Below are 72,089 nucleotides of genomic sequence, written 5' to 3'. Positions count from 1 at the left end.
TTGTTCTTCAAATGGCTACTTGACCTCCTCAAAGTCTTGGCAGTTGTCATTAGGAAAGAAACTCTGTTCCCATAAGTGATAACACATTAACATCTTTTTTGCAATCATTCAAAAATTTACAGCTGTTGACATTATATTTAAGGAATTGAACTGCTTTTCCTTATCTTTCATAGCTAAATGTAATGTTGAAACAAGTTATGAAAATGGGGATGGGTTTAGAATTTAAACTCTTTCATGTCAAATACTTAAAAACAACGACAAGGCTTTAATTCCTGGAGTATATCTCTGTTATTAAAACAGTCATCTGGAAGTTAGCTTATGTGCTGAAACAATAGCAACAAAAGAAAACACATGGGCTGCAAATGGATAGAAATAGCAGAAATATGAGAAGATAGTGTTTGGCCTACTGTCTGGAGCTGCTCCTTACAAAGGCCCCTGCCTGGCCTCTGCACCTTTTCTTCATCATCAACACACCACACCTTGGGCCACCTACCATGGTCTTTGGACACCTTGGACCATGTTTTGTTCAGCTGCTCTTCACACAGTTTCCAGATGTCCAGTAACACATGTGTATCTGACTGTTGACATGATTGCGCAGGTGGTAGAGGAGCTCCTTGGCCACATTCAGCCTGCCATGTTGGACAGCGCTAGATGATACACATTGGATCTTCTAACTCAGTGGGCTGGAGGAAGAGGACAGTCAGACACCACTGCTAAGGCCAGCCTCCCAAGATCCCTAGAAAAGTTTGCTTATGGAGAAGGTGACTGGCGAGAAAGCCTGTCAACTTCTGGCCATGCCTGTCTCTGTGAAGGCTATGATGCTTATCTGGGCACACATGTAATCCATTTGCTGCACATTAGCTGGGAAGCTCTGCCTTAAGTGTAGAGATTATGGTTTCTCTATCTTATTCTTCTCTCCACCTCCTACTGCAATGTCAGGAATGTGGTAGAACTTAGTGCTTAATTATTGGTCATTGAATAAAGTTATAAAAGAATGGACGTAATCATTGCTAGATTTTCCATGCCCTGGATGGACTGGTAATTTTAACCTTTCATTATTTAAAAAAGTCTCCCTATAAAAAGAAGTGGTTATGATTGAAACAGATTTTTTAAAGGTAAATAACTGTCTTCCTATTTGTCAAGTTTTAGAATATCCATAAGCAGGGAAAAATGGAAACAGTACCACAACGAAATTGCCAGACCAATATGCTTTAGCTCTGCTAATACAGAGAGCATAGGTTCCATCTTAATACTGAAAGTGAGAGGCACTTGGAAATTTCTGCAGTTAGAAACATCAAACACCGGGCTGACAGCTAACATCACAGACATTTGAACACAAACAAAAGGCGGATGCGATTTGATTATTTATTTTTCAAAGTTCTAAGAACAATGCCTGCACATTTCATTTGGCTAACAGAAAATAAGAGGCCCTGTGCACACACCGTTTCTTGTCTCAAATGGGCACGTTTTCTACTGTACTTGTTTTGTTTTGTGACTGCTCCACATTTCCTTGAAATATATCCGCAGTCTGTTCTTCTAAAACTGGTATTTCTTAAAAAGCATAGCTTCAAAAATGTCAAACATAATGAAAAATGAAAATCACAAAGGAGAAAGTTGTTCACAGCCCCTCCCCTGGGGTTCCCTCATGTTTCTGGGTCACCATGCTGACTCTCCCTGTGTTAGAAATAACATCCATAGTATACTTAGCAAGAAACCCCTTGTGATCAGGGTTACAGTGGTCTCCAGATAAACAAAACCAATCCTTTCCTTGAAGACAATGCAGCATCTGTTCAGAAATACTCCACACCTTCCACCAAAGCAGTTCCAAAAAGAAGTTCTCCTTTCAAAGTATAAGGGAAAAAAGCTCCTTTGGAAAAATTATAAAGGGCACTTTATTTTCATCATTTGGGGCTTGAGCACATGAAGGGCATGGAGGCAGAGACCTGCCAGTGAGTGAAGGGGATTTGGCTGAATCTGATGAAGACCATCTGAGGAGGTGGTGGATAAGCACTGAAGTTCTGATGAAGTGAGGACCTGTAAACTTGAATCAACATAGAGGAGAAACAAATGGCACAGAATCTCAGAAGATGAAAACCAGAAATGACCTTTACAGGTTATAAAATCCATTCCTATCTCTTACAGATGGGGCACCTGAAGTCGAGAGAGAAGTAGCCTACACTAGTTTTATCCTATATATGTTTCCATGCTTATATTATTATTATAAATATCACTGATTATCTTAGCTACAGTTTTTGAGCATGTATCAAATCCTGTGAAGAAGTGCTTAAAATCTTAGATTCTGGAATTGAAGAGGACCAAATTTGAATACCAAGTATGCCACTTCCTAGCTATGTGACCTTAGATCACATAATTTACATCTCTCAGATGCATTTTCTTTATTTGGAAACTGTTTGAAATAATATTAGCTTTCTCATTGGTTGTGGTTACAATTAAGTAGAGAATGTAGGTAAAAAACTTAGCAAAATACCAGGCATGTGGTAGATGATCCGTTAATATTTTTATTTATATCAACTGTAGTGAATTATTATTCTATTTATGTATTATTTGATATTTTATATTAACTGTTAGTATTTATTATTGCATATTGACTTATATCAACTTATGTTTTTATATCTGTATATAAATATTCAATATTATATATTTATTGCAATATTTATATGAATATTCATTTTATTTGCTACATGCTCCACAAACTGAAAAGGAAGACAATCATATACTTAACTTAAAATTCTCATAAGCAAACAACCCAATCATAAAAGGGGCAGAAGACCTAAATAGACATTTCTCCAAAGAAGGCATACAGATGGCCAACAGGCACATGAAAAGCTGCTCAACATCGCTAATTATTAGAGAAATGCAAATCAGAACTACAATGAAGAATCACCTCACATGGGTCAGAATGGCCATCATCAAAAAAGTCTACAAATAATAAACGTTGGAGAGGATGTGGAGAAAAGAGAACCCTCCTACACTGTTGGTGGGAATGTAAACTGATGCAGCCACTATGGAGAACAGTATGGAAGTTCCTCAAAAAGCTAAAAATAGAGTTACCATACAATCCAGCAATCCCACTCCTGGGCATATATCTGGAAAAGATGAAAACTCTAATTCAAAAAGGTACATGAACCCCAATGTTCATAGCATCACTATTTACAATAGCCAAAACATGGAAGCAACCTAAGTGTCCATCGACAGATGAATGGGTAAAGAAGATGTGGTGTATATACACACACACACACACACACAATGGATTATTACTTAGCCATAAAAAAGAATGAAATAATGCCATTTGCAGCAACATGGATGGACCTAGAGATTATTATACTAAGTGAAGTAAGTCAGACAGAGAAAGACAAATGTTATATGATATCGCTTATATGTGGAACCTAAAAAAAAATACAAATGAACTTATTTACAAAACAGAAACAGATTCATAGACATAGAAAACAAGCTTATGGTTACCAAAGGGGAAGGAAGGAGAAGGGATAAATTAGGAGTTTGAGATTAACAGACACACACTACTATATATATAAAATGGATAAACAACAAGGATTTATTGTATAGCACAGGGAACTATATTCAATATCTTGTAATAACCTATAATGGAAAAGAATATATATATAACTGAATCTCTTTGCTGTACACCTAAAAGTAACACAATATTGTAAATCAACTATACTTCAAAAAAAATTAAAAAAGAAAATTCTTGTTTTAGTCCCAAAGGAATTTCATTTTAGCAAACCATCAACAGTTTTTATGGAATCAATACAAAATCTGTATTTTCAATTACCTCACTAATAAAAACTCTAAATGATAGCAGTTTTTACAAGGTTATTGTGAAGAATAAGTAAGATATTGTATATATGATATATGACATTTTGTATAATTTCATATGATATATGAAAGTACACATGTAAAGTACTGTTATCTCTTAAAAATTCTCATAAGCAACAGCAACATTTGTGCAGAGCTATAGGTATAGATAATAATATTTGACATTGAATTCAATTAATATAATGCTTTAAATATTGAATATAGTAAATATTAATATAGTAGTATATGTTCTATATATGCATTCACTGTAACTTTTCCTAGCTTTCGTGAATATTGTACTTTCTGCTCCTGTCTTGATATTTGTAACAGACCCTAGAGTATCTGCATTTCTTCTAATTCTCAAAAGCACACTGTGCAGTGATTTTATAAAGAACTCACACAGAGAAGAAACACCAGGCAATCCAGTTAAACCCAAACTCTCACTGCTTCCAATGAGTAGCCTAAACGGCCAAATGCCCTTCACAGCTTGTGAGAGCACCATTCTGTCTGCCAGCTTTGTTCCAAGTTGTTTCATATGGAAACATCCATGGCACATCAGTGAGCTGTTGGCATTCCTGCATGTGTACCTGACAAAGGCATGGGTCCTTCCTTGGCTGCCAGCTTGGTTTGGAATATCCTAGGGGAAAATGAGCACCGATTTCTAACTGGATTATATGTTCAAATTCAGAAACTGCTTCATTAGGCAATTCTGGTTATGAGTATTATTTCAGTATGACCTATGTGAACAGGAAGTGGGGTATGTCAGGAACTGGGGAGGGTCTGAGAGTTTACCGTCCATGTAAGCCAACAAGTTCGTTTGTCACAGTTTGATAGATGTTGGCAGAAGACACAAGACTCCTCAGAGACAAAAGACTTTGTCACAGCATGGCAGGCAACATGACCTTCGTGTTCATACTGGTTTCCCTTGTACCCAGAAGCCATGGGGCAATGCAGAGGGGTATGCTCACACACAAATAGGTCTGTTTCTCAGTCAAGAAATCCTAGCTGAGGAAAACATGCAATCTTATAAAGGGAGGTGTTAGCAAACCTGCCCAACTTTTGCCTCCGGAAGCTGTCTGCTCAGGAAATAAATCCATCCTCTGCCCCAGAGAGATGCTATCTTTATTTCCCAGGCTGTTTGCTATACAAGTGTCTTTGCAAAGATAGTCCAGAGTATAAGATGCCAATGCCTTTGTTCGGAAGATGGGAGAAACACAAGAAACCCATGGATAATTGTCTCTCAACAAAGTATAATACAGTGAGGTTGTGATAGCCCCTTAGTTGTGCCACCACGGGCAGGCTGGGGTGGAGATCCAAGAAGGGTGACTTTCATTTCACATTTATATTGGTTTCTACTTAAGCTTTCATATAAAGGAAGATTTCTATGGTTAACACCAAACTAACCTGGCAAATAAGAAAATCTCAAAACAGAACATATGTAAAATAGCATTACTATGGAGAAAGGCAATGAGCTATAGTTAAAAAGACTGTGTACTAGACTCTCACATTAACTAATGAGTGGCAGTGAATCAATTGCTTAAACACTAAGAGTCTCAAATTTATTTGTAAGATGGTGATGATAATGCCTGTCATACAAGGTAATTGGGACCTATTGGATTCTGACACATAGCCCTCAAAAATAGTGCTTCCCGGGACTTCCCTGGCAGACCAGAGGTTAAGACCCCACGCTTCCACTGCGGGGGGCCCGGGTGTGATCCTGGTGGGGGAACGAAGACCCCACATGCCACATGGCGCGACCAAAATAAAACAAAAATAGTGCTTCCCTTCTATAGCAGGTACTGTCGGCACACTGCTCAGATATTCCGAGGTCCCTTTTATCCATTTGATGTGTCCATCTGCCAGCTGCTGTAGGAGCTGCCGCTAATGGCTCATTGCCACAGCTTTCTTTGGAGGACTGCTCTTGGGTCATTAGAGGTAACATTAGAGGTACTCGTTCCTAGAGGTATCTGGGAGTTATGTCCCCTCTCCCATGGCCCATGGTGACTGCTGCAGATCAAGATGGGACAGACCCTGCAGTGGAATTTATATTCTAGAACTCCCAGGGGTATGAGGCTGATGTTAGACCAACCTAAAACCACATCTTTACTTAGCTTCTTCCCCACTCCCTTTCTGCTTCCTTCCCTTCCTTACATGTCTCTCCTTGAGAGGACTCCCTTAATAAATCACTTGAACGTGAATCCCCATCTCGTGTTCTGCTTCCAGGGAATTGGCTCTAAGATGCTATCCAAACGTTGGTCCTTATATTGGACAAATTGAAAAGGGTTCAACTTTACCAGAGATATTGATATTTTTATTTCCCTTGGTATATATCTCTAATCTCTCTTTAGCAGTTTCAAAGTACTGCAGACGACAGGCATATCCCCTTTTCTGTCATCATTTAAAACAAGAAAGATTTCCCTAATATAAACAGATTGAAAGAGGACAGAACATTTTAGCAGAGAAATCAGGTGGCATATTGTTTTCTTATTTTGTTGACTCAGATCTGCAATTAGCACTTTATTTTATATTACACACACACGCGTGCGCACACACGTGCGCACACACACACAGAGTCAGTTCTGCTAAAACACCTGTTTTGAAAATGTGAATTTGTTCCAACATGATTGATATATTAGGGAACATTTTGAGCATGGCGTGAATTTCCCATTTATTTATGTGCTATTTCATTTGTGAGAAACACTAGGTGAATGCAAAAAAACGACACTGAGCTGACCTGAGCCGTGCGGGGATACAAAAAATGTGCACACACACACACACACACACACCCCTACCTCAAACATCTACCAGCTACCTTGGTTTACTGCCTATGACAGCCTACAATGTTGTGTTTTGTGGGGATACAAAATATATGCACACACATACACCCCTACCTCAAACATCTACCAGCTACCTTGGTTTACTGCCTATGACAGCCTACAGTGTTGTGTTTTGCTCTTCTTTTGTATTTGTGAACTTTTCTCCATTAAAATCAAAACACTCATTCAACATCCCAAAGGTGTTTTAGTGTCCTGGGTCAAAATCACTAAGCTGTGTGTGCAAAAGGAATGCTTTAAGAAATGAGAGAACATGTGAAAACTTCCGAGCAACAGGCATAAAGGAATCCACATTGGGGACTATCAGAGATAATGCCATGAAAATAAAAGAAAGGTCTGTGACTTCAAGTCCTGTGAAGTCAATAAGAACATGGCCTAAAGGGATTAAAAGAAATGGACAGACTGTTAAGCATATGGATGTCCGACCAAAGACAGAACAAAAAAATATCCAGAACAACTTTTCTCACACTCAAAGAGAAAGCACTGCCTACATATGAAAACCTTAAATGAAGTCATCTAATCCTGTGGAAGTGGGTCCTTTTAGGGTTAGTCGTGACTGGTTTGGTGACTTCAAACATTGCAAAAATTTCCAAAGCCTTCAGCTATTGGGTTAAGGTGTGAGTGCAGATGACAAAGCCCCCAAAAGAATTTCCTCAATTAACTGAAGTTAATTGAAGAAGGTATTCATTGGATTGAATTATCAATTTTGAAGAAATAGATATGTATTCCAAGTGCATGCCTGAAAAGACATAAATCTTTTATTTATTTGTTTATTTATTTCTTTAGATTATAATTGACATACAATATTCGTTTCAGGTACACAACATAGTAATTTGATATTTTTATACATTATGAAATGATCACCATGATAAGTCTGTTTACCATCTGTCACCATATACAGTTTTTACAATATTGAGTATATTTCCTATGCTGTACATTACAGCTCCATTACTTATTCATTTTATAGATGGAAGTTTGTACCTCTTAATCCCCTTCTCCAATTTTGCCCCTTTCCGCCCCCCCCCCGCCCCCCGCCCCTCCCCTCCAAGAACATATTTCTTAAATGCAGAATCACATGCTCCAGGATTTAAATCTGCAAAAGATTGCAACTTTTGATAAACTTCCACTGCTTGGAATAAGTCACCAGCTTCAATCTTTCTCATGGCCACTTTCACAAATGGTTTATGTATTTTTAACCATTTAACATGTATAGAACCATGCTACCACTGTTACTAGGTTCCTGTAATTGTTGTGTGCCACTCGTGTATTTTTTGAGGGTTTTGTCCTTAATTCTGTTTTTTCCCATAAACCCTGCAGTTTTTATTGTGCATTTTTGCAAAGCATGGTGAGTTTTAGGAACGCATATGCCACATTATAGAAATATGTGCACGTGTGTATCCTCCCATGCTATTCCCTTCGCCTGGAAGGTCCTCCCCCCACTCTTGTATTATTTGACCCCTACTCTTCCTTCAGGTTGATCTGTTTCTTTAGAAAAGATTACAGTGTTTGGCTCATTCTCCATAGAGCAGGCTCAGAAACAAAGATTTGGAGTGCAAGTAGTTTAATTGGGAGGTGATTCTAGGAAGAACTACTAGGAGAGGGTACAAGGCTCACCATGAAGGGAAGGAGCATTAATGAGCAGGTTACACGGATGGGCAACTGAGGCTCAAGCCTGCTAGGCCCTCCTGGGAGATGGTGTGGGACGCATTTCAGAGTTGTCCCACCTGAGGACAATGAAACTGTAATGTTTACCCTCCTGCTCTTACCTGTCATGGTCTGAAGGCTGCTCTCAAGAACATTAAGTCCCTGGCACTTCTTGTGTGCCCCATGTTTGGGCTGAGAGAAATCCCTTAGATGGACAGTCGCAGGTGTTCGCAGTAGCATGCTATTAGCATATAATGAAGCGGTGAATGCCCATGGGACAGGATGTGTTTAGGGGTTGGGAAGGAGGTGGGAACGAACAGTAGCATTTGCTACTCCTCCACTGACTTCCCTGTCAAGGAAAAATACTCTTATTATATGCTTCCTTGAACTAATATTCGAGCAGTGTTTTCTTTGTAACCCTTCTACAGTGGTCCATTTTATTTATGGAATTATTGGATGTATATTTGGCTTGCACTGGCTCACAGAGCTACTTGTTCTGCAGACCCATAGATATCATGTTGGTAGCTTGAAATAGGCTGGTAGAAGTATACTATACTCCGTAAAAATTAATTTTAAAAGAAGTTTATACAACACAGAAATTGGCAAACACCACAAAATCTTTTCTTCCTTTCAACTTCCCCACTTTATCTCCCCACTTCCTTCTGGAGAGCTGGTTGTTAAACATTAACATGCATGGTCACTGTGTGTGTCTGTTTGGTGTCACGAATATATGAACACCATCCTTTTTCTCTAAGCCGCACAGTAGACTGGGGCCCTCCTATGACTGCACCGATTCACTGGCTGGATGAGGCAACTAAGAATGCCTGCTCAGGTTGTGAAGAATGTCTACCCAAAACCGCAATATTAATCTTGGCAAAGTGGATATTGACCTCTACTTGGCAGTAATTAGGACACAGGAACTGTTGAAACTTGAGGCCATGATTGTCGTCAGGGAAGAGGTCGGTTTTTGTCATCCTAATTGCTCTGCTGAGAGGGCATTCATCCTTATACGTGCCACATCTTCTTTATCCATTCATCCGATGATGGGCACTTAGGTTGCTTCCATGTCCGGGCTATTGTAAATAGAGCTGCAATGAACATTTTGGTACATGACTCTTTTTGAATTATGATTTTCTCAGGGCATATGCCCAGTAGTGGGATGCTAAATATTATTTAACTTCAGAGAAGAAGGGGGAGGGTTATGAATTCTTGACACAGTACTTTAAGCTCTAAAGAACATGCTTACTCTTGTTTTTAAACTGTGATTGCAGAGACTTTGCAAAACCAAACCAGTGTGTAGAGAGGTTGAACTTCATAATCAATAAAGTTCCTTATGATTCTAAATATCTGTGGTATTCTGCCAATAAATTCCATTGTTTTTAAAAATTCTAATGTTAAGATACATCACTTGGGATGAAACATCAACAGCAATAACAAGAACCACCAAAACATGTGCTACAGTTATGTCAGTGAATGAATGGAAAGAAATTATTTTGGAAAATAAAATAGCCTCTGGGGAAAAATGATATGAGGTATATGGATTCAAGCTGATTTGCCATAATTTGATATACTTGTATACTTCCAGAAACAAGTTTTATTGTGTCAAATTGACTTTCCAAGGGTCTGATACTCACAGTCATACTTTAGAGATAAATGCGACTTGCTGTAGCAGGCAAGTTTCTAACTCCCAGTGACCATCCAAAGAGCAATTATTTTTGACATGGAATATACTGTTCCCTGTGTTTCAGTCTGTGTAATATTGACAGAGATCTATAGTTATCAGTGTGACAGGAGAGTACACAGATTTTTAAATTTTAAGGTCTATGAGAGTGTGTCTGTCTACATGTGTGTATCCAAGGGCAAGAGTGTATGTAAAGCTTAAATTTTTTTTTCTATGACTTTAAAATAAAATCCTTGCTTTGACTCTATATATAACCCAGCAACTTTACATCAATCCCTGAAATCATTGAATAACATCTCTACCTGGGATGTTGCGGGCATGAAGATGTCAGCTATTTGGTTTTGGTCACAACCATGAAAGTTCACATCTGGGTATTAAAAATGTTATCTGATTCAAATAACCATTAGTGGTCCCCCTGTCTGCAGTTCAGTGAACCAAAAACTCCCAATTGCTGCATCTAATTATAAAGGTTCCACCAGTATGGAAAGCATCAGGTTGAACAAAATAAGGCATTCCCATTTCTACCTCGGAATCAAGACCATAACAGAAAATAATCTGTGCATGTTTACTTTTAATTTATTTTTAATCAGCTTAATTTTAATCAGAAAATTGTATCTATAAAAAGCTCATTGAATGATATCTAAAGAAATGATATGAACACTTAATATTGTATTGACATACTTTTTAGTGTACCATTTCAGCATGGATTTATGCTAGACCAATGAGATTTTTTTAAGGAGAAGATTAAATATTTAAAGTGCAAAAAAATAAGGAACTTTCCTAACCCCATGATGCAAAGAATTAGCTTCAGGACTTACATTTTTGTAATGTTCTGACACTCTGTGATCTCATTTTCCTATGCAGATAATGCACAGCAGCTACAAAAGCAAGGAATTTTGAAAATTTGATAATGTAACAGTTATTTTTTCAGGCATGATTTTAAATGACTTTTTAGCATTCTTTTTCAATTTATATAGCTTTTGTGAGTTTCATTTGTTTATCCATGAATCCATTGTCTGACAAACAGTGATTGGTCAGCTAGTATGAATAACCATATGCCAACTAAACATTCAAACTTCTCAGAGAATATATAAGAGATTTCCTACACAGGTCAACTTCTTTTTGCATTGAATTCATTATCTGTATTATGCACAATAAATTTCATGATCTTGAACTGGATATCACATGATACACTAAAAACTATGCATTGAGACATTATATTATAGCGCAAAATCATGGACAGTGGGACTGGACATTTGGGGCTTAAATGTCAGCTCTGCTTCTTACTAGCTCCATAATCCGTGCATCAGTTTTCATGCTTATAAAATGTGGGGATGTTGATAACAGTTCCTATAACGAAGATTAAATGCAATTACTGTGTGTATTTATATTATTTAGAATAGTTCCTAACATATAGTAATTGTAGCATGTTATTATTAATAGGTAACAAATGTACAGAGCTTACTATGTTCCACACACTGGTTTGCATTACTAAGTAGGAAGACATGCCCATCCATAAATAGCTGTTGCACAAAACATTATATAAGATAACAGATGAACATGTTTTATTGGCAGGAGTTAGAGGAAGGAGCAAAATTTGAGTTGAAATCCAAAATAGGACTCATAGTTCTCCAAGGAGAGAAGAATGATGTGTGTTACAAGCAGAGGGAACACGTTCTACTTCAAGGAGGCATCCAAGTACATGACAGAACTGTGTGTTTTACAAAAATTAAAACACATTCACAATGTATGTTTTTTGTGTAGGTGGTATCTTTATATTTAATTTAAGATGATTGCTTCAGTGATAGGATAAAATGTTTTGTAATATTATAGATAGAACACTGGCTTGCAGATGTAAAGACCGGATTTTCTTTGCATCAGTTAACTGTGAGACTTGGGGCAAATTTCCCAAAGGGCTAGATGACCTCTAATGCCCTTCTGTGTCTCTAGTTTTGCTTTTACAAAAAAAAACCAAAAACAACTTTTGAGTTAAGTTTGCAGATCAGTGCAAACACTTGAAAACTTCTATACAAAATGAGTTTTCACATCTATAAATACAATCTAGTGTGGATGCTAGGGAGAAAGATAAAAAAGGATTTTGATGCTTGTTTGTTAATTCACTAGGGTTTTTACATGACAGAGCAATGATAAAAAAGAAAATCTCTAGTTTGAATATTTATTGATAAATTGATAATTTATATTGGTTAAAGGGTAGTTTTTCCCCCCAAAGTATAACTTTATTTTATTGTTACTGAATTGGATTATTAAATTGATAAGATATTCCTTCTACTGTGACCAGGGTTTCTCTTGTTAGACACATGCCATAGAGGGAACTGTATGGACGGTAAGCTCTTTGAGGCAAGGCATTGCAGCAGCTCCAACCTGTCCTATACATTTAGCAAGCTCTGAGGAGTAATGTCTTCTCTTCCCTAAATGTTTTAGCATAGGTCCCAGAATTGAGTCCCATCGGCTCTGAGTGGCTTGCCACATGTCAAGTGTATATCCTGAATTATCTGTGGCTAGGGGATGTGAGGCTCTGATTATGTTGGCTTTAAAAAAAATTTTTTTTTTTATTGGAGTATAATTGCTTTACAATGTTGTGTTAGTTTCTGCTGTACAATGAAGTCAGTCAGCTATATGTGTACGTATATCCCCTCCCTCTTGGACCTCCCTCCCACCGTCCACCCCCATCCCACCCATCTAGGTCGTCACAGAGCATGGAGCTGAGCTGTCTGTGCTTTATAGCATGTTCCCACTGGCTATCTGTTTTATGCAAGGTAGTGTATATATGTCATTCCTAATCTCCCAATTCGTCCCACCTTCTCCCACCCCCCACCCTGTGACCACATGTCTATTCTCTTCGTCTGCATCTCTGTTCCTGTTTATTCAAGGTTACCTCTTAGGCTGAGGATGTATCAGCTTCACTGAGCCCTGTGCATTAATATGAAAAAGGATGGTTTCCAAGTAAAATCTGGGTAGGTTTCCTGAAGACGTGGAAGAAGATGCTGTTCAGTAAAAGCTAGACATATAGTTCCACAAAGGGACCACCTTCCTTCTGGGTGTCGTAAAATAGCAATGGAATCCATATATAACTTGACATTTTCTTTTCATTCAGTTGTCTCACTTTAGAGCTCTCTTTCAGTAGGAAGCTGAAGAGTTATTATGCCCATTAGTATCTAAAATGATGTAATGGCACTCTATCTGTCAAATTGCTTAAAATTATTTGTATTAAGAGCACAGAATGTGTCCCTAGCCTTTGCTCAGATAACATTTGCCTTCTTATTTAAAGATAATATATCCTCTAAACAGAGGATAAGTGGAGAGTAAAATAAAATCCAGAGGCACATTCCTCTGCAGGGCAGAGGAATTAGAAACTGTAAAAATTAGGTTTAGAAATTCATCATTGTAGACAGCTATTTTAGATTAATTCAGCTAAAATATTTACTATTCAGATATATGGCTTTTAGTCATTGTTGTTGCTCAAATACTATGTTTAATAAAAAGAAATAATTATCTCCAGGAACCAAATGCATCCTGCTAAAATATACATAGAGTTTGGGCTAGAACAGATGCTACTCTTATTGCAAAGGATGAAAAATATTCATTTTACTTTGTATTCATATTTTGAATGTTTTATTTTAAAGTATTGCAGAGCAGATACATTTTGGCTCTGGAATCCAAAAGATCTTGGTATGTATCCTCCTTCTGCAACTTATGGGCTGTGTGACTTTGGGCAATTCATTTTAATCTCTTTAAGCCTCTGTCTTCTAATGAATAAAATGAGGGTGGAAAAAGTGCCTACCTAAATGAGTTATTGTAAGGATTAAATGAGATAGGCTATTTAAGGCATGGAGCTTACTACCATGTTCAACTATTGTTACTTTTATTTCTGTCTTAGCTATTATATAGGCATACTATTGTTTATGCAATCGTTCTGTTGTGGCTAAAAATGTCTATGTATGTGTATTCATAGGCATTTCTAAATAACCCTGTAATTACCATTTTTGTACATAAATCTTTTTCTTGGTTATTTAGCTTATTTCCTTGCAATATAATCCTAAAAAGGTGCTCCTAGGTCAAGCATTTCTAGAGTTACAGCAATATTTTGGAATTCCATTCTGGTGCCCCTGACTGAAAGTAACTGGCTTTACTCCTGGACCACAGCTTCTTGTTGCATTGCAAATAACCATAGGAACATGGCTTGTTTTCTGTGGAGTGACCCACACCTAGTGGTCTACTTTCTTGGTTGCTGGCCTTTAAAAAGGCTAACTAACAAGCTGTTAGACTGCTGCCCTTTGAAAGGGCAAATCCCAGACTGCATTCCCAGACCAGAATTGCTTATTTGTTCTAGCCTGATATTTTTGTTCTGCACATGCTAGAAGGTTTTCAGGTTGGTCTTGGTGTTTGTCCCTGAAAGCTATGAGGGTTGCAACTAACAGGAAAATAATAAAAACATGGCGTAAATGTGTCTAAGTTATAATATTGCTCTGCCCCAATTAGCTCATTGGTTTTGCCTCTAGATTTGTGCCAGTGTTTGTTTTCCTTAAGGAAATAATCTTAAAGAGAGTGAGAGAGAAAGATATATAAATATATAAACAGATAATAGATAGAAGGGTTTGAATTATTTTTATAATAAGCCAGTTTAAAATAATTAAGAGCAGTGTTTTTCATATACTGAATCAGAATAGGTCAGTATTAAAAAACTGAGCTACAGTGACCAACTGTTCCAGTTTGCCTGGGACTGAGGGATTTTCTGGGATGCGGGAATTTCAGTGCCCAAACTGGGGGCATCCCAGGAAAAGGCGTGGTTGATTACCTTTGGGGAGATTTTGAATCAGATTAAAACCATGTCATCGGTCACTTTCCTTTTAACAAAAGCCCCTTTTTTGCTTAGTTTGTTTTACACTGGATTTCTGCCTCTTGGAAGGAGAATTATGATCAGTACGTCTTGCTTCCTTGTATACCCTCTCAACAATGCCTGGGACGCGTCTGCCTGTAGGTTGCAGGAGGGGCTGCTAATTCTCCTTATGCAGCATCTTCTTGAAAGCCCTGCTTCAGTCCAGATTGACTACTTTCCTTGGATATAGTGAGCTGTGCTTGCTTTACTCTCTGCCTTCCTAGGAGCCGCTTACCGAGCTAAAGTTGTTTTGAGCTTTCCTTCCACGTCACACACAAAAAAGACATGAGATTTTGTAGGAAGAGTCTGGTTAGAGTGGTAGAGGTAGGGACGTGTCATCTTTTCATTGCTTATTTTTCTTGTTCCTTACCTTTACTTTCAACACCAGTCTCAGTTCAAGACAGCTGTGTTTCCCAGTTGCCTCTAAGACACATCACTGTTTTACTTCTTCCCCTTTCTCTTCCCCTTCTTCCTCTTTCTTCTTCTCCTCACCTTTTTTTAATCACCACCTTTCTTTTTTATCATTAGCAACCACTATTTACTAAGAAAGCATTGGATGAGGCACTTTATATATTATCTCAGGAATTTCACCACAAATTCCATGAGTTGGGTAGGATTGTCCTCATCTCACAAATGGGAGAGAAAAGGCTCAAGAGTTTAGATACTAAGTAGCGGGCAACAGCATTTCATAGTGAGAAGCACAGAGGTTTGGAAGTCAGGCAAACCTAGATCCATGTCCTGACCACTCTTCCCTGCCAAGGGTCATGTAGCTGTTAAGGGTGAAATGTTGCTCTCTAAAGAAGATTCTTCTCAGGAGCCCCTACAAATGTCACATGAAGCTGTGTTTCTTAAGCTTCAATGTATATCATATCACATGGGGATCTTGTGAAAATGCAGATTCTGATTTAGTCGGTTTTATGATGGCCTGAAATCTGCATTTCTAACAAGCCTCCTGGCGATGCGGATGCTGCAGTTGTGCAGTTAAGACTTAGACCAGCAAGGGTGGGAGCATAAACACCTAAAGCCACAAAGCCCAGAAATCAGTGTTGGAGGTGCTCAGCGCAGTTAGAATGTTTCTCTTTGTGCACAGGGTCGGTACAATTCCCTTGACCAATAACAATGTTGTCATATCTAATCAAGCTCTTTGAAACTTACAGCCAGAAAGACCAAAGGCTTCCTTCTTCAGACAACTGCCAGGCTTTGCATTAGAATGTAGGAGGCCTCTGCTTGCCTCAGAAATTAGATTTCCCTTCAATGATACTAACTTTCCTGTAAAAGGAAGAAATTACCTTACACGCAGAAAAGAGATGGAGGAAAGGGCAGTTGGTTTCTCCCCGAGTATCAGTACTTGGGATTCAGCTCTGGCCCATCGATGCCAAAGAACTTTTTCTGCTCCTGCCCTTCTCGTTGATTAGTGTATTAATTGATTAACAAATTCTCTGTCACACGGCACATTGCCTGGAACATTGTGAGCGTTTAGTGATTGAAGGCTTGTTGAATTTATTATGTCCACATATCCTTTAAGGATCCATAAAACACCCTACTACTTAAGATGTGTCATAAAACGAAAGGAACCTATTTCACAGAAGTTTTGGAAACTGTATAGCATATCCCACTCCTGGAGATTCACAGTACGTTGTGTGTAAAATTCTCTGAGAGACACTACAGTAATAAATCCATTGCACAGATTGCTTTTTTCAATAATCTGGCCAAATTTTAGGGACCTCAAGAGTCTAGAGTTTGGATTTTATGGAAGAGGTGTGTTATAGTCACATTGGCCTTTGCCCCACCAATGGACACGAAGCTTCGGCACTGACTACACCCGTGTACGTTTTCAGGTAGAACCTGAAATATCAAGTGGGTTTGACGATCTTCAGCCTCCTGCTTTTTGCTGCCTGTCTCTTGTCATATACTCCGCTTTATAAACTCTCTGCCTTGGTGCTAAGGAAGCCAGCTCTTAGGCTGTCCGGGGTTAAGGGTACAGCCTGTGACATGAATTAAATATCTCAATTTGTATTGAGCCTGTCTCTGAGCATATGCCTGGTTTTCTGTCTGTGAATGTGTAGGACTCAAAATGCATCTGACCTTTATGGCTGGGAAAAATATCTGTTCTCTTGATGAGTGAATAGCAGTTTTCTTTTAAAATACCTTTAAATGAAATAATACACATATAGGTTTTAGTGCTCTGTTTTACTATTACTGTTAGCATTATTATTCCTAAGTAGAGGACAGCGCTTGTTTATTAAAACACATTATTATTTAAATCATATTGATTAATTGTAATTAATACTGATTAGCAGCCAGTAAGATGAGCTTCTCAGTATTAGCCATTCATTCATCCCTTCAGCCTTCTGTTTACTGTAGTTAACATTTTTTTTCCTGTTTATATCAGTTTTTATGACCATCTTTTAAAATTATTACAATACTTCAAGAGAAGTTGACATTCTCAGGGATGAATCCCATGAAATTCCTTCAGTATAAGTTAATAAACTTCATGGTGAAGGGCTCATATTGCAAAATAAGCACCTATATAAAGATGATCTTTTTGTTCAGTGGAAAGAGGATTGGACTGATAATAAGAGAAGTTGGGTCATATTTCTAGCTGTGTTCCTTTAAACATGTATGCCTTTGGACACGTTGCCGTACTTCTCTGAGTTTTCCCTCTTTGTCTGTAAAATGAGGGGATTCCAAGAGCTTCCTTTAAGAAGTGGTGGGAATAATGCTGGAGGGCCATCTCCATGATTCAAAGTTACCATCTTGGTGTGTAAATTTAATAAAGAATCTCAGAATCTCAGTTTGCCTATTTGTAAAAAGACTGCATTGCAATTGGCTAGATGATTGTATCATCTTTCCAGATGTGTTAGACCCAGAGCCCTTAGCCTTAAGATCAGAAACCTTTGTCCCCCTTTTCAGTTTGGAGGCACAAGCAGATCTAATTTGAGCTGAGTGCTTGGATCCTAGAAAACAATTTTATTATTAAGAAAAAGAGAGGTGACTAATAATTTTCAGGAAGTTGTTATTTAATCAAGTGTGAGATATTTATGTGGAAATATAATTCCTACCAAACTAGTACGTAAGCTCCAAGAAAATAGGGATTTTGTTTGCTTTAATTTCAGCTTTCAGCACTTAGAACAGCACCCTAAAATTGTTGTTGAAGGAATGAATGAATGATGTTATACTGGGAACATCTGAAAGAGTGGGAGAAACTAGTTTCTTGTGTAGCCTTGACCTTATATGCTAGCAGCTTGTGGTCATTATAGTTACAGTGACAAAGGCTGCTCAAAAGAGTTAGTGCTAATGTCTGGAGGCGTGAAAACAACCAACATCATAGATTCCAAGAGGGGCTAAGTCTGCATGACGATTCTGAACTGGGGATTGTTTCCCCCTGCCTAACACTGTCAGTGTTGAGAGCACAAGAAATCACGGGGGATGACGTCTTTTTCACTTGGGTAAGGGTTGTTAAATCACCATGGTGACTACTAAAATTATGACACAGCCTCATGAGGCATGTGAGCACAGATTTCAGAATTGTCAGTCATGAGTGTTCATACACATACAGAGTCCATAGTAAAACCAAGGGTTATTCTAAGTACTATTTCATTCATGAGACTTACTAGAAAGAGTAATTTCTTTTAAAAAGCAAACTACTGTGTTTAAATGAACTCTTAATTTTTTGATCAATAATCATTATGTTTCACAACGGTAACTCTTGAAGGTGCTTAAATGCTCTTCAGTGGTTTCCTACTGCTTTTAAAATGGCATTCAGAGTTCCCAGAATTGTGTTTGAATTACTTGCCATGTTCTATAGGCTTTGTTTATTTATCCCGTCTTATGCATTCTCTCCCTTGCTCACTCTGCTCAGGCCACGTGACTTTCTGACAGTTTCCTGAGCGTAGAGAATCTTGTCTCTGAACTGTTCTTGCTAGTCCTTATTCTGGAACAATTTCCCTGTGTGGTTTTCCTGCCTGCCTTCTTCTCAGTCCTCAGGGTCCAATCTGAATGCCAACTCCCTGAAGAAGCCTTTCCCAACTATTGTATCCAAAGGAGGCCCACGCCCTATAATCATCTAGCACCGCACCTTGTTGTTTCCTTTAGATCAAAGTTTATCCTAAATTTTTTGAATTATTTGCTCTCTTGTTACTTGCCTGTCATCTCTCCCTGCCCCCTCACTAAAATGTAACTTCCATTAGAGAAGGGACCAAAAATTGCTTATTTACATTTTACCATATGCCAGGCACTCTGCTAGGCCCTAGATATAGAGAGCTGAATTAAATATCTGTTGAATAAACAGAAAACCTAAATAGAGCAAGAGAAAGGAAGCCAAGTCCAGTAATTATTGATTTCTTTAGGCATAGGAACTAAACCATGCAGGATATGGACATAAAGTTCTAAAGTCTTTGCTCTGGAGCCCTGATATTTCGCTTGAAATATTTCCTCAGCTCAAGTTTTTTAGAACTCCGTAAGACTTAGGCGCTGTGAAGTTTGTGTTTTTAAATGTGAAATGTCAAATATAAAAGAGACTACTGGTCTTTCAGCAAGAGGCTCCACTGGACCGGTGAGAGCTGAATCTTCCTTCAAAGCCCAGATCACATGTTTCCTTGAAGTGTAGCCTGATCTGAGGTTGGGTTTGTAGCCCCTTTCTCTGTGCCTTGTAGATTTTTTGACATCTTTCTCTACTACCAGCACAAACACGTTGGACAATGGCTATTTATCTGCCTCTCTTGTTCTCCTGCCATATTGTGAGCTGAGCCTTCTTCACCATTGTATTTTTAAGGACTAACTCAGTGCCTGGAAGGGGAGGCACCACATGAATATCAGTTAGATGAATATAGTGAAAAATGAATAAGTAAAAAATCTTTCCTTTATTTATCTGCGGTTACTATCCTATTTCTTATATGCTGGACTCTGCCAGCCCCAACCAAACAGACGTTTCTCAAGCAGGCCAAGTGCTTTCAGACCTTCTTGGTATTCTTCCTACATGATTGAATCTCACTGCCTTGTTTTCGTAGAAACTTTCTATTACAAGGAACTTGCTTGCGCATCATGACCTTTTCTGTGAAGACCTGCTCAACATCCGAAAACTGAAATGCTCATTCCCACATGTCCTCCCCTAACGCTTTGTTCCTTTCTCTGTTCTGGCAGGAACTACTTTTAGGGAGTTGTTAGCTTATTCTTCTGCCTGCTCATGAGGAGACGAAAACTCTTGGATGAATTGCTGTTACATAGTCGTCTGTTTAATGTGGATTCCAGGGAACACTAACCTTTATTGGAACACCGTACCCAAAGATACATCTTATTATTTAAAATTTTATTTTTAATCTTGCTTGGTGAATCACCATACCCTTTCAGGATTTGGGAAACAAAGAGTTAGCAGGAATGATTAGGTTGCAGAGTTCTCAGGATCTCACAAATGTCTTTCCTCATAACCTCCTATTTAGATAAACCTTTCCCTAGGAGACACTTACCCTCCTTTTTTTACAAAGTGTTCTCAAGTGTTCAGCTCACTTGACCTGCTGTTTTAATTTATGTTTAATCACTAGGATTCCTCATTTTGGACAACTGTTTACAATTTGTATGATAACATTCTTTTTATTAAGAGTATGATTTCCTGTGAATGAGACACAGACTGAAACTAAAGAAAGAAAGTACATTTTCTATCAGGTGCAAAAGATTTCAAAGAAGAGAAAGTTGTAATTAACTCTTAGGCATGGAGTCAACTATTAGTGTGGTCAATTGTGTATGAAATAAAGCATTTCAAAGAAATCTGTAGTAGAAATGAATTTTAAAAAGATTTCTTTAATCATGTTGTTCTGGAAACTGTCCCTCTCCCTTATCTCCATCTACTTATTTATTGTGGTTGCTAACATTAGTAGAATTTTTCTTTCATAGGAATTCGTTTTGAGGAAAGTATATTATAATATGAAATAGGAATTAGGGAGGTGTTTTCGGTGTTACACTGGATAATCTGAGGAGAAGAATTTTCAGAGAAGAATGAAGCAAGTGCAGGAGAGAGGTAGAAATAACCTAGAAAAAGATAGCACTTCCTAGTTTCCTCAAAGTCATTGTGTCCATCAGTAAAGCCCCTTTGTAGCCCAAGCAATTTAAATTTCAGCTTGTGTTATTGCAAATAAGAGTCCCAACTGAGAAAAAAATTTCAAAGTCACATTCCGGCATTTGAAGAAAATGAAGACTTTGTATGAATATATAAGGACATAATTTGACTAGAACATTATCTCACTTCTTTCCATTATGCATCCTTTCTGTGACTATGATAAGGAAGCTGGTCTTATATTTAAATAGAGACTTAGCTTTGGCCAAAAAATGTGTTAGTTCATTATTTGTAGAAAAATAAGTAAGCTACTACCAATGAATGCTTCAAGTCCCCGACATCTACCTCCAGGACTGTACCTTGAAATTAATAAATCTGTAGAATAAGATATAGCTACAGTGTGCCTCCACATGACGAGGAATAATTTTAGGAAGAAAGGATGAAATTGCATTACCAGATTTTGAATATTGATAGTCCACTCAAGTTGCTGATGGTTTTTGTCGGAAACATGGCATGATAATAGTATATGTAAGGTATTTGGTTTCATATGTTTCTCTAAAACTGCTCTGTGAAGTTTTCTGAACCTAACTAGAAACATATTCATAGTTTCACATTCTTCAGTTTCCTCTCTACTGTCTCTCATGTGTATCATGATTTTTACAGGATAAACTGTTTTGAGGATATTTGTGTACTGGGAAGATAGTTTCCTACTTTGTTATATTCTCCATTATTTCCAAACTCTTGGTTTTTGGATTATGTAATTGAACAGTAATTGTGTTCACTTAGTCATATTTGTGTAACTGCACAGAAGCAATGTTGCTTAATAATAATATCTAACGTTTATTGAGGGATTACTATATTCCAGGTAGTCTTCCAAGAACTGCGGGTATATAATTTTGTTAAATTCTCACAGATCAGGAAGAGGTAGGTACTTCTACTGTCACCTCCATTTTACAAATTAGAAAAATGAGGCAAAGTGAGTTAATCAACTTGCCTGAGGTCACGTAGCTAGTCATTGTCAGCCAGGGTATAAACTAAGAGTCTGTGGGACCCTACACTCTACACCTGTTTTGGTAAAAAGGTCAGTGGATTAGAAGACTAGAGTCTGAGTCCCAATTCTACTACTCACATCATGGTATCTCTTAGCTAGCCTCCTGTCTGATGGATGTAGAAAGACCTATCTCATTGGGGTGTGGAGATTTAATAGGCAACACTGCTTACCTAGCTACATGAGAAGTGCGTAGGAATTGATCAGTATAGTTTTATTGGTTCTGTCATTTATATCAAAGGTTCTCAGTTTGAAGTTGCTGATACATTTGACTCAAATGTTATATGTATGTATATCTATGCAATATTTATGAATACATGGTCTGAGTTTGTATAGTATTATCTAAGGGATCCCCAGTACCAAAAGAAATATAGACTAGATAAACATCTAATTTATCTTCTAAACCAGGAGATCTTTGAGAACGAAAGGAGGTATTATTATTAGTTATACTGAGACAGCAGGTCCAAGTCAGAAAGTATGGTCACTCTATAAATGATGAATAAAAATACACAAATCTGGATTTTAGTTTGCTGTTATATATAAACAGAGAGGTAAAATTAAATTATTCCCAAGGGCCCTTCTAGTTCTGAGGTTATATGGCTTTTTTTCAGTTAACCTTAAATCCAACTGGTTTAACATGTCAATCAGATCACTGAAGACTGCTTCTTGTCATCTGTCATTTGAGAAGATAAACCACATTTACCATTGCATTTAGCTAAAATATGATTAGGAAAGGAAATTTGCAGTGACAATAAAGAAAAAGATCAAAATGCAAATCCAAATATAAATAGAATTTTGATAATTCTGTTATGTATCATTTAGGATGCCACATTCATCCATTTGCATGAAGAGTTATGGGATGACTCCGTTTTCTTTAAGGTCCAGAACAGCAGAATCCTCAAACAGACTAGAGAGTAGAAATGTTCAGATGTTCAGTAAGATTCAGATTGTCAAGGCCACTTTTTGAACTCTGAGTGTGGTGTGATTTGTCAATTCTACACCTGCTGTAAAACAATATTACCATAGCATCAACACACCAGTGGTCTTGCAGTGGTCAGATATCTTTAATGACGAAACAGACTAAGGATCCCAACACTTGTGGTGGATTATAAGATAGTATCATTACCATGTTGGTGATTGATGAGATTCTCTTGGTATCCATCTTTACTGGGGTCTGTGTCCTCTTTAAATATACCTTGGAACTCTTCCAGGCCTTAGGTAAGGATGGTAAGGATGAACACACAGACCAGTGACTGGAACCAAACAGTTATTCAAAAAATATTTGTTAGATTGAAGGAAGAAAAAAATAAGAAATTCCAAAGAAATAAAAAAAGAGGAAGAGTGCAACTACTTTCTTTGCTTGAGGTTTTATGCTAATATTTGTCTTTAAGTATAATAAAATATTATAGGCTGAGGTTTGATTCAGTAAGCCACGCTTTCTTTTTCTTTTTCTTTTATTTTTTCGCTTTCTTCTTAAATTGTGGTAAAATGCCCCCAGACTAAAAAGTCACTCTCAATCCTCCCTTCTTCAAGCTCCTGGCAATTGCAAATCTACTCTCCTTCTCTAAACATTTGCGTGTTGGTATTTCTTATAAATAGAATAATGTAATATACGTCCTTTTCTGTCTGGCTTCTTTCACTTAGCATAATGTTTTCAAGGTTAATCTATGTTGTAGCATGTGTCAGCAGTTAATTCCTTTTTATGGCTGAATAATATTCCATATTGTGGGTGTGCCACATTTTGTTTATTCATTCATCCTTTGATGGATATTTGGGTTGTTTCCACACTTTAGCTGTTGTAAATAGTGCTACTCTTAACATTTTTACATAAGTTTTTGTTTGAACTTTTGTTTTCAAACTTTTGGGTATATACCTAGTAGTAGAATTGCTGGGTCATATGGTAATTCTGTTTAACTTGTTGAGAAACTGATAGTTGTTGCCTGTTTAATTAAAATTTGGATTATGTGTAATATTACAACTCCCCATTCATATTCCTTCTCTCATAATTTAGAGTTGCTGCAGAAATCAGCTGCCTAGCCAGGTGTTGTATTTCCGAGTTCACTGGCATTTAGGTGAGGACACACGACTAACTCTTGCCAGTAGAATCTGAGTAGGAGAGATGTGTGTAGGGCCAAGATTGTGAGAAAGTAGGTGTGCCTTCTTTAGTCTCCTTCTCCCTTTTTCTAGCTTGATGTAGATGAGTATAGCAACCTTGAAAGTCACGTGTGGACAGTATTGGAAGGGCCAGATGAGAGGGGGCTTGGTCCCAGAATCATCATTGATAATGATAAAGGTCTATATTGATGATAAAGTTACGTTTACATAACTGATCACAGACCTTAACATTCTTCATATATTTACATGTATTTAACAAAAATATTTTAGTGTGATAAACATACATATTGTGTCCCTTATTGGTTTAGAGGTAGGATATGATATTCTTTATTTAATAAATCTTTTTTGTTTGTTTGTTTTTGTTTTTGCGGTACGCGGACCTCTCACTGTTGTGGCCTCTCCCGTTGCGGAGCACAGGCTCCGGACGTGCAGGCTCAGCGGCCATGGCTCATGGGCCTAGCCGCTCTGCGGCATGTGGGATCCTCCTGGACCGGGGCACAAACCCGTGTCCCCTGCATTGGCAGGCAGATTCTCAACCACTGCGCCACCAGGGAAGCCCTAAATAGGCTTCCACCAGGGAAGCCATTAATAAATCTTTTAAACTTTGTTCCCAATGGCCATGTTTACCAACTCTTATCATAATGGTTTAACTTTTTCTCAGTTATTAAAGTTCCAGTTGCCCTTGAACAATAATACCATTTTAAAATTTTACATGAGTAACAAACTTTTATCTTCTATGAGCTGTGGCATACAGTAAGGTTTAATTCGGTAAATAACACAAACTTTAAGTTGAAGAAGATAAGACAATCAAAGATGATAAAAGAATCCTCTACAGCTTCTATCCATCCTCCGCTTATCCTTTTTGCCTTTAATTGTTAAAGTTTTGTTGAGAAACTGGGAGAAGAAGGTTAAGAAACACATCGAAATAGGGTCTTCAGGGGCACACAGACTATTGTCAGGCACAGCCTGTGGAGAAATCAATTTCAAGTGTGTTATCACAGCATGTGCATCGATACAAAGCCTCTTGATCTTTTTTTGTGAAAATAGAAGTAGTGGAATGTTGCTGGAGCTTGGATGGAGATTGATTTAGGATGAGAGGACTGGGTGGAGGGGAGGCTTGAGAGTGCACAGGGGTCAGATTATGGAAGGTTCTAGATACCACAATGTAAAGTTGGTACTTTTCCCCATAAGTGATGGGGAAACTTCGTGTTCTAACTTGGTCCTATGTATAGTTTTGATTAAATTTCAGAAGTGTTAACCATTTTGATGCCCAAGAAGGATCTCTCCTGTGACAATAGCATTTTTGTGGGTTGGTCCTGGAGTATCATAAAGGAAGGTGGAGGCCACAGGTGAGCAGAACCGCATAATCTGTTATTGGCACAAGGCAATGACCTGATCCAAGCTCAGTTTTGCTTGAAAGGCTTTTACAAAGGATGCATGGACAGGGCTCATCTCACCAGTTCTCTGGTAAGCAGTGAAACCAAGCACAGGAGAGAGCGGAGAGCACATTTTCTGGGGAGATTGGAAAAATTAATCTGGAACCTTTCTTTTGTCCTGGGATGTTTGTTTCTATCAATGTGTTGGATTGGAGAGATTTTGGCTATCTTATTGCATGTTGCTCCAGATAGGCCTCAGTGAGACTTTGTGGCATCATAGGCTAAATATCAAACATCATACATTACCTGCTTGTGTCCCTGACTCTATGCCAACATGTCTCTAGTCCTGAACTAGGTTAGTCTCACTTGCCAAGCAGAAGGTGCCGATTTGAAGCTCCTTTTTCATCCAAAGCTACTGTGAATTCAGTGTCATCTCTTAGAGAATGAATCAGGTTTGCCTGAGATCTTAATCCTTTACACAACTGAAAACAGACCTTAATATTCTTGATATATTTACATGTATTTAATAAAATTATTGTAGTCTGATAAACATACATATTATGTTCTTTATTGGTTTAGGGGTAGGATATGATATTCTTTATTTAATAAACCTTTTAAACTTTTCTTCCCAACGGCCATGTTTACCAACTCTTATCCTAATGGTTTAACTTTTTCTCAATTATTAAACTTCCAGTTGGGCTTTATTAAGGCTTTACTTGCTCTGCTTAATGAGACAACACGCAGTTTCCTTTTTCCTCCCTTTTTAAAATGCATCCTTAAAAACACTTTATTTTTCCTTAGAAATCATTTGTCCTTTATTTTTCCAACAGAAATATTTGGGGTTTAATTAAAACAATCAGAAATGCTATTAAAATATCATTAGTAAAAACACCTGCTGCTATTATTACAGAGCACTGTTCTCTCTAGAGCCCAAAGGAACTTTCAGTTTGTGGAAACATGTATATCATGTGCTTTATGGAATCATGGTGCTGGACTTTTGCTGAGGTTTGGAAATTTTCATCCACTCATCTCAGAAATTCCTACGGTGGACAGTTGAGAAGTGCCACACCCAAGTGAGCCAAGTACCTTTACACATTCTGTATAAACATGAGATCTAGATTCAGGCTCTATTAGAATTTCACCTTCAATTTTAAATCAGAAGCTGGGTAAAGTACGGGGATCAACTTTACTCACCACTGCATTCCTGCCATATCAAAATGATTCCAGATCTCTGCTGTCTGCAGCACATTTGTGATTTACCACTGGAAGGAGCTAGAGTAAAGATATTGAAAGAACACACTGTAACTGCGTAGCAGTGTGGTTAAAACGGCATGGAGGAAAATGATAAGGGGAAAAAAATAAAAGAAAAAGAAAGAATGGCCTTACCTTCTGAAAGGCAGAGGCTCAGGTTTGAAATTCTATGGCACTGAGATACGTAAGATCATTTAAAAAATGTGAAGAGTGGGACTTGTGTTAAAGTAGTAAGACAATAGCTTGAAAGCCTGTCATTTCCTTTTATTTTGCTTACGTCAAAGATTTGAAAAGGAAGCCATAAAGAGATAGAGAAGGAATTGGAGACCGTTACTCTCTCAGAGAACCCTTAAATCTTTACAAACAAGAGATCTCAGAAAAAAGATCTGCTACAGATATTTAACTCTTTATTGCCCAAACTTCACAGTCTTTCCATCTCAGAGATGAAATTTATTTGGTTTAACTGAAAAACTTTTTCTGAGCCAAAACATTTGAGATTACTTATAATTCAGTTAAGTGTGAGAGTACTGGTAAAAGTTAAAACTGAAGTCTAAGACTGATTATAAAAATATTATCATCCACTCTTTTATTTTCCTAGAAGAGAAAAAAAAAACTAATGAGAGATACTCAGTAATAAATCCTAGAGACTCTGTCTATAGTCAAAAATTCTTCCCAGTTTCTAAGTTAATACAGCTATTTTTGTTCTGTTCTCATTGATAAGAGGTAAAATAAGTAAAGTGCAAAAGCATTACTTTTGACAGCCCATGCTTATTATCTCTGGGCAAAGGTTTTGTTTAAAGCATTAAGAGAAGTAGAAAATGGATAATTTCTTAGTCACATTGACAAGTATATAGCTCAAATTATCAATAGTATCCAAAACATTCAGATAAGTATTTTTGTTCCTGGTTACTGGCATGACAGAAAATTGACCAGGAAAATTCTAGACTAGCTATTACTATGAGGCCCGAGGTGTCTCCATGACGAAGTAGACAGAGAATAGTAGTCAAGGATGTTCTGTCTTTCAGACACCATTCTATCTAGGCATATCATTCATTTCAATAATAATTTTAAAAATCAAGTCATTTCCTATATATCCAAGTCATATAGCCATTTCTTCTGGTAAATGGTTAACTTTTTGGTGGAACCTACATTTCCAAAAATTAATCTTGATCTACAAGTGTGATGTTTAATCTTATGCATCAATTTGACTGGACTATGGGATGCCCAAATAGTTGTTAAATCATTATTTCTGGGTGTGTCTGTGTGGATGTTTCCAGAAGAGATTACCGCTAGATTCATGAACTGAGTAAAACAGATGGCCCTTGCCAATGTGGGTGGGCACCATCCAATTTGTTGAGGGTCTGAATAAAACAAAAAAGCAGAGGAAAGGCAAATTCATTCTCTCTGCTTGAGCTAAAACATTCATTTTCTCCTGCCCTTAGACATTTATGCTCCTGGCTCTCAGGCTTTTGAACTCATACCTGATGGTGTATCAGTCCCCCATTCTCAGGCCTTTTGACTCAGATTGAATTGTACCACTGGATTTCCTGGTTCTGTAGCTTGCAGATGGCAGATCATGAACTTCTCCGCCTCCATAGCCACCTCAGTCAATTCCTGTTAATAAATCTCCTTTTATATATAATCTCTATATATCCTATTAGTTCTGTTTCTTTGGAGAACCCTGACTAGTACAACAAGGGAGGGAAGGAGAGAAAGAGAGAGATTGATTTCATTTGAGGGAATTGATTCAGATTTGCCCTCTGAGAGTCATGGTTTTTCTTTAGTATATGAACACTCATAGAATTTCTGCAGTTAATGTTGTTTAACTCATTCATTTCCAAAGTTATTTGCTCTCAGGAACATTAAAAATGTTTTAATATATAGCATACTTTGAAAAATGTTTTATTACACAAAGTAACTCCTGAGATTTACCTTCTATGGGCTAATGAAGTATGGCCATTAAAAAATATATATGTATACATGCACATACACACATTGGTCGTTTTATATAATTTGGCTGATAGTTGCATGCTTTATTGTGGCTTAAAAACGGTGTCTTTCTCGAGGAGGAGAGGGGTGTCTATTTTGTTTTTCAATGCTTGTTCTCTACTGTAGATTCCACAATTTCTATAGAGCGTTATTTTGAGTAGAAGGAACAACATAATAAAAATTAATTATTTATGCTGCCACATTTCTGAAAGAATTGATGAAGATGTTGACAGTTAAGCAGTAAAGCAAGGGGGGTAGTCTTTATTTATTTTCTTACACAATAATTTGGAGCATAGTTGTCTAGAAATCACACCATTATAGCTTTCTAATCTCTCAGTTGGAAGAGTCACTCCTACCTCCTCTTCACAGTCACTTTTGGAATTTTTTTAGTCCTGATTTTTATGATTGAAATAGATAAAAGTCACAGTAAGCAAAATCTAGTATTATTCTTTCATTTCATCTTTATTAAAGTCATATTCATCTTTATTAACACAAATGATTTATTACCTTACAAGAGCCACAATTCTGATATCCTGTTTGAATTTATTAATCCATTGATAGAACATTTGTATAAAGTACTGATTACTTTGCATCTGTCATCACGTTGATCTTCAGGATTTATTTACCTACCCTTCTGGCTTGTTGAATGATCATTACCTATGAAGATCCTTGAGCAAACCACAAACTGGGTCAAAGGTAAAGACTTTTCCAAATAAAGGTTAATTATTCTTCAGTGAAAGGTTTGTGGGCTGTGCCATCCCTCTACCAGAACTGAAATATGTAACTGAATGTATGAGGGAAAATATGAAAATGTCTATCCTGAAAACTAAAGTGAATCATGAAAAATGGGCAAAGATCTATTCATTAAGTGCTAGTGATCTAATGTAGCAGCTATAAGACCATGTATCAAAATTTAGTTTTGGGGCTTCCCTGGTGGCGCAGTGGTTGGGAGTCTGCCTGCCGATGCAGGGGACATGGGTTCGTGCCCTGGTCCGGGAGGATCCCACATGCCGCGGAGCGGCTGGGCCCGTGGGCCATGGCCGCTGAACCTGTTCGTCCGGAGCCTGTGCTCTGCAATGGGAGAGGCCACAGCAGTGAGAGGCCCGCGTACCGCAAAAAAAAAAAAAAAAATTTAGTTTTGACTTTTGCTTCAGGAGAAAGATCTTTTTGAGCATTACTTTTCCATTATGCTCTTTTATGGTTCCATGCAATATTTATGGTCATGAAATTTTTTTTCCTGTTTCAAAGCACTTGGAAATAATTTCTAGTGCTGCTTTTCCAAAAGAATAACCCCTTTTGAGTATGCTTAAATGTTTGCATTGTTTCTCATTTAGCTCTGAAATGGATGCAGTACAATTTGCCAATCCAAATATCAGAACGGAAGGTTTGGGATTAGCAGATGCAAACTATTATATACAGGATGGATAAACAATAAGGTCCTACTATATAGCACAGGGAACTATAATCAATATCCTGTGGTAAACCATAATGGAAAAAATATGAAAAAATATATATATATATATGTGTATAACAGAATCACTTTGCTGTACAGCGGAAATTAACACAACATTGTAAATCAACTATACTTCAATAAAATTAGAAAAAAAACGAAAGGACCCTTTGGACATGGCAAATCATAACAAAACTTCAAAATACTGATTCAGAGAAAGAATATTTCCATGAAATCATTGTAACCTGGTATCATCAAAGTCAGCCCAGCAGATACACCCCTTCTAAGGGAGTCATCATTCCAATGAGTATATTATCTTTTGAGAAGAATGTGAATTTCTACATTTTGGAAGTCAGATTCTAGGGTATACCAAAGACAGAAAGATAAGAATAAACCTATATATTGACACCAAGAGTCTCTGGAAATATAAATGCCCATGTGTTCTATGAAAATAATTCTGGAATGGTACCAAGAGCCCTGGATTCTGTTCCCAGCTCTGCCCCTGAGTAGCTGTAGGAGCTTTTACAAATCCCTTCACATTTTTGTGTTTCAGGGTTCAAATAGAAAAAAAAAAAAAAAGAGTCAGATGGTCTATAAGTAGCAAATTTTTTATAGATCCCCTATAATATATGTCTACTTAGTGGGCCTTTATTTGTGGTCATAGCAATGAGGCATAGGAGGGGAATGGCATTTTCTGTGAGATTATAATCAAGCCCCAAATCTCTTGGAATTTCTTCTACATGCTCACATACTCTGGGAGCCTACGAGACTGTTTATTTAGGAGGCATCCTAAAATTAACCTCTCCAGATTCTGAATCATCTCTAGTGTGTTGCTATGCATACATTTGTCAATGTATCTCCCCAAATGTCTTCAGTTCTTTCTTACAGACTAGTCTCAGCACCAAGGCAGCCACATAACGTGCCTCAATGGAGTCAGTCACAGGCAGCTTGTAAGTCATATATATTGAAACTTCTCCAGGGATATAGCATATTTTCTACATGCTGGACAGTGACACTAAAGAAATAAAGGGCTTAGAATACTTGCTCCTTTTTTAAGAGTAATTTTGAAAGGATGAGCAAGCAGTGGGTGTAGTTGACTACATATCTTGATTAATCAGTGTGGCCAAATTTACTTCTTAAGAATGCTCAACAAGTAAGTGGCCATGACTTTTTTAAATTGAAGACTTACTGTTTTCCGGAGCACTTTTAGGTTCACAGCAAAACTGAGAGGAAGGTACAGAGATTTCCCACATGCTTCCTGCCCCCAGACATGCACAGCTTCCCCCTTATCAACATCTCCCACCAGGGTGACACATTTGTTACAAATGATGAGTCTACCTTGATATGTCATTATGGCTCGAAGTCCATATTTTACATTAGGGTTTATTCTTGGTGTTGTACATTCTGTGGGTTTGAACAAATGTATAATGACATATATCCATTATTAAAGTATCATGCACAGTATTTTTACTGCCCTAAAAATCCTCAGTGTACACCTATTCATCCTTCTCTCTACTTCCAACCCCTGGCAACCATTGATCTTTTTATTGTTTCCAAAGTTTTGTCTTTTCCAGAATGTTATATAGTTGGAATCATACAGTATGTAGCCTTTTTAGATTGGCTTATTTCACTTAGTAGTATGCGTTTAACATTTCTGCATATTTTTTCATAGCTTGATAGCCCATTTCTTTTTTGTGCTGAGTAATATTCCATTGGATGTACCACAGTTTACCTATGTATTCATCTACTGAAGGACATCTTGGTTGCTTCCAAGTTTTAGCACTTATAGTAAATAAAGCATCTATAAATATCCATGTGCAGGTTTTTGTGTGGATCTAAGATTTCAGCTTCTTTGGGTGAATAGGAAGGAGCATGATTGCTGGATTGTATGGTAAGAGTATTAGTTTTGTCAGAAACGGCCAGTGTTCCAGATTTGGCCATTCCAGTAGCTGTGCAGTGGTACTGTTACTTTGATTTGCATTTCCCTGGTGACGTGTGATTGGAAAATCTTTTCATATGCTAATTTTTCATCTGTATATCTTCTTAGGTAAGGTGTCTATAAGGTCTTGGACCCAATTTTTTAGTTGGGTTGTTTGTTTTCTTGCTGTTTAAAGAGTTTTGGGTGTATTTTGGATAACACTCCTTTATGAGATATGTCTTCTGCTGGCCATGACTTTTTACTTTGCTTCAATATATTTCACTCTATTATTGTACACCCCTGTTTTCTTTATCTCAATTACACCTAGCCTAGTTCAAACAATAGTATCTGCCCTAGAACTTTGAAGTGTCTCCTTAACTGGACTTTCTCCTGAATTCATCCATCAAAGCACCATTTTGAACACATTGCTTTCTGATTTTAAAACATTTAATGTCTTGACATGGTTTCTAAATAATGGCTAAAATCCATAGTTTGGAAAGTAAAGTTCTCCATTTTCTGTCCCTGAGCTTTATCTTCTACTCTAACCTCTAATACTCTGTAGTCCTATTCACATAGGTTAAGTAGACCCCTCTGCAGTATTCACTGTCATGTATTGGCTTACTCTTGTTTCTTTTGCCTCAGTGCATTTCCTCTCCCTTCCCATAAAATTCCAGTTGTCTTTTGAAACTAAGCACAAATACCAACTTTCCTCATGAAGGTCACTCTTTGGTCTTTAAAACTCTGCCTTTTAACATAGAGAATTATGTTCATTATTAGTCATATTTTATTTCTGCAGCCTGTGTACATGTCTTCCTCAAAAGATAACATTTTTCCTTGAGGGCAAATTCTATTCCATACCTATTCATCTTTTGGCTCTCAACAGCACTCACCAGAGTTCTTTACGTGAACTTTTTACAATTTCAATAAACCAATTGAATAAGTTGCTACCGCATTTTGACCACTCAGAACCATTTTTTATGAGTTTTTTGGTTCTGTACTTATTCATTAAATTTCTAATTTATCCTTTTAGGTATACTCTGAAGACATTTATTTGAAAATGATGACACTAAGTAATGAGTTTAATCCTAAATGAATGAGAATAACTACGGTTGGGGGTGATGTTTGCTTTAGGAGTCTCCAGATTTGTCTTATGTTATTAGATACACAGGCATACCTTGGAGATACTGTGGGGTTTGTACTAGACCACCACAATAAAGCGAATGTCACAATAAAGTGAAACGCATGAATCTTTTGATTTCCCAGTGCATATGAAAGTTATGTTTACACTATATTGGGGTCTATTGGTGTGCAATAGTATATGTCTAAAACAATATACATGCCTTAATTAAAAATAATGCTATTGGAAAAATGGTGCTGACAGACTTGCTCATGAAGGGTTGCCACAAACCTTCAATTTGTAAAATATGTAATATCTGTGGAGTGTAATAAAGCAAAGCACAGTGAAACGAGAGAGAGAGTTAAAAGTGAAATAACTCAAGGTATCAAATTGAAGCTTTGGCACTGTTCACATTATGTAATTATTATTATTATTAGAGATTTCAGAAATGCTAAATGCTAGTTTGCCCTGTTAAATATAGCATACCATTGGGAATTCCCTGGCTTTCCGGTGGTTAAAACTCGGCACTTTCACTGCTGAGGGCCCACGTTACATTCCTGGTCAGGGAACTAAGAACCCACAAGCCTCGTGGCATGGTGCATATATATATATACACACATATATATATACATATATATGTATATATATGTATATATATATATATATAGAGAGAGAGAGAGAGAGAGAGAGGGAGACAGAAAGAGAGAGAGAGAGTGAAAGAGAGAGAGAGCATACCATTTACATGCTTTTAAACAATTCTTGACTGAATAATCTCAAGTATTACACAGTTAGATCTTAGACCCTATTCTAACATAAGAGAAGAAAGCTATTTATAAGTGGAAGGATGCTATGCATGTGAGAGAGAGAGCGCCAAAGGCAGTCAATATTCAAGCAGTAGAAATGGAAAAGAAAATTGGTTAAAGGGAATATGTCATTTGCCAGGTAGGCAGAAGGTAATGTATAAGTGACTGACAATCCAATTAGAGAATTCTTTATAGGCAAAAAAGTGTGGCAGAGCAGAAAGTTATGAACTACATAACACACCATGACATGAATTCCCAGGACAACCAGTACCATTCCATTTTCAAATATATGTATGAGGAAACCAATGAATAATGGATTTCATATAACATCCTTGCTATGTAGTATTTAAAATATTTGTGATGACAACGTGATCATATACATTTTTTTTCATTACAGTTTTTTGATATGGTTAATATTTTCTGCTTATGATATTAGTATAGGTACATGATATTGGACATGTTATTTAAAAGCCTACAACAGATTATCAGAATTTAGATGGCATTGTAAGCATTTGGAAAAAATCCACTGCAACACATTTTTTTGGTAAACTATTCAGTATTTGTATACTGTAATTTCTCCAGAAAGAATGATGTAAAAATAAAAAGGACAGGTGTATGCTAAATTGTGGGTTGTTTAATTTTCTGATTTAGTATCATGGTTATTTAGCATTTCACATCTCAGCAACATCTTAGGAAAAGGCTCTTTTTACCCACCTCACCTATCTCCAGCATGGCAGAAGTTATCCCAGGTAAAATAGAGTTAGACTGAAAATAACTTGATTATCTGCAAATATCAACTCTCCAGCCAAAACACTACATTTACCCTATATCTCAGTAGGAAAACATCTTAATACCAGAATGTCAATTTTGGAAGCTACCTCAGAATTTATCAAGACTGAATTCATTTTCTTACAGAAGAGGATACTGATGCATATTGGAAATTAAGCTAAGGAACTATCATGTTGTTGTTTTTCAGCACAAATATGTTACATTTGCTCAACAATATTTACAATGCCCATGATGTTCTAGGCTTTGTGCTATTATGTGTATAGAGTAATAACAGGAGACAGATGTTATCAAGGCAGTAGATCAGTGTCAGGGATCATTTCTTCGTGGGCTTACTGGAACTAGATTAATTAATAATCAAATTTATATATATATATAGACATGTATTATATATAATATATTATCATATGTGTTAATATATCATATGTTATATATGTTATATGCTGTATAATGTTTTGTGTTCTATATTTATATATTATACAATATGTATAATATATTTAACTCTAGATTAATATTAACATATATATTAACATATTTATAAAATATATATTTTGTTACATTATATATAACAGTAAGATTAACAGTTAAATCTTGAAGTATAAATACTATTTCAGTGTCAGACTGAAGTTCTAAATCTATACAGCAGAGTGAGTGCTTATAAATGTTCTGGTTGTTGAAAGAGACTGATGATTCAATATAGTGGTTTCTCAGCAGTTGCTTTTGTTACGTGAAACATACTTTATATTAGACAAATCACAATTTTTAGCATACATACCCAGATTTAAAACTTGTGCATAGAACAGGACTGCGTCTCTTTAATTCATAGCTATTATCTACAGCATCCAGAACAGTGCTCAAACATAGTAGATGCTCATTGAAATTTGTTGAATAAATAAGTTAGTGTGTGTGTGTTTGTGTGTGATTATTATTTTCCCTATTTTAAAACATGGTTGAAACTCAGGTTCAAGAGAAATTAGAGTAATACATAATAATTTTAATGGACTATACATAATATATGCATAATAATTTTAATGGCAAAACTATGTACCGTTTTTGAGATTTTAAGTAAAAGCCAGGTCCTGGGCTCTTTTCCATAATTTATCTCATTTAACTTTCACATGCCATGTGGATAGATAATTATTCTCATCTTAGAGGTGGGGATAGCGAAGCTCAGAGAGTTTGAGTAATTTTGCACAATATCCTAATGTGTGCCAACAGCAGAGCTGGAATTCAAAACAAGTTTTCTCTGACCCCAAAAGTCCCACTTTTTAATGTTGTGCATTTCTAGTAGTTCAGATGCCAGCATGCCATGCCCTGTGGACATAATTGAGTATAATAAAAAATGCATAATGCAAATTTTGTTAGAAACTAAATCATTATTAATATTAACATTAGTAGAACCCTGAAAGCCTGCCTAAAACTATTCAAAATGAGGGAGCTAATATTTGGCTAAGCTTCCTCTCTTGGTTGCAAATTTCTTTGGTCTAAGGGTTTTGGTTTTGTCTTCATGAAGTAGAAATATATATCTACCTAACTATCAAGCTAGTATTCAGATGCTTTATCTAAACTAAGTCAAGAAAGAGTGATTATTTTTTAATTTAAAAAATGTTTTTAAGTATAATATACATACAAAAATGCACATATTATAAATATACAGCTCACTGAAGTTGCACAAACAGTCTCTTAGAGTCACTAATCCTTCCCCCTCTCCGAGCATAAACACTATCTTGACTATCCTGACTTCTAACAGCATAGATTAGATTAGTCTCTTTTTATACTTTGTATAGATGGTGTTATCATACTTAATTTTTTTTTTTTGCATGTGGTTGTTGATGTTTGATTCTCTTTGCTGTAGGTCATTTCATTGTACAAACACAGTACAGTTTATTAGCCCTTCTGTTAATGAACATTTGGGTTTTTCTAGTTTTTGCGTAGCCTTCCTATGAACATGTACTAGGGTATTTTTGGTGAGCATATTTGTACTTTTTTTTTTTTAGTTTATACTTAGGAGTAGAATTACTGGGTCATAAGTTATATATATATTCAACATAGCAGTTACTGCTAAGTATTTTTCCAAATTTATGTTACCACCAGCATTATATAAAAGTTCTGATTGCTCTACATCCTTGCCAATACTTTATATTTTTTATCTTAAATTTTTTTAAAAAATTTAGTTCTCATGGTGAGTGTGAAGCAGTATTTCATTGTGATTTTAATTTGCATTTGCTCCTGACAAAATGATACTGAGTACCTTTTCATATGTTTATTGGTATATCTTTTTTTTTTTTTTTTTTTTGCGGTACGCGGGCCTCTCCCGTTGCGGAGCACAGGCTCCGGATGCGCAGGCTCAGCGGCCATGGCTCACGGGCCCAGCCGCTCCACGGCATGTGGGATCTTGCCGGACCGGGGCACGAACCCTCGTCCCCTACATCGGCAGGTGGACTCTCAACCACTGCGCCATCAGGGAATATCTTTTCCACAAATATCTTTTATGAAGTATATATTCTTTTATGAAGTATATATTCAAGTTTTTTCTTTTGGGTTACCTGTCTTTTGGTATTAATTAGCAAGGATTAATTGTATATTTTGGATATAAGTCCTTTGTTGAAAATATATTTTCAAAGAACTTCTAACTTTGTGAAATGAAAGATTTTATGTAGACAAAGATAGTTTAAATGTATATATATTGTCTAAAATTATATATTTATGTATGTATATATATACACACATGTATATATATGAGAGAGACACCAAATTTTTTCAACATTACATTACAAATGCTTGAGTTCTTATGACTATTGCTCCATTTTTTTCCTCATCACATGGGCCCCTAACACAGTACTCGTACAGAGCTATTGGAAAATTTTTTTCCTGACTTCCTGGTGATGTGCAAACTAAGATAAGGGTTCTTTGAGATTAAGAAACTTACCTTTCTTCTTCAAGACCAAGAATGAAAAAAGGCCATCTGGAAATCATTTTCTAGGAGAACCCTAAGCAATCTAGTTGGAAAATTGAGATAGTAATAAAAGTTTGGTTTGAAACAGGACTGGGTTAAATTGATTCCAAACACTTTCTACTCTTAAGCAAAACCAAAAATTAAATGAGAGCAACTTTTACAAGTTTGGGTTGAGTTTTGATGTTCAAACATCAAGCAGTATTAAATCTTAATTTCTGAGGGTTAGAAACAGCAAGGTGCCGCTTGCTCCTTTTATGGTCAGTGATATTGGCCTGTGGTTTTCTTTCTTTGTGACGTCCTTGTCTGGTTTTGGTATCAAGGTGATGGTGGCCTCGTAGAAGGAATTTGGGAGTGTTCCTCCCTTCTCAACATTCTTTATAGAACTTGTCGTGGTGTGTGTCCCAACTGCTGTCAAACAGGCTGCTATATATCTTGCTAAATGTAAGTTTGAATTAAAAATCTTCAGGCATTTGTAGGAAAGTAGTGTAGATATAGCTGAGGGGACTCTGAGAAAGATAAATGACTTCACATTCTTCCTATTAAGAACTGACCAGAACAAGCACAGTGACTGTGTTCTCTTTCTAGAGTGACAAAAGAAGAGTGATAGTTTAATTAATTTAAAATAAGGTTATAAGTGACAAGTCCTGTGCTCTAGCTAGCTAGTCTATGTCATTATGTATTTTCAGACAAACTCCCTCCACCTCTGAGGAAGGAAAAGTATCTTTATTCACAGATATAAAAGTTCTTTTTAGAACTTGTTTGGCACAGATTCCTTAATCATTCCATTCTTAAGTAAGCTTGCTAATTTCATAAACTATGCTAGAAAGCAGGAAGCCTAAATTTTCCATTTTCATTAACTGACTCACTTATGCATCCCTCGCAAAGGGGGGGAATATTTGTGGAAAAGAATGACTAGCAATGTACTATTTTTTCTCCTCCATGAAATGGGGACCTGAGGTTTGTGAGGCAAATAAGTATATGCTGTTGAATCTGAAAGTCCATCCCACTCCCTCTAGACCATGATACTTTTATTAGGATAGTCTTATTCCTTTTTCATCTTTGTAAAAAAAAAAAATCACATCCTGTCTGTATTCATGTTGGACAATATTCAGAATCCTGTCTAAATCCCCTATTGTATAAGCTGTTTTCATGGTTCATGTTCATTTGAAAGAGTAGGTCTCAAATAGTAAAAAAAAAAATATTTACAACACAGACCACAGAATTTTCAGGACGCTTTTCATGAGGTTGTCAGATGTTTTCAAGTGCATCCATATATCCCCAAATAAGAAACTTTGGCATAAAAGTACTTGAACATGGAACTTATTTGAAGGAAAAAGGGTTAAGACATGTATTAAAGCCATGGTTTTCCATCTAACGTATTTGCCATGCCATTCATGCCATATCTATGTCACATATTGGGAGTTTAGAAGGAGATGGCTTCTATCTTTTGTATCATTCTAAGGAGAGACAATAAAATTCCCTAAATACCCAGTGACTTTTTCCTTTCTTATGAGCAATAATATATACTGGCATTTTTTTCATGTAAGAAATAAAACAAAAGAAAAAATCATCTTTCTATTCAGATAATCATTTTACCTTTGAATTTTTAACTCCACCTACCTACCTGTTTATCTATCAAAGTAACAAAATAAAAACTAAAGGCATCCCCAAATTCCCCCAGTTACTTCTAGAAGTTAAAATGTTTATTCTGGCACATTTGCACCTTTTAAGAGTTTGTTCTCCTAAAGGCAAATTTGCATTTCATTTCTACATCTTGCTTTTGTTCTGGCTGAGGAAGGGAGCTGTCCAGGGCGTGTTGAGTGGAACTGTATCTACCTTACTCCTTTTAAAGTTTTCATGGTCTCTGATGACATTTTGTTATTTTGTAGCCATTATTCTGCCTTGAGTTTCTAATAATTCCTATGAGGCAGTGATACCTCTGACACCAAACTGCATCTGTCCCTAAATCAAGGACAAAGACAGGTGGCTTGGTGAGATTTGCTTGAGATTCCAGAACAGTGAGCATTACCATATGTTCTATTCATTTGTTAATTAGTAGGGTGACTGTATAATTTATCATCTAAGCAGAGGCACTTTTGAGAGAGAAAAGGGTGCCAATAATAATAATAACACCTGATGTTAGGTGTAAACTGGGACTGACCATGGCAAACTGGGGTATATGGCTAGTCTCAAGGATATGAGATACCTCCCTTTTTTCCTATTCTGTCCTAGTATCACTGGAATCTCCCACATCCAATCATCTCCCACAATTCTGTCAAAGTTCTATTCAATAGACACACAGCTGATGGCCCTCCCCTCAATTTTTTGAAATAATAGTCTTTTAGGAATTTTTTAAAAAATATCTACTTCTTTTAAGATTTTATATTTTAGAGCTTTGCTCACACATGTTTTCTCTGACTAGAATATTTTTTAATCCCTTTTAAACTATTTAAAAATTCCTATTCATTCTCCAGTTCAACTATCTCCCCGCCCCCCTCCACCATGTGGAAATTCTCAACCTCTTCTTCCTCCTTACTAGCTGTGGAAGCTCTGGGGTTTCGAAAGCATTTAACCTAAGATTCTTTGTCTTCGTGAGTAAAACAGGAGTAATTCCAGGAGATTGTTTAGTGGATGAAATAAGAAAATCTTATGTCACAGTGTCTAGAAATCACAGAAAACAAAGATAACACCCAAAACCTTTGAATCGTATTGAAGTTTCAAGAAACTATCAAAACTATCTTATTCATAAGCTGCTTCAGCTGGAAGATGAAACAATTAATTTCCCATCTTAAATACCAGGGGTTTCACAAAGGATTTTATAAATGGGAATATAATAGATTCGAAGTATGGAATTTAATAAGCTTATCATGGATTGATTTCATTACCTAACACATTTGTGAATGATCATTAATTTTCATACTAGCCATTGATTTGTCACTTTAGGCAGTTATCCAAACAAACCTTAAAACCAACTCAAATATAAGGATTCCTAATAGGTATTTCAAAACTTGAAGTCTAGCGAAGGATGGTACTTATATTCTTTTCCCTGGGATTCAAGAATAAGAAAGGACTGCTTATAGCAAACATTCAATCTGATTTTAAATATTTTTAAGAATTCTAGCTGGAAGAGGAAATCTACTGATTTAAAGCTAGTTTCTATTGTAAGAAGGTGTTTTATATTTCTGAGTTCATATTTTCATTTTAAGAAAAGTGGTTATTGCCACCCCATCTTCACAGCATATTAAATGTTCACTTAAACGTTGGCCGGTTCCAAAGCAATTCTCTTTCACAAAGAACTTAGCTACTGAACTTGAGAGACAGAAACAGTCTGCTTCTCCATGTTTTTCTACCCTTACAAGACATGCTCATAATGCTCCATTTTTATGTCTATCTTCCCTATTTATGTAAACATCCTTCAGGACAGGAACTGTGCTCTTTTTTCTGTTCTTAGCTCCAAGTATCCACGTACTCACTAAATGTTTGTGTGAATGGATCAGTAGTTTTCTCTTGAACCTTTCTTGTGGATGCCGGTCACTTTAGAGATACCTCAATTTATTCATTCTTTATTTACTTTTTCATGAGACTTAGAATGATGAGAATAAACCCATAGTGATATAGAAATCTTATCTAATTACAGATAAGTACAGTATATTATAAAAGCTCTGTCTCTGTAGATCCTCTTTTTCTACATAGCTGTCTTTTGGAGACTTAAAGATATAATAGATAATGGAAACATCTTATAAATTTAATGGGAGAAAATTTTCACTAACAGTATGGATTTGGTTCGTTCTCTTTGTAAAGGTCAAGATTCTTTGCAATTTCTCTTTAAATGTTTGTTGGAAAATTCTGAATGTTATCATAAGATCATGTTATTTGACAGAAACTTCTATAGAATAAGGTTTTTAAAGAGCCACTTAGATTATTTTTGAGAAGTGAGAGTTGTTTTAAAAGAAAATCTAGCCTACCAGGAGAGCCGACTTCCGTGAGGTAGTTTTTAGACAAGGCCCTGGGATTGAAGATGCTACATACTAGCTGTCTGCAGCTATCTAGTTATCTATATCCTGGTATGGGAAACATATGTTTGTATGTTGAGCTTTTCTACAAATTCATGTGGAGCTGTCCATTGTGAGAAGTGAAGTGAAATGATGGAAGAGACTGCTGCTGTCCTCCTGGGTGGGTGTGCTATCCACAGGTAGCAGAGTAACATTTGACAAAAGAACATATTCTCCGTCCTTGTTGCCTTGGGAGAAGAAGTAATCCTATGACTTGAAGGCAACTCGCCAGGGCTTTTTTTTTTTTTTTAAATTGTTACCCTGCCATTCTGAAAAAGGCTTTTAGATGGCTGGGTTTAAAATTCTGCTATCCTAATAAGGCAGTGAAATGGAATGGAAATGATACATATTTTGTTGTCATATACTTAATACTTATGGTCAAATACGTAAACTCTCTAACTTTGTTTCCTAATCTGTAAAGTAGAGATAATAACAACACCTACTTCAGAAAGTGTTAGAGATAATTCAGTGAAATGGTTCTGTGCCTACATACAGGAAGTAATAAACATATGTCAGCAATTACAATCATTTGTTATTAGTACCATTTAGTCATTTGTCCTTTGGGCAGGTATTGATGATTGATACTTCCTACACTCAAGGCTCTGACTGTATTTAAAAAGACAAGGGACATACATAAAAAGCCATTCTCTTAACAAATGAATCCATGATTGCCCTAAAAGGGGACTTTGGTAGTTCTGATTTAGATGAGATAATTTTCACTTTGGGGTGCGAAGTGAGTGCAGTGGCTGGACTTGCTGGTTTGGGAAACATTCTCTTAAAGCTAGATCTGGAGGAATAATTACTAGTTAGAGCCTTTAGATAAGAAAGCACTCTATCCCAGAGGGAATACCATCGACATAGGAAAACATTTGGTGGAAATGGAGGGTGGTAAGGAATGGAATTTGGATGGAAAGTTTGGAAGTGTAATTTGGTACCTGACTGTTGTCAGCTTTGAATGATAGCCTAGGCCTGTGGAATTTGTTTTGTAGACACATGAAAGACACTAAGTGTTTTTGACAGGGAAAAGATCAAAACATAATTTGGATAAGAAAAAAGAAAAAACAAAAGGCTGAGATCCAGACAGAAGACCCTTCTTGCTAAACTAGACTACTTTACACTGGATAGGAAGTACAGAGGACTCACGGGTAATCAAGTGGGAAAAGATCATGAAGGTAAAAGTGATAGGAGTTGAAGATAGATTGACTCCTACATGCAAAGGGAACGTTACAATTTTGAACTTGAATCACCAAGAATTTCCCATTGTTGGAGGAGGATGTCAGGGAGTTTCTAAATTACTTAAGAAAAGATGATCTTTTTAGTTTTGTACAATGAGACACCTTGGTGATGCTATCCAGCAGTCATCTGAAATGTGGTGTAGATGTCAGAATGTGGATTTTAAGAAATATACTGGAAACTAGAAGTAACTAGCCAGTGGAATTAAGCATAACTCAGATCTGAATTTTAATCCTTAACAAGATAACAGACATTCCCTTCAATGTGATCAAGCCTCTTGGAAACAGCTGACAAATGGTACAATTTAATTAGAATTCAACCTCCTGGTTTTAAACAAAATGCCTGTGGGACACTTAAACCTCATATAAAGGGAAACTTTCTGCTTTATAGGCATGTTTAGACAAGGAGACAATATGGGGCTCTGATATTGGTATTCTATTTATACGTCAACTTGTCATGGTTGGATAAATTCTCAGAAGGCTGGAAATTAAATCTTTTGATTCGGTCATTTTAGAAGAAGATTGAAATTCCTTAAGAAAATTTGCTACTGTTCCCTAGATGATTATTATCAAGTGGAAGAAGTAAATGGTGGCATAGATAGCCCCCACTTACTCCCTCACAAATACTCAATTTCAGATGGACAAAATGGTAAATGCATTTCTTGTGCTTTCTGTGCATTTAATGAGTGTCAGAAATTGGAGTCAGGAGACCTAATATCTTGTCCTAATTCTGGCCCAGCCCACTGTGAGAGAATATGTAAATCATTTAAAACCTTTGTCCTTGGTTTCCTTATAATGTAAGACATGGCAGGATAGGGCGACATCTTTGGTTAACTGATCTCATTAGTGTAAAGCTCACCTTATATGGTAATAGTGTGTATTTCTGAAGACATTGATTCAGTCCTAGAAGGCAACAAGGGTGTCTGCATTTGAGCTTTAAGAGGTGATTTTAGGATGAAGTGTGAAAGTAATGCCTAGCACAGTAACTGAAACATGTGAAGCACGTTATAAATATAGACTATCAGGGTGAATGCAATTCAGCAGACATATGGAGAAAGACAGGCAGAAGAAACAGTCAAGGCATGGTAGTGTAAGTGTAGGACTTTCAAAATCAACTAAAATCTTGGAAGTTTAATTGGGTTTCCTCAGTGCCTACATCTTCTGGAAACTGGGAGGTTAAGGCTTGAAGAGAGAATCATCATCCCAATGTGAAAAATTTAATTTTACACATATATGTCCCAGACTGAGCTAGGACTTTCTTACATATTAATAATAAACTTTCAAGGCAACCATACTTGCTGTCTGTTATTTCCCCCTTTTCCGGAGGTGACATCCAGAGGCTAATTGACTTGCAAAGAGTTGTCCATAGAAGCACTGGCTTTTTTTAGTAAGTACTAAAATACCAATAGCCGCAGAGTAATGGAGATCCCTTGGCTACCTAGAAATATAGTACTTATAGCAACTTGCTCACTTATTCAAAGTAGTAGTTTAGCAAAGCCAGAAAGTTCTTTCCAATTCCAAATGACTTTCTTCCAAGCTTTGAGTCTATGGGCAGTTGCCAATGCACAGAACTGGGAAATGTGATATAATGGTGCCTGCAGGCTAGGAATCTGGTCTGTGGGACATATTGTTATTTACAGAGTTGCCATGAAACTTGGCTGGAGACTCAGCCCTCTATATGGGAGCCAGAGTCTGAGTGTCTTTGGCTAATCAGTATGCTTCCAGGGAGAAAAAAATAATTGCTGGTAAGCAAAGGCTCTGTTAATCATTAACTGCGTGGCATCTGCTTCCACAATTACATTTCTAGGAGATCGGGATAATAACATTCTTTTGAAAATGGTCTAATTAATGCATTTTTTGTTATTATTATATTTTGAGCACTGGTAGTACCAAGCTAATCATTAAAGGCTTCCAATTTTCCAGTGTGCAAAGATACCTTATTGATTGATAGGAATATCCAAAGAAAGTGGCATGAATCGGCAAAGACTATGATGACTTTAGCCCTTATCAAACCCAAGGAAGTAAACTGAATGTTTTGTGCATTTTCTACTCTCACAACTTACTCTGGGTACAATCAGGAACAGGTCCAAAATTATATATATCTTCCCAGCACACATACATAAAGAATAAAAAATATTGCCACCATGTAAAATTGGGTTTGAATCTCAGTCCTGACACTAACCATCTGTATGGCAGTAAACATAAACATTCTCATCATCAGTTGCCTCTTCTATACAATATGGGCTATAATTTGTGCCTTTAAGTATTCTTATGAAGAGTAAATGAGATGACACATGTAAAATGTACTGGCACAATAAATTATAGTCAATAATTCTTTCAGTTCTCAATAAGTTATCATTTCCCTTCTCCATAATATTAGGCTATCAGTATGATGTCCCTATTTTTATGTTTTATGACCTGGCAAGTTGGAGTGTACACATATGGACAGTAGAACAAAATATTGCAATTTGTTCTGTCCAGGATGTGTGGTTCCCAAAGCTATTAGACATTTCATGAGAAAACTGAAAGCTGCCTTGCCTGGAGCAGTTTTGAGTAGCAGAGCATTATGGCATCAATGATAACTGCTGAAAGCCTTGGATGTCAGACTTAGCATTAACCATCACCAAGACTCTGGACTCTCCCAGTGGGGGTACCTAATAATACAAGCCACCAGTCATCTGCTACATTCCCTTCAACTATGAATAAGGTAGAAATATAGAGTTGATAAACTGAAAATGAAGTCATCTTACCAGCTCTAATCCACATTTGAAAGAAATGTGTAAATTATATATGTCTAAGATTCAGGTAATTTTCCCTATAGAAAACAATTTCCAAAATTAATGCTAATGGTAATAACTGCTAACTTTTACTGTCAGTTTACTCTGTGACAGTAACTATGCCCACTTTATGCTTTACTCTCACCATAAACATGTCAAATGGTTGCTATAGTTTTGATTTTTATAGATAAAGAAACCCAAATGTAAAGTAATTCATCATACAACAGTGCTTGAAAGTAATAGAGTTGAGATTTGAATCCAGAACGTGTGCCTATTAAGAACTTGAAAAAAAAAAAGAGTCATGATTTTTTAAATCTGAAAAAAAGTATCTCCAGAGCCATGGAGTTTTTGATCTTAGGAAATCTCCAATTCCAGCTAATTTTATTTGGTTTTAATAGTTGCCTGGACTTTGAAGAACCACTAAGGCATCTTGGCTCTCTTATATTACAGACAATTCAAAGTAGGTCAAGTGCAGAGAGTATGTCACTTGGGGAGAGTCAGAGGCCATCAGAAATATTCTTTGTAACCCTGTTCCTCTTAGATGGGAATCAGAGATGCTCTGGAAGCATATGTCAACGTTACAAATAAAATAGCTAGTTATTTCACCAGCAAAATGCATTTATTCAGGAATAGCCAGAGAAATTGCAATTCAAGAAATGCAAGCTATGGAGGACTATGGGCAAATAATGAGAACAAAGGATGCTTTTATAGAGAAAAGAGGGGCGTTCGGAGGAGCTGTCCTAAATGAAAGTTCATTGGAAGAAAGTAAGAGTTCAGGTGGCAATTTCTTTTCATTGGCTGAACCACTGCACCTCTCCTTGGCTGGGCTGTTGCTGAAAATCTTCCTTCTTCTTACTGGAGTATTAAAGTAGAATTGTAAAGTAAACTACAACAGACCCTGTGTGCATGAAGGCTCCCTGTTCAGGGCTTCCTGACTCCATTTTAAATGTGATTTCTCTTTATTAATTTTTGCACATATAATGGAACATCACAATTACTCAGTATCTTGATACCTTCTAAAAAAAAAATAGTAAGGTTTCTCATTTTGTCAGTATTTCATACCTTATTTCCCAGATGACAAGCATTGTTTCACCTTTCTGTACTTACAGCCTGAGCCAGTTAGGATTCATCTGCCTTCTGACATTCCCTGGCTCCTGGGCTTAGACAAATTCATGCAGTTAGGGTTTACTGAGCAGAAATTAGGGTACTTGGTGCCCTTTTTTTGTACATGGAACTTTTTAGTTTCAAATTATTGTGAAAATAAAACATGCACAAGGTAATAAATAAATAGGTAGAACAAAAAGGCTACAAAATGAAAGGCTTTCTTCTACACTCTGAACCGAGTTCCTCTCCTTATTCAGTAATTATACAGGTTTTACTATGCTTCCAAAGAAAAATTATATATACTGTAAATATATATATATACTGTATTCTTATAAATATACACTTAAAAACATTATTTTTATTTTTACATAGTAGTGTGTGCATTTTAGATATTTTAGCACTTTGTTTTTTACATGAAATATATCTCGGAGATTTCCAGGTAAAATAGAAAAGTGAAAAACCAAATGTCTCAATCTCTCCCCTAATACCTAATCAAACAAACAAGAGTTTGAAAACAGAAAGAGTCACCACTACTGAACACTAAAGTGTTGGAGAAAAGTATATTTTCATACTCTTTGAAATACGGAAGCAAAGCCAAGAAATATAAGATTCAGATGTGGTACCCCAACCATTTGACCCATATCTCAGAAACTATAATAAGGACAGGATAAGGACCAAATTCTGATATTTCCCATTATTTTGAATAAAAATGTACAAAGTTGTCAAATCATCTTGGCAAAAAGAAAGTATGGCCCAAAATTTTACAGATTTAGAGATAGACATAAATTTACAGATTCAAGTAGCTCAGTGTACATCAAGTGAGCAAATGATGAAGAAAACCACACCTAGACAAATCATAGACAAACTGCTGAAAATCAAAGGTAAACTGAAAAGCTTTGAAAGCAGCCAAGGAAAAATGAAACATTTCATAATGTTTGAATAGTAATTTGAATAATTCATCAGAAATTATGAACACTGTGGAACTACATTCTCAGGTACTGAAAGAAACAAAAATACATAATTTTTTATCCAGTGCAAGTCTCCTTCAATATATGAAATAAAGACATTTTTAGATAAAACTAAGAAAATTTGGGGCTTCCCTGGTGGCACAGTGGTTAAGAATCTGCCTGCTAATGCAGGGGGCATGGGTTCGAGCCCTGGTCTAGGAAGATTCCACATGCCACGGAGCAACTAAGCCCGTTGCACAACTACTGAGCCTGCGCTCTAGAGCCTGAGAGCCACAACTACTGAAGCCCGCGTGCCTAGAGCCTGTGCTCCACAACAAGAGAAGCCACTGCAATGAGAAGCCTGTGCACCGCAATGAAGAGTAACCCCCGCTCACCGCAACTAGAGAAAAGCCCGCGTGCAGCAATGAAGACCCAATGCAGCCAAAAATAAATAAATAAATAATTAAAAACAAAACAAAACTAATGTTGCCAGCAAACTTCTACTCAAATAAATGCTGAAGGATGTTTCTTAGACTGAAGGGAAATTATATCAGATGAAATTCAGATCTTCAGGAAATTTTATAGAGGAACCATTAAAAATGTAACAAGACATACTTAAACATCCATTAGATAAATGAAAATGGAATTCTAATATTAATTAAACAATGGGGAAAAGTTAGGAAAGGGTAAAAAGGACTAAAAAAAGGGACAAAGAAAGAAACAAAATAATAAAAATAAAAATATAGATCTTAATCCAACTATATCAGTAATTACAATAAATGTAAGGGACAAAGCGTTCCAAGTAATAGTAGACATTTTAAGAATGAATAAAAATTCAAGGCCCAACTTTATTCTGCCTATAAGATAAAAATAGTTTACATATAAAGACACAGATATATTAAAAGGAATGGATGGGAAAAAATACACATGTAAGTAGCTTAAGAATACTGGAATGACTATAGGAATATCAGCCCAAATAGGATTCAAGGTAAAGAGCATCACCAGTGATAAATAAGGACATTTTATACAGTTAGAAAGATCAGCTTTCAAGTCATCAGAAGGACTAACAATAATAAATGCATATGCATCTAAGAACAGAGCTTCATATATGGGATGCAAGACTTGACAGAATTAAGGGATAAATAGATTCAACCCCATACTGCCTTCAAGATAAACAGTTTAAATACAAAGACTTTGCATGAGATTTTAGAACGGGCAGAACAACTTAACTGTAGAAAATAACACAGTAGTTGACTCTGGGAGAAAGGAATAGGGATTGACTTGGAAGGTGCATGAAAGAACATTTTGGGGTGATGGTAATGCTCTTTATCTTGATAGGGGTTTGGGTACTATCTATGTATGTATCAGTCTACAGTGTTAAATTTGTGAATTTAATTATGTGTATAGTGTTTCCCCAGAATTCATGTTCATCTGGAACCTGTGAATGTAATCGTATTTGGAAATAATCTTTGCAGCTGTAATCAAGTTAAAATGAAGTTTTACTGGATTAGGGTGGGCTTTAACCCAATGATAGTGTCCTTGTAAGAAGAGGGCAATGTGGACACAGACACAGGGGTGAATGCCATGTGAAGATGGAGGCAGATATAGGAGTAATATGTCTATAAATCAAGGAATGCTAAGAATTGTCAGCAACCACCAAGAGCTAGGAGAGAGGCATGGAACAGATTTTCCTTCAGTACGTCCGGAAGGAACCTGACATGGCTCCTAAATAGAAGAGCATGTATGGAAATTTGTTAATAAATGGAGTATTGTTCTCAGTCTGTCTCACAGTGAGGCTGCTGGATTCATTTGTTTTGTTCATAGATGTATAATTTAAAAAAAAACATAATTAGGGATAGGTCAGTCTCTTATTGTTTCTATGATCTGTGGAATCAAAGTTACTATAATGATAAAAGCCATAACACATTATAATCAAGTTATTAAAAGTCAAAGACAAAGAGAAGATTTTGAAAGTAGCAAGAGAAAAATGACTCATCACATACAAGGGCAGGCCTTTGAGAGTGGCATGGCCACATGAGAGTGGCATGACATATTCAAAGTGCTGAAAGAAAAACACTTCCAACCAAGAATACACAACAAAACTGTAATTCAGAAATGAAGGAGAGATAAAGACATTCCCAGACAAACAAAAGCTGGAATTCATCACCACTAGACCTGCCTTACAAGAAATTCTACGGGGATTTCTTCAAGTTGAAACAAAAGGACACTAAGTAACAACATAGAAACATGTGAAAGTGTAAAACTTATTGTTAAAGGTAAATAAGTATTCACATTTAGAATATTCTAATTATGTAATAGTGGTGCATAAATCACTTTTATCTCTAGTTTAAAAGTTAAAGACAATACTATTAAAAATAACTGTAGCTACAATAATTTCTTAATGGATTCTAGTGTGACATCAATAGCATAAAATGTGGCGAGAGAAGAAGAGTGTGTGATATCAATAGCATGAAATAATGAGGAGAGAAGAAATGAGTGTAGTTTTTATATGCAATCAAACTTAAGTTATTAGTTTAAAATAGACTTATAACTATAAGAAGTTTTATATAAGCTTTATGATAAGCACAAATAAAAAAACCTATAGTAGATAAACAAAAGATTAAAATAAAGAAATCAAAGCATACTACCACAGAAATTTATCAAATTACATAGGAAGACAGCAAGAGAGGAAGAAAGGAGCAAAGGAACTACAGAATAGAAAAAAACAACTGGCAGAATGGCAATAGTAAGTCCTTACCTATCAATAACTACTTTAAACGCAAATGGGTTAAATCCTCCAACAGTATGGACGGCCATTAAAAAACTAAAAATAGAACTACCATATGACCCAGCAATACCACTACTGGGCATATACCCTGAGAAATCCATAATTCAAAAAGACACATGTAACCCAATGTTCATTGCAGCACTATTCACAATAGCCAGGATGTGGAAGCAACCTAAATGTCCATCGACAGATGGATGGATAAAGAAGATGTGGTACATATACACAATGGAATATTACTCAGCCATAAAAAGGAGAGATATGGATGGACCTAGAGTCTGTCATACAGAGTGAAGTAAGTCAGAAAGAGAAAAACAAATATTGTATATTAACGCATACATGTGGAATTTAGAAAAATGGTACAGATGAACCTATTTGCAGGGTGGAAATAGAGACACAGACGTAGAGAACAGAAGTGTGGACATGGGGGAAGGGGAGGGTGGGAAGACTTAGGATTGACATATATACACTACCATGTGTAAAATAGATAGCTAGTGGGAACCTGCTTTATAGTACAGGGAGCTCAACTCAGTACTCTGTGATAACCTAGATGAGTGGGATGGGGGGTGGGTGGGAGGGAGGTCCAAAAGGGAGGGCATATATGTATACATACAGCTGATTCACTTCGTTTTACAGCAGAAACTAACACAGCATTGTAAAACAACTGTACTCCAATTAAAAAAAAAGAGATAAAGAATAGCTGAATGGATTACAAACAAGATCCAAATTTGCTGTCTATAAGATATCCACTTCAGCTTTAAGGACACACATATGTTGAAAGTAAAGGGATGAAAAAAGATATTACATGCAAATGGTAACCAAAAGAGAGCAGGAGTGGCTATACTTATATCAGGTGAAATAGGCTTTCAGTTAAAATCATTCACAAGAGACAAAGATGGTCACTATATAGTGATGATGGGGTAAATAACAGAGGAAATAACAATTGTAACTATATTTGCATGTGACATTGAAGCACCTATTTAAATCAGATATTAAAAGAAATGAAGGGAGAATAAGACAGTATTTTTTGTAATACATCAATAGTAGGAGAATTCCTACCCCACTTTCAACAATGAATAGTTCAGCCAAACAGAAAATTGATGAGGAAATAGAGAATATTTGAATAACACTATAGGCCAAATGACCTCAGAGACTTATATAGGACAGTCCATTCAATAGCACCAGAATACAAATTCTTCTCAAGGGCATATGGACGTTCTCCAGGGTAGATCATATTTTGGGCCACAATTTAAGAAGACTGAAATCATATCAAGTATCTTTTCCAATAACAAAGGTATGAAGCTAGAGATTAATAACAGGAAAAAAGCTGAAATATTTTAAACATTCATGGAAATTAACACACTCCTGAACACCAATAGGTCAAGGAAGAAATCAAAAGAGAAATAAAAAATATCTTGAGACAAATGAAAACGGAAACAAAATATACACAAATCTATGAGATGTAAAAGCAATTCTGAGAGGGAAGTTTACAGTGATAATTGCTTACTTTAAGAAAAACAGAAGATCCCAAATAAACAATGTAATGTTATACCTTAAGGAGCTAGAAAAAATAATAAAGTAATCCCAAAGTTAGAAGTGGGGAAGTAATAATCAAGATCAGAACATAAATAAATGAAATAGAGACAAGAAAAACTAGAAAAGATCAACAGAACTAAGGGCTAGCTTTTTGAAAAGATAAACAAAATTGACAAACCTTTTGACTCACCAAGGAAGAAAGAGAACAAATAAAAGTATAAATGAAAGAGAAGACATTACAACTGATACCACAGAAATACAAAGGATCATAAGAGACTGCTATGAACAATTATCCCCCAACAAAATGGATAAAGTAGAGGAAATGGATAAATTCCTAGAAACCTTCAACCTACCAAGACATGAAGAAATAGAAAATCTGAACAAATTATTAGTGAAGAGATTGAATCAGTAATCAAAAACCTCCTCAAACAGAAAAGCCTAGAACCAAATCACTTTATGGATGAATTATACCAAATGTTTAAAAAGAATTAATGCCAGTTCTTCTCAAACTCTTCCAGTATTTGAAGAGGAAGAAAAACTTCCAAACTCATTTTACAAGGCCAGCATTACCCTCATACCAAAGTCAGACAAGGACGCTACAAGAAAAGAAAATTGCAGGCCAATATCCATGATGAACATAGATGCCAGAATTCTCAACAGAATACTAGCAAACCAAATTCAACAGCATAAAAAGGGTCATTCACCATGTTCAAGTGGGATTTATCCCTGGGATGCAAGGATGGTTCAACATATGAAAATCAACAAACGTGATACACCACATTAATAGAATGAAGGATAAAATAACATATGATCATCTTAATATATGCAGAAAAAGCATTTGTTTTCTGCAAATGGTAGGCTCCAGGCACCTGTGTGCAGAGGATGATCTGTGAGTCCTTGATTTGTACAGACAGGCCATGACAACCTTGGTGGTAGAAGCAAAAGGCATAGACTTAGCCCTGTCATCCTGGTGTGAATACTAACTCTATGTTTATGGGAGTATAGTCTCTGTTTTAAAGACACAATAATTCCTTTCTGGATGGTCTAAACAACAAACCAACACAGTTAGGGACTTTTGTTTAATTTTGTTTTTATTTTTAAAAGCTTGATTTTATTTTTATTTTTCAATTGTTTAACCATCTATATGGTTTTCAAAGTCAAATCAACAAAGGAAACTTTATTCAGAAAAATTTAATTTTCTTTAAATGTGTTTTATTATTTTTTCAGTGAACCCTTCACTCCTGTTCTCCAGAGTTTTCTGATGTATTCATTTACATTTTTGTTAGTTATCTATGTTTTATAGAAATTACAGTTAGAACTGTTATCTTTTAAAATTCCTTACTTTATTATTTATTTTACATTTTAAAAACATAGGCAAATTATTAGTATTTTTCTTTATGGCCTCTAGACTTTGTGTCTTGGTTGGAAAGCCTTTCCTGCTCAGGAATTGTTTTCAGTGGCATGTTTTCTCCTAGTAATAATGTTTTGTTACTTTAAATTTTAATAAACTTTAAAACTTATTTCGGGGTGCAAGAAATAGAAATACAGAACATTAGCCCTAACATGTTATCCAGTTATCTCCTCAATATTTATTGAAAGATTCATCTGTACCCTATTGCCTGAAGTGTCATCTTTATCATATGATGAATTCCGTGGGTATTCAACTACATTTGAAGAATCTCTTATCTTCCACTCCTCAGTTATTTTTGGTGCCAAAGTCAACATATTCTAAAGCTCATGTCTTTCTAAATACAGTTTGACATCTGATAAGGCAAGTCCTCCTCCATTACTCCCCCCTTTTAGAATCTTTCTGGCTCTTCTTCGATGTCTAATTTTCCATATCTACTATAGATTTGGCTGATTAAATTTCCTTATCAATTTTTTTTCTGATACTTTTGGGTAGGGATCTGATCGAGTTGGTTATTTGTATTAGGATGAATTTTCTAGTGGTAGTTTTAAAAATGTGTTTCCAGTGATTTGTTAACAATATGGTAATAAACATTTAACAACATCTCTAGTTGTTTCCTCAGAATAGAACCCTAGGAATTGCATCATAGACTGTGTTAAGTGTATAGAGATTTGTGTATCTATTATAAATTTGCTTTCCTTAAAGGTCAGAACAAGTGCATGAATGTGCCTGTTTTTCCCTATCTTCTTTCCAGGACTGAATATATTATGTCCAAGTATTTTAGAAATTTTCTCCACCAAAATATCTATGAAATATGTTGGGAGTGAGACTCACTGGTATGATTTAGAGGTTATGTCTTATTTCCTTTATTGTATTGATGGGAAAATCAAGACAGAGAAATGGTTAAGACCTGGTCAGAATCATTACAGACATTGGCATTAAAGAAGTGATCAATGGCCAGTGCTCTTGGCTTATAAACTAGGGTAGGAATGTATGTGCAAACATACACATGCACGATTTCAGCCTCAGATATATTCCCTAGTTAGAATTCAGTCTGGCCCTCATAAATCTGTTGGAATATCATTTATGAGCCTCAAAGTAATAAGCAAAGAGTTTTTTAAAAAATCAATTTATTTATTTATTTATTTTTATTTATTTTTGACTGTGTTGGGTCTTCGTTGTTGCGCATGGGCTTTCTCTAGTTGTGGCGAGCAGGGGCTACTCTTCATTGCAGTGTGCAGGCTTCTCATTGAAGTGGCTTCTCGTTGCGGAGCACAGGCTCTAGGTGCGTGGGCTTCAGTGGTTGTGGCACGTGGGCTCAGTAATTGTGGCTCATGGGCTCTAGAGCACAGGCTCAGGAGTTGTGGAGCACAGGCCCAGTTGCTCTGCAGCATGTGGGATCTTCCCGGACCAGGGCTTGAACCCATGTCCCCTGCATTGGCAGGTGAGTTCTTAACCAATGTGCCACCCGGGAAGTCCCAGCAAAGAGTTTTGATAATAGCACAATTCCAAAATTTTAGGTAGCGACTGAATGTAAAATAAGATCACAGCATTTCTTCCAAATTGCTTCTTTCTTAAACTTAGAAGAAGAAACGACAGTGACTAGAAGTTTCTTTTTAACTTTGCGTCACTTATTTGTAAATCCCTCTTTAATGAAGAACAAGAATGATATCCAAAACATTTTTCGAACATGATAAGCACTAAAAACAATGACAATAAAAAGACTAAGGAACAGTTTCATATAAATTTCATAGTTCTTTTCTGAGTTATGGGCCACATACCTTTGTGATTTTTACAAGGGGTATATTTCTTTGGTATAAATATTTCCAGTGTGATGATATCTATAAGACTGAAAATTCCAGGACCAGCCATGTATTATAACTATATAATTATTTCTGACATAATTGATTTTTGTTAGGCACACTGAACTAATTTGTAATGATTGCTTTAGAACTGATAGTGGTAAAATATTGATAAAGCCTTGAAAAATGGTGAAATTGCTCCATAGTTTTTGGACATTAACTGTTTCGAGGATAGCGCCAGATACTCAAAATGGCATGGAATGTGAGCAAACAGACAAAATATGGGCAATTTCCACACAGGAAAATTGAAAATAAAAGAGACAGGCATTTGCAGATGACTTGTCGTCAGTCTGTGTTAACTTCCCATCAAATACAGGGGGGAACAAAAATGCCCTTTTGGTACTCTGCTTGACAAAGAAGCATCACTCTCTGACTTATGGGAAAGAGTAAGTGCTTCTAAGAGCTACTCCAGCCAGAGCTGGTTCTGAAGAGTTGTAAGTCCATAAAAAATATTTTCTTTAAGTGGCCTTCACAACCCCAGATTTCAGAACATCTTATTAGCTTTTGCTTTCAAGTGTCCTTAACTGATAGACTACATTTTCTTTAGAAACTACATCCAAATGTCTTTTAAAAATGTTTTAATAAGTTATTATATTAACAACTAGAGGATGCCAATAATTTAAGGAGATGCTTTTTTTTAATATATATATAAATTTATTTATTTATTTTTGACTGTGTTGGGTCTTCGTTGCTGCACGCGGGCTGTCTCTAGTTGTGGTGAGCGGGGGCTACTTTTCGTTGTGGTGTGCAGGCTTCTCATTGTGATGGCTTCTCTTTGTTGCGGAGCACGGGCTGCAGGCGCATGTGGTTGTTGTGGCACATGGGCTCAGTAGTTGTGGCTCGTGGGCTCTAGAGCGCAGGCTCAGTAGTTGTGGCACACAGGCTTAGTTGCTCCGTGGCATGTGGGATCTTCCCAGACCAGGGCTTGAACCCATGTCCCCTGCATTGGCAGGCGGATTCTTAACCACTGCACCACTAGGAAAGTCCATGAGATGCTTGTTAATATTTTGTTTCATGATTTTTGCCTACTTAGAACTAAAAAAAGTTGAACACAGCACATAAAATTCTTGCTCTCAAGGCCTCTTCAATCTGGATGAGCTTCCGTGCGTGTATGTATATATGTGTATGTGTATGTGTATGTGTATGTGTGTGTGTGTGACTATCTCAAGATCACTCTGATTTTTGAATGACAATTCAAGAGTCTATATGCTGCTGCATAAGCAACTTTTAATCAGATGTCTTTTTTAATTTTTTTTAACCAGCTGTCTTTTTCTTCTCTAGCTAGGAGTTCCTTTTATTACCCTTGCTAAGATAGATACTTTTCTAAAATCTGAAGTTCTTTGTTGTCAGTCTGGGGAAGTTCTTAACCACTGTTTATTTGCATATTGCTTCTCATATTATCTTTACTTCCAACTTTAGAACTTGGAATGGGCATTTATGTTAGAACTTCTCAGTCTGTCTTACCTGTCTCACAGTTTCTTTCACATCTCTATCTGTTTGTCTCTCTGTGTTTTATTCTGGATATTTTCCATAATTCTGTCTTTCAGTTAATAGATTTTCCATATGTGTCTTTTATGCCATTTAGAATTTCTATTCTAAATCTGTGTGTATCATATATAATCTTTTTATTTTTATTTCTTCAACTTGAATGATCATTTTTGATTGCCTCTTTTTCTTATCTCATATTTCCAGTTTCCAGTTTCAGCTCCTTAAATATATTCTGCATGTAACTGTTACATATGGACCCTTGTATCTAGTATTTGTTTTATCATTTTAATTATGAGTGTCTATTTCTTGGAACTTTACATGTAGGTGCTTCCTGAGTCCTAGATTATTAGTGTATACTTCCAGAGATCATTTGAATTTCCTTTTTCTAGATACCTGGGAGCATTGTCAACCTGAATCCTTTAAATTGAATCCTTTGCTTGAATTTAGGTCTAAAGGCAAATGATGGCCAGTGAATGATCATGCACTCTCATAGGAGATTTTGTTTTCATTCTTTGCTTGAAGTTAGATTCTGGATCATTTTCCTACCAGTTCCCCTTGTTGGGTGATATTTTTTCACAGTTTACAGTTTCACAGAAGATTGGGAAACATGGAGACTCAGCACAATGTGGGAGATTCATGATCTTCTCTTTGTTTTATGTGGATTTGGGGCCTTGCCTCTTGTGTTCGTGATGTGGGTATTAAAACCTTGTCTTACCCCTATGGATTACAACTCATGTTCTATTTTTAGATGCTGAGGATTTCCCTTTACTTAAGGCAAAAGCAGTTTAGAAACATGTTATTCAGCACCTTTAGCTATCATACAGTGGGGTGGTTTCTCAACATATCTAATGTGCTATGTTGCCAGAAATAAAAGTCCCAAATTAGTTTTTAATGTTTATTTTGAATTCTTTGCAAAATGCATCAACTTAATTATCATCTTTCGGCAATTACCAAAGTGTCTGGGAGGTCACAGAGGAAGAACTATATTCTTGCTGATTATTTCCTTCCTTTTCCACACTATGAGTCCTTTATTTATAACTTCCCTCTTGATCTGAATTTATAAATGAACACTGATGAGTCAGTACTGATTAACTCTGAATCTCCAGGGGGGCAGGATAGTGGAGAGGAAGGTGAATGCCTGTAACTCAGCAAATTTTCCAGTGCTCATGGAGAACTAAGACTGCATTTGATACTTCCTGTGCTCCCTTTGTCCTATCAGCTTTACTGACGAGTGCTTAGAAGTGCTTTTCAGATAACTCACAGTACAGCTAAGAAGATGTGCAGCTAGAAATGTGTCATTTAGAAATTCAAGCTACTAATGCCAATATGGTGTTCTGTTTTTGTTCCCTTGATTGTCCACACTGATTCTCTAATTTTCGGTTTTCGTATTTTACAGTGCTAGCTTTGATATTTTCTTTTCTGACTTGGTTGTATTCCCCTCTTAGAAGTGTTTCTCTTGAGAAGGAAAGTGACCCTGGACTTTGCCCTCAGGCTCACCTCCCCACTCAGTTAAGACTTGATAATATGTAGCTTTCGTTTCTCAACTAATCATTTTAATTATACTCCCACTGGCCCTCCCTTATAACAGCCTCAGTTCTAGCATTAACAGTTGCCACAGAATAAATAAATATTGGGGAGGCTAACATTGTGTTTTCCAGTTTTGATAAGGCCTGTTGCATTGCTTTGCATTAGTTTTCAGAGCAATGATAGAAAAGAAAACATCCATAGCAACTTTCAAATTGAATCAGTGTGTTTATACTGCTGATATTCTGGAAACCCTTTCACCCATCTTATTAATTTATACTAAGGGAGCAGGCAATTTTCCGATTTTATTTTGAGATGATGAAGTGTAATGCATCTAAACATGTGAAGATACATATTTAATGCACTTTAATGCCTTTATGATCTCACTGGTAAAATGTAAAGCCCTAAATAATTCTGCATTGGAATGCTTACACTGTCACTGCAACATTCCCTACAGAGCTATGAATATGGACTAGTGGGGGCTCTGCCATTCCAACTTGTAGAAATATTTCTATCTCTGACTTCTGCTTGGTACTGGGATTCCAGTGGCCAGTGAGTCTGATGTGCTGCTGTGCACTGTTAATTCACAGACGGAGACCAGGCTTGATTCTACTTTCCACAGAGGATTTAAGGCTAGTATTTTACGGAAAATAACTCAGGAAACTGATGTAATTATTACTGTGGATATTGCATGTCTATTCTTGTTATTAATGTTGAGTTTTGTCTCTCACCACAGAATTCACCTTTTCATTTTTTTTTTAAAAGTTTATTTATTTTTGGCTGCATGGGTCTTCGTTGCTGCGCGCAGGCTTTCTCTAGTTGCGAGCGGGGGCTACTCTTCGTTGCACTGAACGGGCTTCTCATTGCAGTGGCTTCTCTTGTTGCAGAGCACGGACTCTAGGCGTGCGGGCTCAGTAGTTATGGCACACAGGGTTAGCTGCTCCACGGCTTGTGGGATCTTCCCAGACCAGGGCTCAAACCCGTGTCCCCTGCATCGGCAGGCGGATCCTTAACCACTGCGCTAGCAGGGAAGTTCCAGAAATCAACCTTTAATTGTACAAAATCTATGCCATAGGTACTGCTATTTACATTTTATATTTGAAGGATATGAATAGATAAGCTATTTTGAATAATAATTGGCTAATATTTATTGAGAAATTATTAGTGAAAAGCCATATGGTGGTATTTTTATTGCCTTATCTCTTTTATGCTTTAATGTAGATACTTTTAAACTCTTTTTTTGTACATGAGAAAACTGAGTCCTAGAGACTTCTTCTCAAAGTCGTATACTCAGTGAATGTTGAAACTTATATTGCAACTTTGAACTTTCTCCACTAGAAATGAGCGTTGGCTTTGGAGTGCTGGTTTAAGAAGAAAAGAACAAGGAGAATATGAGCTAGTCATCTGGATGCTTGAGATCTAGTTGAGCTTTTAATGCTGACAATGACCGTAACCTTTAGCAAATACCCTAGCATACTTTACCAATAGTAAAACCATAGTTTAAAGAAGAGAGATGATTTATTTCAAATACAGGCTGGTTTTTTTAAACTTTTATTTCACATTTATTGGTCATTTTATCCACAACAGGAGGTAAATTGCTTAAGGGTAGACATTGTGACTGTCTCACCAGAGCACACAGTGGAGTCTTGAGAATGTCTTTCTGTAATATATTAAGTGAATAGAAATTACTTTTATAACAATTTGACCCACCTTTTACATACTATGTATATAACCTACCCATTTGTGTAACAATAATCAATGAGATAATTTATGTATAAATGCTTTAAATATATGAAGGTTGCATTTCCTTTGAAGCATAAGCCTCCACATATATTCTTGATGACCAAGATGGTCATTCTGACTTTTGTCTCCGTGTTTAAAATAATGATGATGAATGTTAGCTGATATAATCATCATTATTGTTAATGAGTTCTTAGAAAGTCCTTGGCATGGCCCCAAGTGCATTTATAATTATTATCTCAATCCAAAACCCAGCCCTATGGAGGAGGTGATATTATTCTACCAGTTTTATAGATGAAGGAGTGAAAGCTTAGAAAAATTAGGTAATTTACCCAAACAAGTGAGTAGCAGAATTGGAATTTTGAACCCTCCTTCCCCTTGTATCACAGTTCTTTCTTCATTTTGGTGTCTTTATTATTGACTTAATAGAATTTGTGACAATGTGCAATTATTTACTTTTTCTTTCCTTTCTTTTCCACCAAATGCAAGTTTCATGACAACACAGACTAATTCATGATTTCTGTATTATATTTCCAGTGTGTAGCATAGTGCCTGTTACACAAGACACTTATCATGTCAGTAGTATTTGCGGAAAGAGTGAATGGATATCTGATTCCAAAGTCACATCTGGGGCCACAATACACACGAGAGAAAGTTTCTGCTGAACAGACTTACCCGTTATAAGGCGGGGGGGGAAATCCAGGTTTTAATGTAGGTAATGATTTAGTTGGCTAAAATTAGAAATGAGGTAATTTCATAAAAATTTTATGTTACAATTTAGTATCCTGAATTATTGAGTCTTGAGAACGCAATGTAGAAATGTGACTTAATTACTGCCATCATATATTTGAGGGAAATTGTAATGAGAGGGGTGACCAGCTGTTTCCCATCTGTACTGAGTACAGAACAGGAGGAAAAGGGCTTATATATCAAAAGTGCAGAAATTAAGCCCATCTCAGAAAGGGCTGGAAGATATTAGGGTAAGGTTCTGAGACGTTATCAGGAATCAGTTTTTCCATATATTTTAAGTTTATTTTTGTCTTTGTGCTGTCAGATGATGTACCTATTAATCTGACTGTCTTCTTTCTGGTTTCCAAAGTTCTGGTCTTAACTAGAAACATCAAAGGCCAAGTTACCGAGAACAAATTCCGCAGGCCATGGTCATCACTGTGAGTGACACCACTCATATAATTAATTCTGTATGCTCTTGTACCAGCCAGTGAGATGAGACATAATTGATTCTATAAGCCAGGCAATTTGCAGTTTGTGACAAAGCAAGGGACTTGCTTGAATATCATTTAGACTCTATAACTTTGCTGGATTTAATTTTCTCAATGCATTTGTACTTCTCATGTTTGATAATATCACTAAGAAATAGATGTCATCTTCCAAAACGATGATCAACTCTGAAATGAACAATTAGTTGAATCAAATATCCAAATCTGCAATTGATTACATAAGGAAGAAGTTTAATCTTCTCTGGCATTCTCACAGATATTAAACTGAAAGAAAATTGGGTGGGCTTGCTTTTCACGGTTGTAGGGTGGCATTTTTTGTTTTATTTGGTTTTGAGTAGAGCCCATCAGCCAGGGCATGGCTTAAACTTCTTGTTGCCCTTCATTCTACCCATCATTGTTTCTCATGCACTGTAAGGTTTTAATTCAATAAATATTTTGGGGTGCCCACTATATTTCAGGTTACTTCAGGTGGTGATACTGTTGACCAGTTATGAAGGCAAAATACAGGCAAGGGTTAAAGGGGAAGTTAAGTCCCAGCTCTGGTTACTCACAGATGCCAAGCACTAGAAGACATCATGTGCATGTAACATATTTTTCAATACATTTCACAAGTGAAAGAAATAAAGTGCTGTCTGCACACTCCAGGGAGGAGAAGCCCTAGCAGAGTGTTTAAGAACATAGCTCTGAAGCCAGTTCAATACTGCCTCCTCCATTCATTTGCTACAGGATTGAACAAATTGCTTAATATCCTTGTAACACAATTTCCTCATCTTCCGATTGGGGATAATAATGGTGCTACTTTATAGAGTTGCTGTGAGGAATACAGGCTGTGTATGTATGTGTGTGTGTTTCTGTGTGTGTGTGTGTGTGTGTATGTGTGGAATACAGGCTGTGTGTGTGTGAGGAATACAGGCTGTGTATGTGTGTGTATGTACGCCTGTACTTACAAAAAGTGTTGACAAATTAGTCTGTGGGCCAAATTTGGCCTGTTGCCTGTTTTTGTATGGCCCAGGAACTAAGAATAGTTTTTACATATTTTAAAGATCGAAAAAAAATTGAAAAGGAATAGGATATGTTTTGATACATGAAAATTACATGAAATTCAGTGTCCATAACTAATCCAGTCATGCTCATTTGCTTATGTTTTGTCTATAGCTGCTTTCACTCCACAAAGGCGGAGTTGAGTGGTTGTGACTGGGGCTATATATGGCTTTCAAAGCCTAATATATTTATTATCTGGCCATTTACAGGAAAAAAATTGTCAAACTCTGGCTTGTAACATTGTCTGATATAAAGCAAATGCTATAAATTGTTACCTGTTATTATCGTTGATCCATTTTCTAAGTTAGAATAATAGTTTGGCTTGAACGTTAACATGAACATCTATTCATCTAAGCAGCTAAATGTAATGAATTGAAGAGGTTCACGCGGTTGTAAAGTGCAAGCATATGTCTGATTCAGATGTCTGTCTCCTTTTCGTATCTTAGAATTTCATTAAGAGTGAATATATCACAAACCTCTTGTCTAGGCAAGTGGACTTTTAATGCTTCGTGGAGCAAAATGTGTGGTAACTGGTCTCACTGGCGTGATTATCATATCATAGAATATAGTTGTAAAATGTTAACTGAAGCTCATGGGTTTTATCCACTCCATTCCTCCCCCGCCAGCACCACCCGTGGGAAATTACCTTTGAGAATAACAAAGTACTGTGAACAAAGAGGAATTAGAATTATATCCCCAAAGCATTACCTTGTAGGAGTCCAACTGCTGAATGATAGGTCAGCATGCACTTCTCTGGTGCAAAAGTGCCCCTCCAAGGTCTTTCTAGTTGGAAACTCATTTTGGTTCCATGATCACTCAACACATTTGAAGAACTACATTCACTATACCATTATTTCAGTGCCTGCTATGAAGTATTTCTTTAGCGAGGTGACTCTTTTGTTCTGCTATTATTTATTCATGTGTAGACTTCTTATAAAAATTGCTTCACTTACTGCTTTTGGGCTCCCAGTTCTGACTCTCTCTTTTGAAAATCAATAACACCTATCTTCTGAGGGAAACTCTCAGCAAAGCCAGCTGTGATGACTTTTGTTATACTTCATGGCATTAATTATTCATGGTTATTTATTGAATAATTCAACATGTTATATGATAATTTAAAAATTCTGTACCTTGTTACTGAGAAGTAAGGACTTTTTGGTCCACCAATTGATTCATGCCAAATGAAGCTATTATCAGTGAGCTGCATACTGTATGTGAGAAGGTGACATTCAGTTTTTAGGTCTTCATTAAATGAAAGAAAGATGATTTGAATATATTCCATGGTGCTTAAGGAGAACAGGGAGCCTATTCCTACCCAACCTGTACTGTAAGAAAAGGGGAGTTACCAGTATACTTATAGAGAAAAGGAACACCTCCTTGTATGATAAAGTACCAACGAAATAATGAAGTAAAACATCTTCCCTCTATATATAATTAAATGGCATAAACTTTTCCCAGAAGGTAGTCTCTTCTTTCTCTCCTTGTTTTCCTCTCCATTTACTTCTTTGAATTTAATTGGCAAAAAGCAAGATATTTTTTTAAGTGTTTGTTTTTATAATTTTTAATTATTTTAATTATTTCTCAGTTTTTATCACTGTTTCATTCCATTACTTATTCCTTTATTCTGGACTTGATTCTACATGAACTGTGTATCAGATGCTTATGGTTCCTTTGTAAATGCATAACCCCACAATCTAAACAAACCACTAATAATCCACAATGTCACATAAACATTTGGTATAAAAAGCAGCAAAATCAGGATTTCTAACTTTCTCTCAGATCCTTCTCTGGATTTCCAGTATTCCTACACTAAATAATTCTCTTTCTGGCCGGGCCTCTAAACAGTTTTTTATCTGTACTGAAATATCTTTAAGTGACATATAATTTCAAAATTCTGTAGCTGCATTGAACCAATGGCTTATTTTAATTCTCTACCATCAGATGACACATTGATTCACACTGGGTTGGGGCTGGGCCAGAGAAGCTGAATATGAACTGTAGTATTTTACAAGCATAGTGGCACATGGATAAAATGTACCAGATAGGTAGCACAGAGAAGCTGTACCACATATATGTAAAGGGATACAAACTTAGAACTTCTATATCTTAGATATCGCTCTACAGAGACATCTTTAGAGTTCCTGTGAGGCAGATTTTGAAATCAGAAGGTTTCCTTGTGATTATGGAGTCAGATCAAAATAAAGAGGAATAGATAAAATATTTATTTATTAATTGATTTATGTCTCATCTTCTGAGGACTTAAAGCCATTTAAAAACGAATGAGGGAAAGGAACCAAGATGGTGGAGTAGAAGGACGTGCTCTCATCCCCTCTTGCAAGAACACCACAGTCACAGCTAGCTGCTGGACAGTCATCGACAGGAAGACACTAGAACTCACCTAAAAGATACCCCACATCCAAAGACAAAGGAGAAACCACAATGAGACGGTAGGAGGGGCGCAATCACAGTAAAATCAAATCCCATAACTGCTGGGTGGGTGACTCACAGACTGGAGAACACTTATACCACAGAAGTCCACCCACTGGAGTGAAGGTTCTGAGCCCCACGTCAGGCTTGCGAACCTGGGGGGTCCAGCAACGGGAGGAGGAATTCCTAGAGAATCAGACTTTGAAGGCTAGCAGGATTTGATTGCAGGACTTCGACAGGACTCGGGGAAACAGAACCTCCGCTCTTGGAGGGCACACACAAAGTAGTGTGTGCATCGTGACCCAGGGGAAGGAGCCATTAGTGACCCCATGGGAGACTGAACCAGACCTACCTGCTAGTGTTGGAGGGTTTCCTGAAGAGGCAGGGGTTGGCTGTGGCTCACTGTGAGGACAAGGAAACTGGCAGCAGAGGTTCTGGGAAGTACTCCTTGGCGTGAGACCTCCCAAAGTCTACCATTAGCCCTACCAAAGAGCCCAGGTAGTCTCCAGTGTTGGGTTGCCTCAGGCTAAACAACCAAGTGGGAGGGAGCGCAGGCCCAACCATCAGCAGTCAAGCAGATTAAAGTTTAATGAGCTCTGCCCACCAGAGCAGCAGCCAGCTCTACCCACCACCAGTCCCTCCCATCAGGAAACCCACGAAAGCCTCTCAGGTAGCCTCATCCACCAGAGGGCAGACAGCAGAAACAAGAAGAACTACAATCCTACAGCCTGTGGAACAAAAACCACATTCACAGAAAGATAGACAAGATGAAAAGGTAGAGGGCTATGTACCAGATGAAGGAACAAGATAAAACCCCAGAAAAATAACCAGATGAAGAGGAGATAGGCAACCTTCCAGAAAAAGAATTCAGAATAATGATAGTGAAGATGATCCAGGACCTCAAAAAAAGAATGGAGGCAAAGATTGAGAAGATGCAAGAAATGTTTAACAAAGACCTAGAAGAATTAAAGAACAAACAAACAGAGATGAACAATACAATAAGTGAAATGAAAACTACACTAGAAGGAATCAATAGCAGAATAACTGAAGCAGAAGAATGGATAAGTAACCTGGAAGACAGAATGGTGGAATTCACTGCTGCAGAACAGAATAAAGAAAAAGAATGAAAAGAAATGAAGACAGCCAAGAGACCTCTGGGACAACATTAAACACAACAACATTCGCATTATAAGTGTCCCAGAAGGAGAAGAGAGAGACAAAGGACCGGAGAAAATATCTGAAGAGATTATAGTCGAAAACTTCCCTAACATGGGAAAGGAAATAGCCACCCAAGTCCAGGAAGCTCAGTGAGTCCCATACAGGATAAACACAAGGAGAAACACTCCGAGACACATAGTAATCAAATTGGCAAAAGTTAAAGACAAAGAAAGATTATTGAAAGCAACAAGGGAAAAATGACAAATAACATACAAGGGAACTCCCATAAGGTTAACAGCTGATTTCTCAGCAGAAACTCTACAAGCCAGAAGGCAGTGGCACGATATACTTAAAGTGTTGAAAGGGAAGAACCTACAACCAAGATTACACTAACCAGCAAGGATCTCATTCAGATTCGATGGAGAAATCAAAAGCTATACAGACAAGCAAAAGCTGAGAGAATTCCAGACCACCAAACCAGCTCTACAACAAACACTAAAAGAACTTCTCTAAGTGGGAAAACAAGACAAGAAAAGCACCTACAAAAACAAACCCAAAACAATTAAGAAAATGGTAATAGGAACATACATATCAATAATTAATTATAATTAATTTGAAGAGAGTAAATGCTCCAGCCAAAAGACACAGGCTCGCTGAATGGATACAAAAATAAGACCCATATATATGCTATCTACAAGAGATCCACTTCATACCTAGGGACACATACAGACTGAAAGTAAGGGGATGGAAAAAGACATTCCATGCAAATGGAAATCAAAAGAAAGCTGCATTAGCAATACTCATATCGGTTAAAATAGACTTTAAAGTAAAGAATGTTACAAGAGACAAGGAAGGACACTGCATAATGATCAACAGATCAATTCAAGAAGAAGATGTAGCAATTATAAATATATATGCACCCAACATAGGAACACCTCAATACATAAGGCAACGTGGGGGATGGTTACAAAAACAAGACCCATATATATGCTGTCTACAAGAGACCCACTTCAGACCTAGAGACACATACAGACTGAAAGTGAGGGGATGGAAAAACATATTCCATGCAAATGGAAACCAAAAGAAAGCTGGAGTAGCAATTCTCATATCAGACAAAATAGACATTAAAATAAAGACTATTACAAGAGACAAAGAAGGACACTACATAATGATCAAGGGATCGATCCAAGAAGAAGATATAACAATTGTAAATATTTATGCACCCAACATAGGAGCACCTCAATACATAAGGCAAATACTAACAGCCATAAAAGGGGAGATCGACAGTAACACATTCATAGTAGGGGACTTTAACACCCCACTTTCACCCATGGACAGATCATCCAAAATGAAAATAAATAAGGAAACACAAGCTTTAAATGATACATTAAACAAGATGGACTTAATTGATATTTATAGGACACTCCATCCAAAAACAACAGAATACACATTTTTCTCAAGTGCTCATGGAACATTCTCCAGGATAGATCATATCTTGGGTCACAAATCAAGCCTTGGTAAATTTAAGAAAACTGAAATTGTATCAAGTATCTTTTCTGACCACAACGCCATGAGACTAGATATCAATTACAGGAAAAGATCTGTAAAAAATACAAACACATGGAGGCTAAACAATACACTACTTAATAATGAAGTGATCACTGAAGAAATCAAAGAGGAAATAAAAAAATACCTAGAAACAAATGACAATGGAGACACAACGACCCAAAACCTATGGGATGCAGCAAAAGCAGTTCTAAGGGGGAAGTTTATAGCAATACAAGCCCACCTTAAGAAGCAGGAAACATCTCGAATAAACAACCTAACCTTGCACCTCAAGCAATTAGAGAAAGAAGAACAAAAAAACCCCAAAGCTAGCAGAAGGAAAGAAATCATAAAAATCAGATCAGAAATAAATGAAAAAGAAATGAAGGAAACGATAGCAAAGATCAATAAAACTAAAAGCTGGTTCTTTGAGAAGATAAACAAAATAGATAAACCACTAGCCAGACTCATCAAGAAAAAAAGGGAGAAGACTCAAATCAATAGAATTAGAAATGAAAAAGGAGAAGTAACAACTGACACTGCAGAAATAAAAAAAATCATGAGAGATTACTACAAGCAACTCTATGCCAATAAAATGGACAATCTGGAAGAAATGGACAAATTCTTAGAAATGCACAACCTGCCAAGACTGAATCAGGAAGAAATAGAAAATATGAACAGACCAATCACAAGCACTGAAATTGAAACTGTGATTAAAAATCTTCCAACAAACAAAAGCCCAGGACCAGATGGCTTCACAGGTGAATTCTATCAAACGTTTAGAGAAGAGCTAACACCTATCCTTCTCAAACTCTTCCAAAATATAGCAGAGGGAGGAACACTCCCAAATTCCTTCTACGAGGCCACCATCACCTTGATACCAAAACCAGACAAGGATGTCACAAAGAAAGAAAACTACAGGCCAATATCACTGATGAACATAGATGCAAAAATCCTCAACAAAATACTAGCAAACAGAATCCAACAGCACATTAAAAGGATCATACACCATGATCAAGTGGGGTTTATTCCAGGAATGCAAGGATTCTTCAATATACGCAAATCTATCAACGTGATACACCATATTAATAAATTGAAGGAGAAAAACCATATGATCATCTCAATAGATGCAGAGAAAGCTTTCGACAAAATTCAACACCCATTTATGATAAAAACCCTGTAGAAAGTAGGCATAGAGAGAACTTTCCTCAACATAATAAAGGCCATATATGACAAACTCACCGCCAACATCATCCTCCATGGTGAAAAACTGAAAGCATTTCCACTAAGATCAGGAACAAGACAAGGTTGCCCACTCTCACCACTCTTATTCAACATAGTTTTGGAAGTTTTAGCCACAGCAATCAGAGAAGAAAAGGAAATAAAAGGAATCCAAATTGGAAAAGAAGAAGTAAAGCTGTCACTGTTTGCAGATGACATGATACTATACATAGAGAATCCTAAAGATGCTACCAGAAAACTACTAGAGCTAATCAATGAATTTGGTAAAGTAGCAGGATAATGCAAAGAATGCACAGAAATCTCTGGCATTCCTATACACTAATGATGAAAAATCTGGAAGTGAAATTAAGAAAACACTCCCATTTACCACTGCAACAAAAAGAATAAAATACCTAGGAATACAACTACCTAAGGGGACAAAAGACCTGTATGCAGAAAATTATAAGACACTGTTGAAGGAAATTAAAGATGATACCTACAGATGGAGAGATATACCACAGTCTTGCATTGGAAGAATGAATATTGTGAAAATGACTGTACTACCCAAAGCAATCTACAGATTCATTGCAATCCCTTTCAAATTACCAATAGCATTTTTTACGGAACTAGAAGAAATAATCTTAAAATCTGTATTGAGACACAAAAGACCCCAAATAGCCAAAGCTGTATTGAGGGAAAAAAACGGAGCGGGAGGAATCAGGCTCCCTGACTTCAGACTATACTACAAATCTACAGTAATCAAGACAATATGGTACTGGCACAAAAACAGAAACATAGATCAATGGAACAAGATAGGAAGCCCAGAGATAAACCCACACACATATGGTCACCTTATCTTTGATAAAGGAGGCAGGAATGTATAGTGGAGAAAGGACAACCTCTTCAATATGTGGTGCTGGGAAAACTGGACAGGTACATGTAAAAGTATGAGATTAGATCACTCCCTAACACCATACAGAAAAATAAACTCAAAATGGATTCGAGCCCTAAATGTAAGGCCAGAAACTATCAAACTCTTAGAGGAAAACATAGGAAGAACACTCTATGACATAAATCACAGCAAGATCCTTTTTGACTGACCTCCTAGAGAAATGGAAATAAAAACCAAAATAAACAAATGGGACCTAATGAGACTTGAAAGCTTTTGCACAGCAAAGGAAACCATAAACAAGACCAAAAGACAACCCTCAGAATGGGAGAAAATATTTGCAAACGAATCAACAGACAAAGGATTAATCTCCAAAATATATAAACAGCTCATGCAACTCAATATTAAAGAAACAAACAACCCAATCCAAAAATGGGCAGATAACCTAAATAAACATTTCTCCAAAGAAGACATACAGATGACCAAGAATCACATAAAAAGCTGCTCAACATCACGATTTATTAGTGAAATGCAAATCCAACCTACAATGAGGTATCACCTCACAACAGTTAGAATGGGCATCATCAGAAAATTTACAAAGAACATAATGCTGGAGAGGGTGTGGGGAAAAGGGGACCCTCTTGCACTGCTGTGGGAATGTAAATTGATACAGCCACTATGGAGAACAGTATGGATATTCCTTAGAAAACTGAAAATCGAATTACCATATGACCCAGCAATCCCACTACTGGGCATATACCCAGAGAAAACCATAATTTAAAAAGACACATGTACCCCAATGTTCATTCCAGCAGTATTTACAATAGCCAGTTCATGGAAGCAACCTAAATGCCCATTGACAGATGAATGCATAAAGAAGATGTGGTACGTATATACAATGGAATATTACTCAGCCATAAAAAGGAACGAAATTGGATCATTTGTTGAGATGTGGATGGATCTAGAGACTGTCATACAGAGTGAAGTATGTCAGAAAGAGTAAAACAAATATCATATATTAGCGCATCTATGTGGAACCTAGAAAAATGGTACAGATGAATCAGTTTGCAGGGCAGAAATTGAGACACAGATGTAGAGAACAGATGTATGGACACCAAGTGGGGAAAGCTGCAGGGGTTGGTGGTGGTGGTGGGATGAATTGGGGGATTGGGATTGACATGTATACACTGATGTGGATAAAATTGATGACTAATAAGAACCTGCTGTATAAAAAAAAAAGTAAAATAAAATTCAAAAAAAACTAATGAGGAAATAAATGCTAATGAGAAATGGAGTTAAGATCATGTGGAGTTAGGTGACAAAAGTTCTATATTCTGGCTTCTGCATCAGAAGGTAAACTGGCTCACTGTGAACAGAAGTTGTTTTTAAATTAATATTTAAGAAAAAGCATGAAATTTCAGACTGCTAATTTTACCGTAATTACCATACATGTTATCATAAATGGCCTTATATTTTTAACCTGTTTATTATTTTTGTAAAAAATCTTTGAGTAAATTTGTTGATCCAGAAATATGTGCAGTTAACAGCAAAGGCTATAGTGAAGGACTCTTAGCTCCATCCATAGGGTGTGGACAATGTATCAATAGCATACTCTGTTTCGTTCTTTCAACAGCTATATAAATACACCAGTGAGATACAGACCACCACTTCCAGGGTTGTGTTCAGAAGCATATCCGTTCTTGGCAATAATAATGCGTAGTGTGAGAACCACATTTCCATTGTTAGCTTGAGGAACACTATATAAGGAATTTTCTTGTTTTCTAAAACACATATTATACACAAGCATATTGTATCCTTTAAGTTGCTAATTAATGTGGACACAAGTGCATGGAAAGGCATTATCTCTGTACCTCCAATAATTTTCATTTCAATAAAAATGCAAACTATGGATAGACACTTTCCAGTCTTTTTTTCAGTTAAGTTTTGATCAGCTTTCTGGGTTTCTGCTTTTTTTGCTGTCTTTTAAGGTAACATCTGGAAACAACTAAGTTATTACTTACATATTGAATGTAGTTCTAAGAGACTGATCAAATTCCCAGAGCCTTGCTTTATAGAAATTCTAGAATCAGGCATTCTCAGTTCTTCATAGTTGGTAATAGCAAATGTTACATGGAAAATATTTCCTTGAAAAACACAAATAGCATTTATATTGTTTTGAAATATACCGTTAGAATGGAAAACATTGCCATGTTCAATTCTATATCACAAACAACTATATACAGCATTAATTTCTAATTTAAAGATATATATCAAGGTGATATTTAGTAATGTATTAAAAATCACTCTTCTCTATCACATACTGGATAAACTGATGCTTGCTTGAAAGCCATGACAAAATAATTTTAT

This window comes from Neophocaena asiaeorientalis, unplaced genomic scaffold, assembly GCF_003031525.2.
Source record: "Neophocaena asiaeorientalis asiaeorientalis breed wild unplaced genomic scaffold, Neophocaena_asiaeorientalis_V1.1 scaffold613, whole genome shotgun sequence".
Lineage (NCBI taxonomy): Eukaryota > Metazoa > Chordata > Mammalia > Artiodactyla > Phocoenidae > Neophocaena > Neophocaena asiaeorientalis.
The sequence above is the reverse complement of the archived record's forward strand: the minus strand, read 5'-3'. Positions refer to the sequence as shown.